Raw genomic sequence first — 72089 nt, 5'->3', positions numbered from 1 at the left:
CAGCGTCATCGTCACTATAGTTGTGCGCGTGCGAGAAGTCTACATATCGAGGGGGCTACCAAGACACAATGTTTGAGAGAGAAACCAATTGACAGATTATGATCAGATCGAGTTGTCACCCTTCTGTTGTCATTGTTGGGGGGAGGGAGAGAAAGACGTATTGAGAGTGTGCGCGGTAGGCACAGAGGCACAACTAGCAAGTGTTTGTGTGTGTGTTTGTGTGTGTGTGTGTGTGTTTGAAAGAGGAGTAGATAGATTATTATCAAGATCGATGTTCCACCCTACTCCTTCGGTGTCGGGTAGTGTGTGTGTGTGTGTGTTTGAGAAAGAAGCCAGTCGATAGATTAGTATCAAAATCGAGGTGTCACCCTACTCCTTCGGTGTTGGGAAGTGTGGGTGTGTGGGGGGGGGGCAATGACACTCACATATCTCTACTCTTATAAAAAAACAGAGTTGGTGATGATGGTGTTCCTGCCATCCTGCAATATAGGCAATCCGATTTATATCTGACGGACAGGAAGGAAACTATGGCAATTTTGCAAAAAGATACCCACACCCCTCTCCGCATTTGCAAATAAGGCATTCCCTCGTTCATCCTTTTCTCCCACAAGATAAACTTCTCATACAAATGCATCTTGATGTTCCGTGCAACGCATGGGCATCTTGCTAGTAGGGAGAAGGAGTTTGTGTGACACATATCTAGCTATATTAAGGGATAGGTAGATAGCATATGTGTGAGAGACATTAGTGGCTGTGGGTGGGCGGAATTCAAGGGGTGGGCGTGTTAGACATAGAGAGCGTGTGTGTTTCTATGTGAGAGACTTGTAGGACAGGGTAGAAAGACGAATTTAACCCTGACGGAGGGAGAGAAATACACGAAGTGCGCGTGTGTGATTCCGATGCCCACAGGGAAATGAGATATGTATGCGTGTGAGAGAGATTGCACAATTCATTCACGTATCACTATCTAGCGATCGTGGACGTGCATCGCTTGAACATAAGTCAATATCTACTTCGTATCGTGGCCAAAGGTACAATATCGATTCAACGCTATAAAGATTGGACACTCACATATCACATTTTTTTCTATTTAAATAAGCCTTTTTAGTTGTGCATGCCAAAGTTACAGTGATGTTTCTTCAAACAACCAATGTAGCTATCATGAACATGCACCATTGTTACTCTTGCATTCAAATTCATTAGTCTTGGATGATTTAAGTTTCTATTTTGAAGTAATATATGTAATATTCATATATGAATTCAACAGGTATGCAATTTATGAAATGGAGGCTATGTAATCATATGAGGTAACACTTTTAAGTAGCTGACTACAATATCCATTTCTTTTTGTGCGCCTCTACACTGACACGTCAATGCATTATATTTAAAGTAAATAACCAATGGCACTAAATTATCTATTTACACGAGAAATACATAGGCTGAGCGTTTGATCCCTTTTTTGTGAACGCGCCACTACACCCGTACGATTGGCCGCGCCCGTGTGAACGTCCAAGTTATCGGCGCATCACCCCGAGTTATTGTCTTTTTTCTGGGGTGGACTTCACACCAGTTATTAACTGCTGACGTGTGCCCCGTGTACACAGTCTAGCATGACCTTCCCGCTAACACGGTCCAAAATTAGTTGAAACTGGATGCGAACGATCCCGCGGGCGGCAAAATCTCCCGCCTCCTTCTAAAATTTACGCCACCTTAGTCTTTAGCATGTGAAATCCCCCTTTTGTCCTTGGTGCACGGAGACCAACAGTTACAATACCGCCCTCATCTACATAATAGGTCCGGTCTGGCTGGCAGGGCAATGAATGCTTGCGTGTTTGTTTTTACTTGAGGGTCAGGTGTGACACGGGCGTCAGCAGTTGCATTTTGAGTGTAATATAGGCAGACAACAGAGTCATTTCACTATTCCCCTTCCCTTCAATTTTTAGTGAGGTTCTACCCAAAACAGCCCCCTCCAAAGCGAAATTAGTTAAGCCCAAGCCCATAACTCAAAAATGACTTCTTTACATCTTTTGTGGCTTATTTTGACAATATGCCCTGAAAAGGCATAATCAAACTGGCCCTTAACCTGCAATTCAATTGTGCGTGCAATGATGAATCACTCATGCCTGCTATCTGTACATTTAGGCATCATCATACATGGCATAACCTAACACATGTGCATTCCATTGTAGAATCTGGAATATGCAATGTTTATGTTAGTTCATACGTTGCACATGATGTTTAAATGCCCCTTAAATCTGGTCAGTCAAGTGATGGTCTTTAAGCCTCCTTATTTGCTTCTTTTCTTGATATGTAAGATTTGCTCACACATCTGTTCAATTGCTTGTTTGCATTAGCCAGCCATACTAGGACTGTTTGCTTTGATTACTTGTTATTCTTGACCTAACACTCTAACAGAGCTTGTCAACGATTTAAACACTAAGGGTTGTTGTAATGGGGCCTTGTCTAACTCATAGGTGACATAAAGGTTTGGCTATACACTATAGTAGGCAAGTATGTTAGGAAAGTATGCATATTTATCTTCCAAGGAGACGAGTAACTAGTTGACATAATTATGTGGTGGTGTTTTGTTATAATCTCATCCTTTTGTGTTCACGGACTGGAAAGTATGCATATTTATCTTCCAAGGAGACGAGTAACTAGTTTGTGTCACCTTGCAGAGGGGGTGCAATGAAGATAAGATTGAGGATTTCCAAGTAAAAGATGTTAGGAAGGATCCTTGCAAGAGAAGTAGGAGCTGCGTTGAGCCTCTTCAACCTGCTAAGGTAAGTCACTGTATGCAACTCAACAGTTCAATTCCTTGTTTGTTTCAGGCATAGTTAATTTTCTCTTTTCAATTGCTTTATTTTTCCTCAGTTAATGAGATGCCCAAATAATCATGCGTGATGTTCGGTACTTGTATCACTATTAGTTGACATAATTAAAGGCCTTACCATTTAATTACTCTGCCGAAGTGTGCCTGAAGCTTTGAAGTCTATTAACCAACTATTATTGCATGAGGCTCACAATCTAGTTTATACTACGCTAATGATTGCATAGTTTTGCCTGCTGTAGTATGTTTGTATGAAACCCTCTGTTGTTCATTATGCTCCCTAAGACTTTAATTGAGGCACAGAATGGCCAACTGCTTGCTTACTTATACGCAACATGCTGTCTAAATTTGTAACTTGTCTATGTTTTCGATTGGGCCCCAACATCATGCTCCTCTGGTGAGCTAAGAGGGATTTCTGTATGCAGGCTGCACAGACTATCTTTTTTATAATTTTTAAAATATCACCTGCTTATGCTTCATGATGTGTAACATTTTTTTTGAAAGTGACGTGCAACATTATTGTTAGTCCTGTTTTGCCATGTAGTACAAAATAGTATCTTGTTCGCTTCACTGTTGTAACTATATTTTTGCCCTAGTCACGTGTACTTACAGAAACATTTCAGGATGAAGTGACATCAACACAAAGATCTGCGAGCAGTGCGACATGGCCGTTACCGAATGATTATGGATTGGAATTGGAATGTGCTGATGTTCTCGAGCATCAACTAGAGGTGGCAAGACAACATGTACATGATTGTCAACGTATAATCAACAAGTTGAGACTGGACATGCAGGTATTAGATGCAGGAGTCAAAAAAATGAAACAAGACACTGAGGTAACCATGAAGGAATTGGAGATTTTGCAGACTGAAATTTGTGCTATCTGAATCCGGCCAATCCTATTTCCTGAAGAGATTATAGTTCAAATGGAGTTAAGTTGATGCGCGTCCATGATGTATGAGCTGTATTTGCCCAATGTATGTAATTTGTTGTTTGTGTATGCTTTATTATCACCTGTGCCGAACCATAATGCCCAGTGGGTATAATCGGCTGTAATTTCTTTATTGTATAGTGTAGGATTATTCTACCTTTCTATGCCTTGATCTCTTTGTTGTAATAGTGTAGGCTTTTTAGAGGTGATAGTATTGAGTAGGATAATTCTTTGAATATGCTATATCGTTCAAACGGGGGCCAATTCGCCCGACCATGGCCCTTCACGGGCCATCAGATCCATGGGCCTTCTACGTCTCGTAGGATCCATGGGCCTTCTACATCTCGTAAGATCCATGGGCCTTCTACATCTCGTAGGATCCATGGGCCTTGTACGTCTCGTAGGATCCATGGGCCGCCGGCTCATTTATGGGTCTTGTACGGGCCTTTAATGGGCCGTAGATGGGCCTTTAATGGAAATCGTACATTTTATGGGCTGACCATAATGGGTCGTTAATAGGCTGTATTTGGTGATGCTATGAAAATGGCCCAACAGACTAACGGTCCACAAACGGGCCGACTGTAACGACGGGCTGAATTTGGCCCACAAACAGAAAATGACAGTAACAAGCCGTAAGTAACCGAATGCTGCAAATGAGCCCAAGAATAAATGGGCCCTCAGAAGGCCGAAAGTTAACTTGGGCTGGAAACGGCCCAACAGAATAACGGGCCGTTAATGGGTATAAAGTGATACACTGTTCATTACGGGCCAGTTTCACCACGGGCCGTTAATGGGTGTAAAGTAATACACTGTTCATTACGGGCCAGTTTCAGCATGGGCCGCTAATGGGCCAAGAGTTACAAAGGGCCTCATATGGGCCGAAAGACGTCATGGGCTATATATGAGCCAGAAGTGAAAACGGGCTGGAATCATATTGGACGGCCCAGATGACGCTACTAGGCCTAATTCGGATAGGGCATAACGGGCCTTGGGTTAGCGGGCTGTAAATGGGCTATATGCGAACAGGCCGTTAATAGGCTTTCCATGGGCCGGCCCGCCAGCTTTTGACCAAGTCAAATGGGCCGGCCTTTTCACAGGAATGGGCCACTGTTGGGCCATGCCACGTGTCGACGTATCATAGGTGCCTTCTGTCCAGTGAGTGGATGACATATGTCCCAACGATGTTGTCTCAAAAAAAAATATGTCCCAACGATGAGCCGACACATGTTTCCTCTAGCCAATGATGATTTTACACGTGGAAAATCCCCATTGGTCGGGGCTGTTAATGGGTTACCGGATCCAAAACCCGACCCGATAGCTTAACGGTGTTCCGTTACGGTGGATGCCACGTGTCGGTCACCCTTGACGAAAGCACTTCTGTGACGCGCGATTTATTGTCATGGAAGTGGACACTTCCGTGATGATAATTTTGGTAATGTCATGGAACACTTCTACGACATCACAGGTATGACTATCTTGATTCTGCCATAAATTTGTCATGGATGTACATGCATGACAAAAAAAGCGACCTACTGTGACAAACATGTATCATCACGGAAGTGTCTTTTTTTGTAGTGTTTGAACTTAGTTCGAAACAAATGAGATTTATAATTCTTCTTTTTATTATGATGACCTAGCATCATTAAGAGGGGTTTACTGTAGCTTAATTATCCGGACGTCACAGGTATGGTGGACTCATATGGAATAACTTTGGGGTTTATGGAATTGGATGCACAAGTAGTATTCCCGCTTAGTACAAGTGAAGGCTAGAAAAAGATTGGGAAGAGACCATCTAGAGAGCGACAATAGTCATGAACATGCATTAAAATTAATCAACACCGAATGCAAGCATGAGTAGGATATAATGCACCATGAACATAAATATCATAGAGGCTATGTTGATTTTGTTTCAACTACATGCGTGAACATGTGCCAAGTCAAGCCACTCGAATCGTTCAAACGAGGATACCACCCTATCATACCACATCACAACCATTTTAATAGCATGTTGGCACGCAAGGTAAACCATTATAAACTCCTAGCTAATTAAGCATAGCATAAGCAACTACAATCTCTAATTGTCATTGCAAACATGTTTCTTTCATAATAGGCTGAATCAGGAACGATGGACTGGTCATATTTACAAAAACAAGAGAGGTCGAGTTCATACCAGCTTTTCTCATCTCAATAAGTTCATCATATAATCATCATTATTGCCTTTCACTTACACGACCGAATAGTGTGGATAATAATAATAATATTGCACGTGCATTGGACTAAGCTGGAATCTGCAAGCATTCAATTCAAGAGAGAAGACAAGGTAATATGGGCTCTGCCGTATCTACTTTTCCAAACACTTTTGCCCTTGTTTTGGACTCGAACTTGCATGATTTGAATGGAACTAACCCGGGCTGACGTTGTTTTCAGCAGAATTGCCATGGTGTTATTTATGTCCAGAAACAAAAGTTCTCGGAATGACCTGAAACTCCACGGAGCGTCTTTTTGGAAATAATAAAAAAATACTGGCAAAAGAGCAAGACCAGGGGCCCACACCCTAGCCACGAGGGTGGGGGCGCGCCTGCCCCCCTGGGCGCGGCCCCCCTACCTCATGGGCCCCCTGGAGCTCCTCCGACCTCAACTCCAACTCTATATATTCACTTTTGGGGAGAAAAAATCAAGGAGAAGGGTTCATCGCGTTTTACGATATGGAGTCGCCGCCAAGCCCTAAAACCTCTCGGGAGGGCTGATCTGGAGTCTGTTCGGGGCTCCGTAGAGGGGAATCCGTCGCCATCGTCATCATCAACCATCCTCCATCACCAATTTCATGATGCTCACCGCCATGCGTGAGTAATTCCATCGTAGGCTTGCTGGATGGTGATGGGTTGGATGAGATTTATCATGTAATCGAGTTAGTTTTGTTAGGGGTTGATCCCTAGTATCCACTATGTTCTGAGATTGATGTTGCTATGACTTTGCTATGCTTAATGCTTGTCACTAGGGCCCGAGTGCCATGATTTCAGATCTGAACCTATTATGTTTTCATCAATATATGAGAGTTCTTGATCCTATCTTGCAAGTCTATAGTCACCTACTATGTGTTATGATCCGGCAACCCCGAAGTGACAATAATCGGGACCACTCCCGGTGATGACCGTAGTTTGAGGAGTTCATGTATTCACTATGTGTTAATGCTTTGGTCTGGTACTCTATTAAAAGGAGGCCTTAATATCCCTTAGTTTCCGCTAGGACCCTGCTGCCACGGGAGGGTAGGACAAAAGATGTCATGCAAGTTCTTTTCCATAAGCACGTATGACTATATTTGGAATACATGCCTACATTACATTGATGAATTGGAGCTAGTTCTGTGTCACCCTAGATTATGACTGTTACATGATGAACCGGATCCGGCATAATTCTCTATCACCGATCCATTGCCTACGAGCTTTCCATATATTATTCTTTGCTTATTTACTTTTCCGTTGCTATTGCTATAATCACTACAAAACACCAAAAACATTACTTTTGTTATCATTACCTTTTGCTATTGTTACCACTACTATCATATTACTTTGCTGCAGATATTAAGTTTCCAGGTGTGGTTGAATTGACAACTCAACTGCTAATACTTGAGAATATTCTTTGGCTCCCCTTGTGTCGAATCAATAAATTTGGGTTGAATACTCTACCCTCGAAAACTATTGCGATCCCCTATACTTGTGGGTTATCAAGACTCTGGCGTTGTTGCCGGGGAGCATAGCTCTATTCTTTGAGTCACTTGGGATTTATATCTGCTTATCATTATGAAGAACTTGAGAGATCCAAAAACCAAGATTTATCCCTCAACTACGAGGGGAGGTAAGGAACTGCCATCTAGCTCTGCACTTGATTCACCTTCTGTTTTGAGTAAGCTTGCGACACCTAAACCTGCTTCTGCTATTGATTCTGATATGTCGCATATTATTGATGATGCCACTTCTGCTATGCATGATACTTATGATGAAACTACTTCTACGCTTGATACTACTATGCCACTTGGTGAATTTCTTGATGAACAACTTGCTAGGGCTAGAGAGAATGAAATTATTGAAACTGGTAATATTGATGAAAGTGATGATGAAGACTCTCCCCCTAATAAATATGAATTGCATGTTGTTCCTGAGGGTTATGTTATGGATGAAGAAGCTACTAGAGCTATTTTAGCTTGCAATGATAGATATGATCTAAAGAGGTTATTAGCTAAATGGAAGCAGCAATCCCTTAATGCTAGAATGAAACCTGACCCTGCTTTTGCTAGTTCACCTATCTGTGTTACTGATAAGGATTATGAATTCTCTGTTGATCCTGATATAATTACTTTGGTTGAATCTGATCCTTTTTATGGCTATGAATCTGAAACTGTTGTGGCACATCTTACTAAATTAAATGATATAGCTACCCTGTTCAGTAACGATGAGAGAACTCACTACTTTTATATCCTTAAATTATTTCCGTTCTCATTAAAGGGTGATGCTAAGATATGGTTTAATTCTCTTGAGCCTGGTTGTGTGCGCAGTCCCCAGGATATGATTTATTACTTCTCTGCTAAATATTTCCCTGCTCATAAGAAAAAAGCTGCCCTAAGGGATATATATAATTTTGTGCAAATTGAAGAAGAGAGCCTCCCACAAGCTTGGGGGAGGCTTCTCCAATTACTTAATGCTTTGCCTGATCATCCTCTTAAGAAAAATGAAATACTTGATATCTTTTATAATGGACTAACCGATGCTTCCAGAGATTACCTGGAAGTTGTGATGGTTCTGTTTTCAGCGAAAGAACACCGGATGAAGCTGAAATTCTATTAAATAATATGTTGACTAATGAAAATAATTGGACACTTTCTGAGCCAACTCCTGAGCCTATTCCTAAACCAACTCCGAAGAAGAGAGGTGTTCTATTTCTCAGTCCTAAAGATATGCAAGAGGCAAAGAAATCCATAAAAGAAAAGGGTATTAAAGCTGAAGATGTTAAGAATTTACCTCCTATTGAAGAAATACATGGTCTTAATTTACCGCCTTCGAAGAAATGCATAGTTTTAATCCATCTCCTATTGAAGAAATACATGGTCTTGATAACCCGACACAGGTAGTAAAGGTAAATTCTCTCAATAGATATGATAAAGCTGAAATCCCATTTACTAAGTTTGCTAGCCCATGCTTAGATGAGTTTGATAAATTTATGGTTAAGCGAGAAGACTTCAATGCTTATTTTGGTAGAGAATTAAAACGCAGTGCTGATATGCTTGAACACTTTGGTGATTATATGGCTAATGTCAAAGGTGAACTTAAACTTATTAGTAAACATGCTTCTATGGTTACCACTCAAGTAGAACAAGTACTTAAAGCTCAAAATGATTTGCTCAATGAATTGAATAGTAAGAATAATGATTTTGCTATTAGAGTGGCTATTAGAACTGGTAAAATGACTCAGGAACCTTTGTATCCTGAAGGCCACCCTAAGAGAATTGAGCAAGATTCTCAGAGAAATAATATAGATGCACCTAGTCCTTCTAAAAGGAAGAAAAAGAAGAATGATAGTACTTTGCATGCTTCTAGTGAACCTATTACTGAAACACCTAAGAATCCAAATTATATTTCTATTTCTGATGCTGAAACATAATATGGTAATGAACCTGAAACTAGTGATAATGTTAATGATAATGTTCATGTTGATGCTCAACCTAGCAATGATAATGATATAGAAATTGAACCTGTTGTTGATCTTGATAACCCACAATCAAAGAATCAACGTTATGATAAGAGAGACTTTGTTGCTAGGAAACATGGTAAAGAAAGAGAACCATGGGTTCAGAAACCCATGCCTTTTCCTCCCAAACCATCCAAGAAAAAGGATGATGAGGATTTTGAGCGCTTTGTTGAAATGATTAGACCTATCTTTTTGCATATGTGATAAACTGATATGCTTAAAATGAATCCTTATGCTAAGTACATGAAAGAAATTGTTACTAATAAAAGAAAGATACCGGAAGCTGAAATTTCCACCATGCTTGCTAATTATACTTTTAAGGGTGGAATACCAAAGAAACTTGGAGATCCAGGAGTACCCACTATACCATGCTCCATTAAAAGAAACTATGTTAAAACTGCTTTATGTGATCTTGGAGCCGGTGTTAGTGTTATGCCTCTCTCTTTATATCGTAGACTTGATTTGAATAAGTTGACACCTACTGAAATATCTTTGCAAATGGCTAATAAATCAACTGCTATACCTGTTGGTATTTGTGAGGATGTGCCTGTTGTGGTTGCAAACGTTACTATTTTAAGGGGCTTTGTTATTCTTGATATTCCCGAGGACGATAGTATGTCCATTGTTCTTGGAAGACCCTTTTTGAATACTGCAGGGGCTGTTATTGATTGCAACAAAGGCAATGTCACTTTTCATGTTAATGGTAATGAGCATACGGCACACTTTCCGAGTAAACAACCTCAAGTCCACAGTATTAATTCTATTGGAAAAATTCCATCAATTATTTTTGGAGGTTTTGAATTTCCTCTTCCTACTGTCAAGAAGAAATATGATATTCTTATTGTTGGGGATGTGCATATCCCCGTTGAGGTAACCTAGTGTTATTCGAAAATTCTCCGGTTCCATGTTATTCGGAATGAGTTTGTTAACAAGACTTGATCAACCTTGTTAATGGATTCCTTTTGATGATCATGAGATGGATGAATTTAGAAAACACAACTCTCTGTACCCTCCTTTTACTTCCTATTATTTATATTAAATAAAATAAAAATAGTATTTTCTGTCTGTTATCTGAATTATCCGTGCAATATAAAAATACCCCGAAAATAAATGTTCTCCAAATGCCCTAAAATTTAAATATGATTTTTTCAGGAATATTTGAGAATATTTGGCACTGAGAACACAACAGGGGGGCATCCACCTGGCCACGAGGGTGGAGGGCGTGCCCTACCCCCTTGGGCGCGCCCCCCTGCCTCGTGGGCCAACGGTGGACCTCCTCCACTTATTCCTGCACCCACACGCTCCTTCTTCCTCCCCCAAACACCATTATCCAGCTCAAACCCGGGTCCAAGCTCATTTTGCTGCCATTTTCGATCTCCTTGCTCAAAGCACCTCTCATAAAACTGCTTGGGGGGATTGTTCCTTGGTATGTGACTCCTACATTGGTCCAATTAGTTTTTGTTCTAGTGCTTTATTCATGGCATATTTTTGCTGCTTAGGTGACCCTGTTCTTGAGCTTGCATGTCAAATTTATATGGTTCCAAGTAGTTCTAATGCATGATATAGGCTCTAGGCACTTGTAGGAGTAGTTGCTATCAATTTTGTTGAGTATGGTTTACTTTTATTTGAAGTTACTAAAAATTTCAGAAATTTTTCATTGGAAGAAATATGCTTAGGAAAATGTACCAAGGTGGTTCTTCAAGGAAGCAAGGACCCAGGCTTGCAATGCGTGATGTTGATGATGAGCCACCAGGGACGCTCCAGTGCGGCCTTGTGAATGGCCTTTAGAGGACTTCATGGATCGAGCAGGAATTAAGGAAGAATTTAACGCATATTTGCGTAACGCTGATCTTGTGAGCTTCGAGGAAGAAAAGTGCTATCGGTACCACTATCTCACTAGCTCCTTTGTGAGGAGGTTTGAATTTTCATCTTCACGTAATTCTCAAACTGTCTTGTTTGATCTTTATGAAAATTCTTACACTATGGACTTAGAGGACTTTACACTGCTTGCAAACTTCCACAATGGGGTAGTACTAGTGAACCTCACAAATCTGAATTTAGAGATTTTCTTAATAGTATAACTGTAGGGGAATCTAGAGATATAGCACAAGCTACCATAGGGAGCATTCACTTTCCTGCTATACATTATTTTTCTCTCTTCATAGGTAGATGCATTAACGGTAAAGATGAAGCACGTCACATGTGTGTCTCTGACCTCAGTATTCTTAGGAGTGCCATGTTAGGAGATAAATCTTATAATTTGGGAGCCATTGTTGCACGTAGGTTGCACCTTAATAGATTTAATGGAGATTTCTTTGGTGGAATTTATGCAACCCGCATAGCTAATTTTCTTGGTATAACCATACGTGAGGATGATATTGAGTTGCCTCCTGCTTATTTGGATTATGAGGCTATGGTTCGTCATCAGTTTGTTGAGAGGAACGATCAGTTCCTCCAGTACCGACTAATCTTTGACAGACGACGCACCTATCACGTCGCTCTCCCTGCTTCTACTTTCCTTGACTTTCAGGCAAAAGGGAGATATTTTATAACCAAAGAGGAGGCGGAAGAGTATAAGAGGAGAGATGAGATAGCTCACCTCCAAGCTGCAACCCATGATGCAATGACTGTTGCATCTCAGTATGACCCCAACTACAACTTTGGATATCCGCCAGGCCATCCGTGGAATTAGACCAACTTTGGCCAAAAGCCTAAGCTTGGGGGAGTACGTATTTCTCACCGACATTACATTCATGTTCACACACTCATTGCTAGATGTTGGTGTTCATACTTTTTCATTGTAATATCCATGCTAGTTTATTTTATCTTTATATGCTTTCTTCTTGTGTGCTTAATAAACCTTAAGAAAAACAAAAAAATTAGTTGTAGCTTTTAGCTAGTTTTAATTCCCATGCTTGTAGTAGTAATTAAAAAGAAAACCCAAAATGATTTCCTGTTCTTCTTTTGCTTGTTGGGAGCTTTCCCGTGTAAATAGTTTTATTTCTTTTGTTTTCTTTGGGGGTTGATAGGAGAAGACCATGATTAAATTGTTGAAGTGGCTCTTATATGCATTATTGTTGATCTGACAAAAGAGCCCATATTGCCTTGTCTTCTCCTGTTTATTGAATGCTTGCAGATTCCAGCTTAGTCCAATGCACGTGCACTATTATTATTATCCACATCGTTCGGTCGTGCAAGTGAAAGGCAATTATGACGATATATGATGGACTGACTGAGATGAGAAAAGCTGGTATGAACTCAACCTCTCTTGTTTTTGTAAATATGATTAGTTCATCATTCTTGATTCAGCCTATTATGAATAAACATGTTTGCAATGACGACTAGAGATCATAGTTTCTTATGCCATGCTTAATTAGGTAGGAGCTTATAATGGTTTACCTTGCGTGCCAACATGCTATTAAAATGGTTGTGATGTGGTATGATAGGGTGGTATCCTCTTTTGAACAATTTGAGTGGCTTGACTTGGCACATGTTCACGCATGTAGTTGAAACAAAATCAACATAGCCTCTACGATATTTATGTTCATGGTGCATTATATCCTACTCATGCTTGCATTCAGTGTTGATTAATTTTAATGCATGTTCATGACTGTTGTCGCTCTCTAGCTGGTCGCTTCCCAGTCTTTTTCTAGCCTTCACCTGTACTAAGCGGGAATACTGCTTGTGCATCCAATCCCATAAACCCCAAAGTTATTCCATATGAGTCCACCATACCTACCTATATACGGTATCTACCTGCCGTTCCAAGTAAATTTGTATGTGCCAAACTCTAAACCTTCAAATAAATATCCTGTTTTGTATGCTCGAATAGCTCATGTATCAACTAGGGTTGCCCATATCTTCCATGTTAGGCGGGTTATTCTCAAGAGGAGTGGACTCCAGTCCTCACCAATGAGACAATGGCTGGTCACCGGGATGCCCAGCCCCATGCTTTATGCAAACTAAATCAAAATAATTGCAAACAAAACTCCCCCTGGGACTCTTGTTAGTTGGAGGCACTTGTTGTTTCGAGCAAGCCATGGATTGATGCTTGTTGGTGGAGGGGAGTATAAACTTTACCATTCTATTTGGGAACCGCCTATAATGTGTGTAGCATGGAAGATATCGCCATCTCTTGGTTGTTATGTTGACAATGAAAGTATACCGCTCAAAATATTATTCACCTCTATTTCAAAACTGAGCTCTGGCACCTCTATAAATCCATGCTTCCCTCTGTGAAGGGCCTATCTATTTACTTTTATGTTGAGTCATCATCCTCTTATTAAAAAGCACCAGTTGGAGAGCACCGCTGTCATTTGCATTCATTACTGTTAGTTTACATTGAGTATGACTTGACTGGATCTCTTTTACCATGAATTACAATGTCCAGTCAGTCCTTGATCTTTAAAGGTGCTCTGCATTTATGTTTTGCGGTCTCAGAAAGGGCTAGCGAGATACCATCCTGTTATATCATATTATGATTGTTTTGAGAAAGTGTTGTCATCCGAGATTTATTATTATTGCTCGCTAGTTGATTATGCCATTGATATGAGTAAACATGAGACCTAGTCGTTATTGTGAATATGGTTAGTTTATAATCTTTGCTGAAAACTTGAATGCTGGCTTTACATATTTACAACAACAAGAGCAAACAGAGTTTGTAAAAGTTTTTATTTATCACTTTCAGTTTGTCAACTGAATTGCTTGAGGACAAGCAAAGGTTTAAGCTTGGGGGAGTTGATACGTCTCTTTCGTATCTACTTTTCCAAACACTTTTGCCCTTGTTTTGAACTCTAACTTGCATGATTTGAATGGAACTAACCCAGACTAACGCTGTTTTCAGCAGAATTGCCATGGTGTTATTTATGTGCAGAAACAAAAGTTCTCGGAATGACCTGAAACTCCACGGAGCGTCTTTTTGGAAATAATAAAAAATACTGGCAAAAGATCAAGACCAGGGGGCCCACACCCTAGCCACGAGGGTGGGAGGTGCTACCTCTTTTAGCACTGCGTTGGTTTTCCCCGAAGAGGAAGGGATGATGCAGCAAAGTAGCGTAAGTATTTCCCTCAGATTTTGAGAACCAAGGTATCAATCCAGTAGGAGGCTACGCGCAAGTCCCTCGTACCTGCATAGAACAAATAAATCCTCGTAACCAACTCAAATAGGGGTTGTCAATCCCTATAGGGCCACTTATGAGAGTGAGATCTGATAGATATGATAAGATAATATTTTTGGTATTTTTATGATAAAGATGCAGAGTAAAATAAAATCAAAGTAAATAGAAAAGTAAATAACTAAGTAGTAGGAGATTGATATGATAAAGATAGACCCGGGGGCCATAGGTTTCACTTGTGGCTTCTCTCAAGAGCATAAGTATTCTACGGTGGGTGAACAAATTACTATTGAGCAATTGACAGAATTGAGCATAGTTATGAGAATATCTAGGTATGATCATGTATATAGGCATCACGTCTGAGACAAGTAGACCGACTCCTGCCTGCATCTACTACTATTACTCCACTCATCGACCGCTATCCAGCATGCATCTAGAGCATTAAGTTAAAAACAGAGTAACGCCTTAAGCAAGATGACATGATGTAGAGGGATAGACTCATGCAGTATGAAGAAAACCCCATCTTGATATCCTCGATGGCAACAATACAATACGTGCCTTGCTGCCCTTACTGTCACTGGGAAAGGACACTACAAGATTGAACCCAAAGCTAAGCACTTCTCCCATTGCAAGAAAGATCAATCTAGTAGGCCAAACCAAACTAATAATTCGAAGAGACTTGCAAAGATAACCAATTATACATAAAAGAATTCAGAGAAGATTCAAATATTATTCATAGATAGACTTGATCATAAACCCACAATTCATCGGTCTCAACAAACACACCGCAAAAAGAAGATTACATCGAATAGATCTCCACAAGAGAGGGAGAGAACATTGTATTGAGATCCAAAAAGAGAGAAGAAGCCATCTGGCTACTAACTATGGACCCGTAGGTCTGAAGTAAACTACTCACACTTCATCGGAGAGGCTATGGTGTTGATGTAGAAGCCCTCCGTGATCGATGCCCTCTCCGGCGGAGCTCCGGAACAGGCCCCAAGAAGGGATCTCGTGGATACAGAAAGTTACGGCGGTGGAATTAGGGTTTTGGCTCCTCTGCTAATCGTTTGGAGGTACGTGGGTATATATAGGAGGAAGAAGTACGTCGGTGGAGCAACAGGGGGCCCACAAGGGTGGAGGGCACGCTTGGGGGGCAGGCGCGCCCCCTACCTCGTGGCCTCCTGTTGATTGGCTTGACGTAGGGTCCAAGTCTCTTGAGTTGTATTCGATAAGAAAATCATGTTCCCGAAGGTTTCATTTCGTTTGGACTCCGTTTGATATTCCTTTTCTTCGAAACCCTAAAACAGGCAAAAAACAGCAATTCTGGGTTGGGCCTCCGGTTAATAGGTTAGTCCCAAAAATAATGTAAAAGTGGATAATAAAGCCCAATAATGTCTAAAACAGTAGATAATATAGCATGGAGCAATTGAAAAATTATAGATACGTTGGAGACATATCAGGAGGCGCGCCTGCCCCCCTGGGCGCGCCCCCTACCTCGTGGGCCCCCTGGAGCTCCTCCGACCTCAACTCCAACTCTATATATTCACTTTCGGGGAGAAAAAAATAGGGAGAATGATTCATCGCATTTTATGATACGGAGCCGCCGCCAAGCCCTAAAACCTCTCGGGAGGGCTGATCTGGAGTCCGTTCTGGGCTCCGGAGAGGGGAATCCGTCGCCATCGTCATCATCAACCATCCTCCATCACCAATTTCATGATGCTCACCGCCATGCGTGAGTAATTCCATCGTAGGCTTGCTGGACGGTGATGGGTTGGATGAGATTTATCATGTAATCGAGTTAGTTTTGTTAGGGTTTGACCCTAGTATCCACTATGTTCTGAGATTGATGTTGCTATGACTTTGCTATACTTAATGCTTGTCACTAGGGCCCGAGTGCCATGATTTTAGATCTGAACCTATTATGTTTTCATCAATATATGAGAGTTCTTGATCCTATCTTGCAAGTCTATAGTCACCTACTATGTGTTATGATCCGGCAACCCCGAAGTGACAATAATCGGGACCACTCCCGGTGATGGCCGTAGTTTGAGGAGTTCATGTATTCACTATGTGTTAATGCTTTGGTCCGGTACTCTATTAAAAGGAGGCCTTAATATCCTTAGTTTCCACTAGGACCCCGCTGCCACGGGAGGGTAGGACAAAAGATGACATGCAAGTTCTTTTCCATAAGCACGTATGACTATATTCGGAATACATGCCTACATTACATTGATGAATTGGAGCTAGTTCTGTGTCACCCTAGGTTATGACTGTTACATGATGAACCGCATCCGGCATAATTCTCTATCACCGATCCATTGCCTACGAGCTTTCCATATATTGTTCTTCACTTATTTACTTTTTCGTTGCTATTGCTATAATCACTACAAAACACCAAAAACATTACTTCTGTTATCATTACCTTTTGCTATCATTACCACTACTATCATATTACTTTCCTACTAAATACTTTGCTGCAGATATTAAGTTTCTAGGTGTGGTTGAATTGACAACTCAGCTTCTAATACTTGAGAATATTCTTTGGCTCCCCTTGTGTCGAATCAATAAATTTGGGTTGAATACTCTACCCTCGAAAACTGTTGCGATCCCCTATACTTGTGGGTTATCACATATAAGAGCCACTCAACATTTTCAATATGGTCTTCTCCTCTCGACCCCCAAAGAACAAGAAAAGAAATAAAATTATTTACACGGGAAAGCTCCCAACAAGCAAAAGAAGAACGAGAAATCTTTTTGGGGTTTCTTTTTAATTATTACTACTACAGGCATGAAAAGTAAACTAGCTAAAAGCTACAACTAATTTTTTTTGTTTTTTTCTTAAGGTTTTTCATACACACAAGGAGAAAGCATAAAAGGGAAATAAACTAGCATGGATATTACAATGAAAAAGTATGAGCACCGACAACTAGCATGAGTGTGTGAATATGAATGTAATGCCGGTGAGAAATACGTACTCCCCAAGCTTAGGCTTTCGGCCTAAGTTGGTCTATGGCCACGGATGGCCTGGAAGATACCCAAAGTTGTAGCTGGGGTCGTACTGAGATGCAGCGGCAATTGCCTGATGCGCTGCAGCTTGGAGGCGAGCTGTCTTCGCCCTCATCTCATACTCGGTCACCTCCTCCCTGGTTATAACATATCTCCCCTTTGCCTGAAAGTCAAAGAAAGTAGGAGCAGGGAGAGCGACGTGATAGGTGCGTTGTCTGTCAAAGATTAGTCGGTACTGGAGGAACTGATCGTTCCTCTCAACAAACTGATGAAGAACCATAGCCTCGTAATCTAGATAAGAAGGAGGCAACTCAATATCATGTCCACGTATGGGTATCTCAAGAAAGTTAGCTATACGGGTTGCATAAATTTCACCAAAGAAATCTCCATGAATACGATTATTATGCAACCTACGTGCAATGATAGCCCCCAAGTTGTATTGTTTATCTCCTAAAATAGCGCTTCTGAGAACGCTAAGATCAGGCACACACATGTAACATGCTTCATCTTTACCATTAATGCATCTACCTATGAAGAGAGCAGAATAATGTATAGCAGGAAAATAAATGATCCCTATGGTAGCTTGCGTCACATCTCTAGATTTCCTCACAGTTATACTAGCAAGAAAATCTCTAAATTCAGATTTGTGAGGTTCACTAACATCACCCCACTGTGGAACTTTACAAGCAGTGGTAAAATCTTCTAGGTCCATTGTATAAGATTTATCATAAAGATCAAACAGGACAGTTTAACAATTGTGTGACGAAGAAAATTTAAACCTTCCCACAAATGAATCAGTTAAATAGAGGTATGGATGACACTTATCTGCCTCGAAGCTCTCAAGATCAACATTACGCACATATGCATCAAATTCCTCCTTGATTCCTGCTTGAATCATGAAGTCCTCCGACGGCCATTCACAGGGCCGCACTTGAGCATCCCTTGGTGGTTCCTCGTCCGCATCGCGTATTACGAGTCTGGGTGCTTGCTTCCTTGAAGAACCACCTTGGTACATTTTCCTAAACATGTTTCTTCCTCTGAAAAATTTCTGAAATTTTTAGTAACTTCAAAATAAAAGTGAACCAAACTCAACAATATTGATAGCAACTACTCTTACAAGTGCCTAGAGGCAATATCATGCATCAAAACTACTTTTGACCACATAAATTTGGCATGCAAGCTCAAGAACAGGGTCACCTAAGCAGCAAAAATATGCAATGAATAAAGCACTAGAACAAAAACTAATTGGACCATTGGAGGAGTCACATACCAAAGAACAATCCCCCAAAGCAGTTTTGTGAATGGAGCTTTGAACAAGGAGATCGAAAATGGAAGCAAGATGAGCTTGGACTCGGGTTTGAGCTGGCTAGTGATGTTTGTGGGAGGAAGAAGGAGTGTATGGTAGCTGGAATAAGTGGAGGGGAGCCACCATGAGCCCACGAGGCAGGGGGCACGCCCTGGGCCCTCGTGGCCAGGTGCTTGCTCCCCCTGGTGTGTTCTCAGTGCCAGATATTCTCAAATATTCTAGAAAAAATCATATTTAATTTTCAGTGCATTTGGAGAACTTTTATTTTCGGGGTATTTTTTATTGCATTGATAATTCAGAAAACAGACAGAAAAATACTATTTTTGCTTTATTTAATATAAATAATAGAAATTAAAAAGAGGGTACAGAGAGTTGTGTTTTCTAAATTAATCCACCTCATACTCATCAAAAGGAATCCACTAACAAGGTTGATCAGGTCTTGTTAACAAACTCATTCCGAATAACATGGAACCGGAGAATTTTCGAATAACACTAGGTTACCTCAATGGGGATATGCATGTCCCCAACAATAAGAATATCATATTTCTTCTTGACAGTAGGAAGAGGAAATTCAAAACCTCCAATATTGATTGTTGAAATTTTTGCAATAGAATTGATACTGTGAATTTGAGGTTGTTTCCTCAGAAAGTGTACCGTATGGTCATTACCATTAACATGAAAAATGACATTGCCTTTGGTGCAATCAATAACAGCCCCTGCAGTATTCAAAAAGGGTCTTCCAAGAATAATAGACATACTATCGTCCTCAGGAATATCAAGAATAACAAAGTTTGTTAAAATAGTAACATTTCCAACCACAACAGGCACATCCTCACAAATACTGACAGGTATAGCAGTTGATTTGTCAGTCATTTGCAAAGATATTTCAGTAGGTGTCAACTTATTCAAATCAAGTCTACGATATAAAGAGAGAGGCATAACACTAACACCGGCTCCAAGATCACATAAAGCAGTTTTAACATAGTTTCTTTTAATGGAGCATGGTATAGTTGGTACTCCTGAATCTCCAAGTTTCTTTGGTATTCCACCCTTAAAAGTATAATTAGCAAGCATGGTGGAAATTTCAGCTTCCGGTATCTTTCTTTTACTAGTAACTATTTCCTTCATGTATTTAGCATAAGCATTCATTTTAAGCATATCAGTCAAACGCATACGCAAAAAGATAGGTCTAAAAATTTCAATAAAGCGCTCAAAATCCTCATCATCCCTTTTCTTGGATGGTTTAGGAGGAAAGGCATGGGTTTCTGAACCCATGGTTCTCTTTCTTTACTGTGCTTCCTAGCAACAAAGTCTCTCTTATCATAACGTTGATTCTTTGATTGTGGGTTATCAAGATCAACAACAGGTTCAATATCTACATCATTGTCATTGCTAGGTTGAGCATCAACATGAACGTCATCATTAACATTATCACTAGGTTCATGTTCATTACCAGATTGTGTTTCAGCATCAGAAATAGAAATATCATTGGGATTCTCAGGTGTGTCAATAACAGGTTCACTAGAAGCATGCAAAGTCCTATCATTTTTCTTTTTCTTCCTCTTAGAAGGACTAGGTGCATCTATATTAGCTCTCTGAGAATCTTTCTCAATTCTCTTAGGGTGGCCTTCAGGATACAAAGGTTCGTGAGTCACTTTACCTCCTCTAGTTGCAACTCTAACAGCATAGTCATTATTTTTCTTACTATTTAATTCATTGAGCAAATCATTTTGAGCTTTAAGTACTTGTTCTACTTGAGTGGTAACCATAGAAGCATGTTTACTAATAAGTTTAAGTTCACCTTTAACATTAGCCATATAATCACTCAAGTATTCAATCATGTAAGCATTATGTTTCAATTGTCTACCAACATAAGCATTAAAATCTTCTTACTTAACCCTAAAGTTATCAAATTCATCCAAACATTGGCTAGCAAACTTAGCAGGAGGGATTTCAGCTTTATCATATCTATAGAGAGAAATTACCTTTACTACATGTGTCGGGTTATGGAGACCATGTGTTTCTTCAACAGGCGGCAAATTAAGACCATGTATTTCTTCAATAGGAGGTAAATTCTTAACATCTTCAGCTTTAATACCTTTTTCTTTCATAAATTTCTTTGCCTCTTGCATATCTTCAGGACCGAGAAATATAATACCCCTTTTCTTCGAAGTTGGCTTAGGAGTTGGTTCAGGAAGTGTCCAATTATTTTCATTAGTCAACATATTATTCAATAGAAATTCAACTTGATCAAATGTTCTTTCCCTGAAAACACAACCAACACAACTATCCAGGTAGTCTCTGAAAGCATCGGTTAGTCCATTATAAAAGATATCAAGTATTTCATTTTTCTTGAGAGGATGATCAGGCAAAGCATTAAGTAATTGGAGAAGCCTCCCCCAAGCTTGTGGGAGACTCTCTTCTTCAATTTTCACAAAATTATATATCTCCCTTAAAGCAACTTGTTTCTTATGAGCGGGGAAATATTTAGCAGAGAAGTAGTAAATCATATCCTGGGGACTACGCACACAACCAGGATCAAGAGAACTAAACCATATCTTAGCATCACCCTTTAATGAGAACGGAAATAATCTAAGGATATAATAGTAGCGACTTTTCTCATCATTAGTGAACAGGGCAGCTATATCATTTAATTTAGTAAGATGTGACACAACAGTTTCAGATTCATAGCCATAGAAATGATCAGATTTAACCAAAGTAATTAACTCAGGATCAACAGAGAAATCATAATCCTTATCGGTAACAAAGATAGGTGAAGTAGCATAAGCAGGATCATATTTCATTCTAGCATTCAAAGTTTTTTGTTTCAGCTTAGCTAAATGTTTCTTAAGATCACTCCTATTATTGCAAGCAAGAAAGTCTCTAGCAGTTTCTTCATCCATAACATAACCCTCAGGAATAACAGGTAATTCATATCTAGGGGGAGAATCTTCATCATCACTTTTATCAATATTATTAGTTTCAATAATTTCATTCTCTCTAGCCCTAGCAAGTTGTTCATAAAGAAATTCACCTAGTGGCATAGTAGTATCAAGCATGGAAGTAGTTTCATCATAAGTATCATGCATAGCAGAAGTGGCATCATCAATAACATGCGACTGATGTCTACTACACAACCTTCTTCTTATAGATGTTGTTGGGCCTCCAAGTGCAGAGGTTTGTAGGACAGTAGTAAATTTCCCTCAAGTGGATGACCTAAGGTTTATCAATCCGTGGGAGGCGTAGGATGAAAATGGTCTCTCTCAAGCAACCCTGCAACCAAATAACAAAGAATCTCTTGTGTCCCCAGCACACCCAATACAATGGTAAATTGTATGGGTGCACTAGTTCGGTGAAGAGATGGTGATACAAGTGCAATATGGATGGTAGATATAGGTTTTTGAAATCTAAAACTATGAAAACAACAAGGTAACTAATGATAAAAGTGAGCACAAACAGTATTGCAATGCTAGGAAACAAGGCCTAGGGTTCATACTTTCACTAGTGTAAGTTCTCTCAACAATAATAACATAATTGGATCATATAACTATCCCTCAACATGCAACAAAGAGTCACTCCAAAGTTACTATAACGGAGAACAAACGAAGAGATTATGGTAGGGTACGAAACCACCTCAAAGTTATCCTTTCTGATCAATCTATTCAAGAGTCTGTAGTAAAATAATGAAGCTATTCTTTCCGTTCAATCTATCATAGAGTTCGTACTAGAATAACACCTTAAGACACAAGTCAACCAAAACCATAATGTCACCTAGATACTCCAATGTCACCTCAAGTATCCGTGGGTATGATTATACGATATACATCACACAATTTCAGATTCATCTATTCAAACCAGCACAAAGTACTTCAAAGAGTGCCCCAAAGTTTCTACCGGAGTCAAGACAAAAATGTGTGCCAACCCCTATGCATAGGTTCATGGGCGGAACCCGCAAGTTGATCACCAAAACATACATCAAGTGGATCACATGATATCCCATTGTCACCACAGATAAGCACGTGCAAGACATACATCAAGTGTTCTCAAATCCTTAAAGACTCAATCTGATAAGACAACTTCAAAGGGAAAACCCAATTCATTACAAGAGAGTAGAGGGGGAGAAACATCATAACATCCAACTATAATAGCAAAGTTCGCGATACATCAAGATCGTACCACCTCAAGAACACGAGAGAGAGAGAGAGAGAGATCAAACACATAGCTACTGGTACATACCCTCAGCCCCGAGGGAGAACTACTCCCTCCTTGTCATGGAGAGCGCCGGGATGATGAAGATGGCCACCGATGAGGGGTTCCCCCTTCGGCAGGGTGCCGGAACGGGTCTAGATTGGTTTTCGATGGCTACGGAGGCTTCTGGCGGCGGAACTCCCGATCTATTCTGTTCCCCGAAGGTTTTAGGGTATATGGGTATATATATAGGAGGAAGAAGTATGTCGGTGGATCTCCGGGCTGTCCACGAGGCAGGGGGGCGCGCCCAGGGGGGTGGGTGCGGACCCCATCCTCATGGGCAGCCCAGGACTCTTCTGGTCCATCTCTGATACTCCGTGGGCTTCTTCTGGTCCAAAAATAAGTTTCGTGAAGTTTCAGGTCAATTGGGCTCCGTTTGATTTTCCTTTTCTGCGATACTCTAAAACAAGGGGAAAAACAGAATCTGGCACTGGGCTCTAGGTTAATAGGTTAGTCCCAAAAATCATATAAAATATCATATAAATGAATATAAAACATCCAAGGTTGATAATATAATAGCATGGAACAATCAAAAATTATAGATACATTGAAGACGTATCAGCGACATATCAGAATTAATAGCAGAAGCAGGTTTAGGTGTCGCAAGCTTACTCAAAACAGAAGGTGAATCGAGTGCAGAGCTAGATGGCAGTTTGTTACCTTCCCTCGTAGTTGAGGGAAAAATCTTAGTTCTTTGATCTTTCAAGTTCTTCATAATGATAAGCAGATATAAATCCCAAGTGACTCAAAGAATAGAGTTATGCTCCCCGGCAACGGCACTAGAAAATGTTCTTGATAACCCACAATTATAGGGGATCGCAACAGTTTTCGAGGGTAGAGTATTCAATCCAAATTTATTGATTTGACACAAGGGGAGCCAAAGAATATTCTTAAGTATTAGCAGCTGAGTTGTCAATTCAACCACAGCCGGAAACTTAATATCTGCAGCAAGGTATTTAGTAGCAAAGCAATATGGTAGTAGTGGTAACGGTGGAAAAAGGTAACGATAGCAGAAGTAATATTTTTGGGTTTTGTAGTGATTGTAACAGTAGCAACGGAAAAGTAAATAAGCGAAGAACAATATATGAAAAGCTCGTAGGCATTGAATCGGTGATGGAGAATTATGCCAGATGTGATCAATCATGTAACAGTCATAACCTAGGTGACACAAAACTAGCTCCAGTTCATCAATGTAATGTAGGCATGTATTCCGAATATAGTCATACGTGCTTATGGAAAAGAACTTGGATGACATTTTTTGTCCTACCCTCCCGTGGCAGCGGGATCCTATTGGAAACTAAGGGATATTAAGGCCCCATTTTAATAGAGTACCAGAACAAAACATTAACACTTAGTGAATACATAAACTCCTTAAACTACGATCATCACCTGTAAGTATCCCGATTATTGTCACTTCGGGGTTAACGGATCATAACACATAATAGGTGACTATAGACTTGCAAGATCGGATCAAGAACTCTCATATATTGGTGAAAACATAATAGATTCAGATCTCAAATCATGACACTCGGGCCCTAGTGACAAGCATTAAGCATAGCAAAGTCATAGCAACATTAATCTCAGAATATAGTAAATACTAGGGATCAAACCCTAACAAAACTAACTCGATTACATGATAAATCTCATCCAACCCATCACCATCCAGCAAGCCTACGATGAAATTACTCACGCACAGCGGTGAGCATCATGAAATTGGTGATGGAGAAAGGTTGATGATGACGATGGCGACGGATTCCCCTCTCCGAAGCCCCGAACGGACTCCAGATCAGCCCTCCCGAGAGAGTTTAGGGCTTGGCGGCGGCTCCGTATCGTAAAACGTGATGAATTCTTCTCTCTGGTTTTTTCTCCCTGAAAGTGAATATATGGAGTTAGGGTTGAGAGCGGTGCAGCGTCATGGGGCCCACGAGGCAAGGGGCGCGCCCCCACCCTCGTGGACAGGTGGAGGCCCCCCTGACATGGATCTTTCTTCCAGTATTTTTATATATTCCAAAATAATTCTCCGTTGATTTTCAGGTCATTCCGAGAACTTTTATTTCTGCACAAAAATAACACCACGGCAATTCTGCTGAAAACAACGTCAGTCCGGGTTAGTTCCATTCAAATCATGCAAGTTAGAGTCCAAAACAAGGGCAAAAGTGTTTGGAAAAGTAGATACGACGGTGACGTGTCACCCACATATGCTTCCACTATCTTACCGATTTGTTTTTCCAAACATGTTTGAATCATGCGTTGGTAAGTGGCACCCGCGTTTTTAAGCCCAAAAGGCATAGTGTTGAAACAAAAAGGCTCGTACGGGGTAATGAACGCTGCAGCGGCCTGGTCGGCCTCCTTCATTTTAATCCGATGGTATCCAGAGTAAGCATCGAGGAAACACAATGAGCCGTGTCCCACAATCGCGTCGATAATCTGGTCATTGCAGGGCAACAGAAAATGGTCTTTGGGGAAACCTTATTGAGGTCTTGAAAATCGACACAAAGGCGCCAAGATTTATCCTTCTTCGGCACCATGACCAAGTTGGCTAGCCAATCCGGGTGTTTGATTTCTCTGATGAACCCGACCTCGAGTAGTTTGGCTAGCTCCTCCCCCATAGCTTGTCGTTTGTGTTCGAAAAATCATCGTAGCGTTTGCTTGACTGGTTTGAACCCTTTGATTATGTTGAGGTTGTGTTCGGCCAGTCTGCGTGGGATCCCGGGCATGTCCGAAGGGTGCCAAGCGAAGATATACCAATTTTCGCGTAGGAACACGCCTAGGGCGGCATCTACCATCGGATCCAGCTGTGCTCCAATGGATGTTGTTTTATTAGGATCCATTTGGTGTACTTTGAATTTAATTATTTCATCTGCTAGCTTGAAAGAAGTGGATTTAGGTATCTTATCGAGAATCACATCATCCTTGTCCACCGTGGATCACAGGGTGGTTAGTTCTTCGGCCGCAAGGGCTTTGGATAGTGTCTTAAGAGCCAAGGTTGCGTTTTTGTTTTCGGCGCCGAGTGCTTTATCCAGATCACTCCTAAATGTGATTATTCCGTTGGGCCCTGGCATTTTAAGCTTCATGTACCCGTAATGGGGTATGGCTTGGAAGCATGAGAAAGCGTCCCGTCCCAAAAGGGCGTGATATCCGCTATTAAAGGGAGCCACGTGGAAGAGCAACTCTTCGGACCTGTAGTTCTCAGGCGTGCTGAATACTACATCCAGTTTGATTGTCCCCGAACATCGTGCTTCTCGACTGGGGATGATGCCTCGAAAGGTGGTATTGCTTTGCTCGATGTGTGTTTTGTCAATGTGCATTTTTTCGAGCGTGTCGTCGTAGATGAGGTTAAGCCCACTGTCGCCGTCCATGAGCACTTTGGTAAGTCGAAAGCCGTCCACAATAGGGTTTAGAACCAAGGAAGCGTGTGCTCGGACTGATCGGGCCCTTGGTTCGTCGTCGACGATGAAGGTTATTGCCGTGTCGTTCCATGGGCTCATTGTGGTTACTTCGTGAATTTCGGCGAGGTCGCGGAGTGCCCTCTTACGCCGATTATTTGAAGAGAAGTCTTGAAGATCATAAATATGTTAAGATCGTCATCCTCCGAAGAATCAGACTTATTCATTCATTATAAGATATAGTTTTTTTTTACTTTTCAAATGAACAAAAACAAGAATCATCACTCATCCATGTCTGGTTCACATACTACCGATCCAGGGAACATAGCATGCTAATCCATAGTGGTTAGGTGATTGCTCTCAATAGGAACACACTTAGCACAAATTCAGCATCTGACACTTGATGATCTAGGTGTATCAAAGTAAATGCAGAAAATGATGAAGTTTTCTAATGTACTAGGGATTTGAGCACTCAAAACTAATAACCTTCACTAATTACAGCAAAGCATGCAGAATGTAGATCACTAGTTTACAAGGCATTCACAAATCAGTTACAAATTCACATCAAGCACCATATGTCAAATAAAATTCAGTGGGACATTATTTAAGAAATGGCTTAAGCAACTCAAATAGCAATTGATTTCAGCATGTATCAATGGATGATATATTCAGACTGGGGTCATGAAACAGCTCACCGGGCTTTATGAAGTAGAACTCGCTCCATCACCTCACCAACTGCAGCTCCTCTCCTTTTACTTCTCTATCCTCATGCTCTCTATCCTCGTGCATGCTCCATCTTTTCTCTTCCTTGTATGTGCCCATTGCTTCTCCTCTTCACCATGCTCTAAATCCACCGGGGTCCCAAGGAATGTCACCTCGAACTTGGTCAGCATGTAGTGAACGGTGCAGTAGCAAAAACCTGAAAGAGCACTCGACAAAAGAGACCATACAAGTGAAAGGGGTAATGCCCTCTAAATCATCAATAGAGTACCCAATTACATAAGCATAGCTATAAAGCACATGTTTAGGATGGTACAAATCAGTAAGCTCAATGCTAGTATTAGAATCACACGTTTCATTAAGCATGGGTATAGCATCAGGAACATAAGTATCATGAACAGAGATATGAGCAACGCCACTAACAGGGTGTGTATGATCATGTCCAAGCAAACAATTTTTCAAATCTACCTTAAGTGATGGCATCATGCAATGCAAGTTAGAAGCAAAGAAATCACAAGGCAGCATGTCATCAAGAGGATTGGGTAAACCTGACACATCAGGTTCATGTATGACAATAGGCCAATGAATCTCAGGTTCTTCATCTTGATTTACAGCAGCTTCCTGAACTTCTTTAGAAATAGTAGATGATGAGTCTTCAACTTGATCACTTGGAAATTGCAGCTCTTGATCATCTTGTTCCTTGTCTTCTTGTAAATCTTCTTCAAGTTGAGGACTCTCTTCCTCTGGATCTTCTATGGTGCTACAACCAGCAACACTTAATTGAGTCTGAAGTGTCCCCATCTGTGAATATTCACTAACATGATCTGGTAGGGGTGCTGAGATCACTACCTTGCTGTCTTTCTGAGCAATGTTCTCCTCATCACCATCACTGCTAAGTTTCAACAGTGACACTGATGACTTCCACCAGTCATGCAGCTCAACAACATGTGGGATCTTCTCAGGATATTGAAGTATCGACTCTTCTAAATTTGACTCAACCTCTTGTATCTCTCTCCTTGGAATGTCTCCGACTTGCTTAGTTGTATGTGCAGGAGTTGGAATCTCATCTTCATTATTCTTCTCTGAGATACTTTCTTTAACTGTGATAGAGGCAACCACCGGTGGAGCTAATGATTTCTTCTTGACAAATAGCCCAGGTACAGTTGAAACACAAGTGTGGGCAATTGGTGACACGACTAAATTCCACCAGTCACATAGTTGACTAACACAAATGAATTTCTCCATATCTTGTTGTCTCAACTTAGCATCAATCAGAGTAGGTTCCTCATAAACATCTTCTTGCAACTTTGACTCATTCTGGACAGTTTCATTGCCATGAGGTATTGGATCTGCTACTGTGGTTTCCATCTGATCTACAGTAGTTTCATCATCTTGAAAAATGTCATAATCATCATCAAGGATAATTGAAGTAAGATCAATCTTTCTATATGGAGGATCTAATTCAATTATGAAATGTTGTTGTCCCCAGAATGAAACATGCTGGTTTTGAATATTAGGCGCCATGGATGATTTCTGTTCACTTATGGAACACACGACTTCTGATTGCACGAGGCTTGCAACCTTCAGATTTGAACTAGGCCTTTCATAACCCCATTGCATTTGGTGGAAGGCAGTGCTCTCAATGAGAATAATTGCACCCTCAACGGTCTTGTTCATGATTGTTCCACCAGCTGACATATCAATACGATCTCTTGAAGCATGTGTCAGCCCTCTATAGAATATCTGAAGCACTAACCAATCCTTTTGCCCATGATTAGGACATTTTCTAAGCAAATACTTATATCTCTCTCAAGCTGCATACAAGCTCTCACTACCATCTTGCGCAAAACTGAGGATCTGGTCACGAATTGCAGCTTGCTTATAAAGTGAAAAATATCTATGCAGGAAAGCTTGTGAAATATCACCCCAAGTGTATGATCTTGATGGCAAAGAATAGTACCAGTCCTTAGCAGCATCTCGGAGAGAGAATGTGAACAACATACACTTGATAGCATCTTGGGAAACGCCATGATACTGGACTGTATTGGCATACTCCAGAACATTACTAATATGCTCATGAGGGTCTTCATTGGGTAATCCTCTAAACTGATTCTACAAGACGAGAGCAATAAGTCCAGGCCTCAACTCAAAATTTTCGGCCTCAATAGATGGCCAAATTGGCCCTGTCATCGTGTCCAAACTACTTGGCAACCAAAGATCGCGTACTAAAGCCATATGTTCAAGTGAAACTGTTAATCAGCCTACAAATAATAAGATATCCTACACACGCTCACAAACATCAAACATTGGTGAGAGGGTTAGTATCCTAATAAGCCGAAGCAACAAAAAGTAAAAAGGTAAAAGAAACACAGAAATAAATTTGACTGGAAATTTAAACAAAAACTATACTAAGCCTAGTCTATAGCTTCGCACAATCGCTCGACGCTAGTCACCGGCAACGGCGCCAAAATGATCTATTGAAAGTATAGTGGGGTTTTTACGCCCCAAACTACGGATGTTGTGTTCTCCTCAGGGACTAGGCGACGACGACTATGCTCGACTAAATCTAGGTGACACAATTGGGTGGTGAAAACAGTGATAAAATGCAAACAGCACAAGAAGGTTCAGATTTTACTCAATGTATTTTTTTGTGTTTTCGTTTTACTTGAGAACTACAATACTAGCAACAATGATAAGGGAGTTCAAAAAAACATAGACATATATAACAAGCAATGACAGAAGGAAAGAAACAAGCTAATATGATAGGGACAGAAATATATCACAACACAAACACTCATACATATCACAGGTACTAGAGCTAACACACACAGAGACTACAAATAGGATAAGTACAGAGAACTAGTACAGGGACTAGTACACAAGGTGATCACACAAATATACTAGAAGGTTACTAAATCACAGAGCAAGATTTCAAGGACAATTATTTCTCACAGCCTACAGAAATTCAAGACAAGCATTATATATTACAAGTACCAAACAGAACAAGCTACATGTTGCCAACACTCTTAAAAATCTGAATATTACAAAATTTTACACATCTTAGCTTATAGAAAATTCAGAGAGAGAGAGAGAGAGCAGCAGCAGCAGTTTTTGTGGATCTAAAGAGAAGCAGCAGCAGGTGGAAGAAGAAAGAAGTAGTAGGGGGCGTTGAGAGGAATCAGCAGCAGGCGTTGAGGGAGAAGAAAAGCAGCAGAGAGGGTTGAGGGCGAGCAGCAGCAGGTTGAAGAAGGAGATAAGGAGCAGAAGGTGCGGCAGCAGGTCACGTTGAGAAGAAGGGAGCAGCAATGGAGGTGAGGAAGCAGAGCAGAGGCGTGGGGAGGTTAGAGAAAGAGCAGCGGCAGGCAGGAGCGTGAGGGAGCAGCAGAGAGATTTGAGTAGCAGAAAAGGAGGGGAAGAGCAGCAACAAGGAGGTGCAAGGAGAAGGAGCATCAGGGGCGTTGAGAGAAGAACAAGAGCTTCAGATCGGTGGCAGGAGGTTCAGTGAGGAGCTCGTGGTGTGATGTGCTGGGGGTGCGAGGTGGTGATGCGGCGCTGGTGGCGGCGTTGATGGATGGTGCGTGGAGATGGATGGAGATGGTGATGGCTTGCGGCGCTGATGGATGGGAGGCGCACCACCACGCCGGCCTGGCCGTGGCAGCGGCCGGAGCTGGAGGAGAGGTGAGGGAGAGAGAGGTGTAGCCAGGCCCGATTTGGGAATGGATGCATCTAGGGATTTTGATCCCCATCTGATCTGCCACTTTTATGATTTGGCCCTCCTCTTCTATTCATTTCTTCCCAAGAAGATCCCCTTCTTCTTTTAGTTTGCTCCCTTGGATACTTCTTTTCTTCTCACTGAAGTCCTTGACGTATTTCTTTCATGCCCTTCTCTCTTCTGGTTAGCCATATATTCGGAATCTTGATGATTATAGTGCCTTTGCGCACTTTTCTGCAAAAGAAACAAGTGACAAGTAAATGAACCCTTTATATGATTCTCATTAAAATATGCGGTAATTCATAGCAAGAATTGATTCTCAGATCACAACAGATGCTATATTTGGGTGTCAAATTATATATATGAAATGTGCTTATCAGCTTCCCAGAGTGACCCCGGACGGTTGTCATCGGCAAATCTCATGGTCAAAGGGCCTGGTTGAGCCGATTATGCTACAATTTAGGTGGCTGCTACCGACGGCTTGTACCGGCGAAGTCGGGTTGCGACGGATTCGTCTGCCACGAGGGCCTTGGACATGGGCTACTATCAACGGTAGATCTGGTCAGTACTCTCTGCTGTGAGCTGGATCATGGATTCAGTGTCGTGGGCGCGCTGGGCTACTACACATGAGGTGTGCGGCGGGCTCGGCGTGAAAGCAATCCTCTTTGATCTGGCCATTGGCGAGTTCCGGACCTCTCCTTTGAAGGAAACAAGGACTGGCGTATATGGCGCTCTTTGGACACCTTGATTGGACAGGGGTCGGTCGTGTGCACCCGAAACATCAACATAACCAGCTTCACCGGGGTATCGCGAAGCTCTGTTTTTGTTGACACATTGGGACATGTCTGCACCAAGATTTCCAAGGTTTCAACACATGCGGAGAATGCCATGGTGTGATTGGACTACCTGCAAAGGACAAAGGCGGGGTCTTTGATGCGATGAAGACCTTGCTTCATAGGCAGTTGTTTAGGCTTGGCTTGTAGGATATGTTCCCGTCTAGACCGGGCACGAGTTCCTGTGAGCATGGTGGTACGTGACTTGTAGTAGTAGCCTCCGCAAGTGGGGGCGATAACATTGGTGGAATTTTTTGTCGGTGGTGCTCTTTTGGGTACCGAGACGTGATTTTCCAGGGTGAAAACCCAAGGTCTGGCCTTTATTGGTCGTGCCTAACAGTGACCTAGTTGAAGTCATTGTTTTGGAAATGCGTTCTTTCTTCAGGGTGAAAACCTACAATCTTTGATCAGGCAACGACAATGCTTGTGCTTTGTTTTCTTCTGGGAGGCGTTGCTTTTCGATGAACCTTTTTTCTAGTCCGGGTGTTGTCTTTGGTGGTGGTTAGAGTGCTGCTACTGCGGGTGATTGATCACCATGGCAGAGTCATTTTCTCTTTTTCCTTTTTAATTTTCTTTCTTGGTTGTGTGCATCCTGGATGTTTTTAGGCATCTTATTGGTGCAGAGGCTGGGTGTAATTGGTATCTATTTGATATTAATTTCCCCTTTTCAAAAAATGTGATAATTCTTCAAGGCCCTTCTATATTGATGCATGTTCATAAATCACAAATGTAAATAGAGTTGTTCACCACCAAAGAACCTGCCCTCATCACACCACACTCTAGTTGGAAGTGGTTGTGCTCTACTCTTCATGTATTCTAGCGCAACTGATATTGCAGGTTCAAAGCCATCATCGTCGCTTGGTATGATATCCATTCCAATGTCCTCATCAAAAAGTTCACATGTTCCATCTCGCAACTTTTCCAGTGAACTAAGAATAACATCCTTCCTCTGTTTCTTCTTCTTCCATGCTTCTGCTATCTTCTTTAATGGATTGCAAGAATCAAGTGTGATAACTGATGCATCATCTAGTAGTGGATAAAAATCCTCAATATCTGTGTCGTCCTTCATGTGCTATGTGGCTATTTGGTTACAACGAACCCCAAATCCCCCAAACAAACCAATTTGTCAAAGCCAAGAGGTGCAGAAGAGTGGGCGCATACTCGATGCCAGAGCTGTTGAAGCTCCACTCCATGTTGCCGCGCCGACGAGTCGCCTTATCCCGCTGGCACGAAGTCGCCACGCAGCCGCCACCTCGGTCAAAGAAAGAAAGAAGAAGAGGCGCACACGAGCTGGGTGGGGGTGGAAGACGACTTAATGGGGACCATATAGGTTTGATTGATTACTATGTTGTGCTGCCTGGTGGGCCAAGTACGTCAGTTCAGCTGTCAACTTGAGGATTTAGATTGGGCGTTGGTAGTTAGCCCAAAAATTGTGGTTTTGTGAAAACTTCCCCAAAATATGATGTAAACTATTATAAGTACCTTTCAAGGTTGTGTTCTGTGCAATTCACTCTTTTCCCTCTTAGTAGCAATGTGCCCGTGCATTGCAACAGATTTAAAGTAGAATAGTACTTGTTCACAAATTTGAAAGAAAACACTGTTGTTTTGATATACATATGTACCACTAAAAATATATTACTTTTCACTCAAAATATATTTCTCGGGCTGTTTTGATGAGATGAGGTAGAAATATGATTGCTTATGAGATAATAAAGAGTTTTCTGCAAATTGGAGTAGAGAAATGGGCTATTGTTGTAAAAATGCTATAAATTTATTTCACAACCGTTAGATACAGATCTAATCATCAGAAATGACAGATGAGAGACGCACTATCGTTACCAAGCGAGTTTTTTATAGGAGTAAGACTAGTACAAATGCCCGTGCGTTGCAACGGGCGATAAAATTAGTAAAACCCAGTCCTTGTGTCGTTCTGCAACAATTTTTATATTCAATTTTGACGAGTGTCAGTAAACATGTATCCTTAAGTATCACTTTTCAGTAAAAGCCTCCCTAACATCGTTTGTCGGGATGTATTTCAGGTCCACACTTTCATCTGATGATAATGTAGTGGTGTATGGAATGGTCTTTCAATTTTTTAAAAGTTTAGAATAACACTACTTTTTCATTTTCAGAAATATTATTTCAAATTTTAATATTTTTAAATCCATTTATTTTACTACGACTGACAATTTGCACCGTTTGGGCTTGGACGAAACATAAGGACTTGGTATACATAACACACACACTCTCAAAAAAAGTTGTGAATATTTCTCAAGAAACAGATGAGAATAATAAGATTTAATAACAACTTATGATGATGAGATATTGTAATAATTCCAACTCAGTTTTCATGAAAGTTTGTAAAACTTCGAAATATTTGAACCTCTGTTAAATCCTAGTCAGAAAAAAATCTATATGCTGAAACTAAAATTGTTTTTGTGTGAGTAACGATAAAATAGGGAAAAAAAACTAAAAAAGAGAAACACACTGAAGAGGCAGCCTCGGCCCATCTTTATCTAAGCCCACTATACGTAGTCGGCACACTCTCAACGCCAGCCTCTTCCATTGCTCTTTCCCTAGCAATGGCACTCTTCTGCCTCCCCGATCTGCCTGAGAGCCTCCTGCACGCGGCGGACTTATTCTCATCTGCCTCAGCTCGCCGTCCTCCTGCTGTCGCACAGCGGCGCGACTACCACGACACCGCTCGCTTCCCTCCTGCCGACCTCCTCTCCTCCCAGTTCTCTGTAGTGCGCGTCCTCCACGCCGACCTCGCGTGTGCGCCGCCTGCCCCTTCACACCAACGCCGCCACCTTGCCGCCGTCCTGGCGAGCCTCCAGACAGCTGCCGCTGGCCTCTCCATTCTCCGTCGCGCCTGTCTACCCTCCGCCTCCCCTTGCTTCCGTGACGTGGCCTCCAATATTGCAAAGGTAATTCCTGCAATTTACCCTCTTCTCTCTTCTCTTCCCCATTCTGATTGCAATGAAGATTAATTAATTACATCATGGATCTAATTTAGTGTTTTATAACCGATTTGGTCTCAGTTGGTAGATTTAGTGGGAACCTCACCTCAATCGATGATAGTTCAACCGTCTCTGCTCCAAATCTGCAGGTCTCTGCTCCAAATGTCTGCTGATCATCTTCTTCAATGAGCCAAAATCAATCGCTTGGTGCAGTTCCAGTTTGTGCTTACTATACAATACTAATTTCTAAGAGGCTACATCTCAAGGAGGTACACATTTCTCTGCCACCAGTTTCTGCAGGCCCGTCTGCCTGTTTCAAGCACACTAACTTCTTTGTATGCTCTAGGTCTGAATAACACTGTGTAGTATTTGAACAAATTTTAAACCAATGTTAGTAGCAAACCAAAAGCATCAGCCTCGTCTTCACATAGTAGGTTCAAATCAGTCTGGTTGATACAGCAATCCAGAGCCACAATATAGTATGAAAAAAGGACTGCAAGTTGCAAATGCAAGTATACATGCTCAGAGGTGCTAAATTTGCACACATAATTTGCACAATCATAATGGAGATCATCAATGTGATCAAAATTTAATCCATGTAGTAATTGGACACATCATAAAGAAATAACTATGAATGAGTGAGTGGTTCCAGACATGAAGATATGCTCCTTGAAGATGCTGAAGTAGTTTCAAATTCTAACTCCGAAGTTGACTTTTGGATTCTTATGTAGAATCAATGGTTCTGTAGAATTGAAATAATGAATGTAAGGTTAGAAAATTAGCAATGTAATGTGAAACTTAAATGCGTAAGTTGTTAGTAAATGAACTTACAAATTTTGAAAAAAAGATTTCAAAGGTTGCATTACCTATTTGGTGAGGACTTCTGTGTAGACAATATTTTTTGTGTATGCCCTGTTTGTACTAATTGTTTGATTATTCCTCTTTTTGTCCTTCTTTGTATTTGTGCCTTTTGTATCGATCTTCTTATTATTTCCCGTCTTCTTCTCCTTCGTTTTGTTCTCCTTTGTGTCTGTGTCTCCTGCACTGATCTTCTTATCCGTCCCCTTGTTCTCATCATGTGTTGCTGTTAATACTTTTATGTTTGATGTCGAGGTCGCTCTAGAAAGAGCGACATATAGTTGACCATGTGAGAAAACCGGTTCAGGCAGGTAGACACCGACATTTGGTATTGTCTGACCTTGCGATTTGTTTATTGTCATTGCAAAACTTAGTCTCACTGGAAATTGTTTCCTCTTGAAATTGAACGGGAACATATCGTCGTCAGATGGGCATAATGGTATCCGTGGCAAGAAAACTCGCATTCCAGAGTGCTGCCCTACTACAATCTCTGCATCAATTGCATTTTTCTGGAATCCACGCACGACCAATCTTGTGCCATTGCAGAGTCCATTAGCGGGGTCAATATTCCTCAGTAGTATGATTGGACAATTTATTTTCAGCTTTAGCATATGTGGAGGCAGTCCATTTGGGGTGAGGGTGTTTAGGAATTCTGGTGGATAGTAGTTATGTGGGTCGTCTTCTACAGAGTCGAAGTTGTGGTACACCATCTCCTCTCCTTTGAAGCGATCAATCATTTTTAGGTTTATTCTGTCTACAGAGTCGTTCCTTGTGGATAAAATTGCTCTTGACGTGATGTATTTTGGATCTTTTAGGGAAGCATTGTCCGTTTCGTAGACACTGTCGATGAGTCTATCCAGGCCATTATCATCCGTCTTATTTGGCACGCATATACTTGCAGGTAGAAGTATTTCACTATCATCATTTGTCTCCTCGGTTCCGTTTCCAATGCGTAGTAGGTATTCTGCGAACCACTTGTCATTTTGAGCCCTCATGTTGTGCACAAGCTTCAATTGACGCATGGAATTCCAGAGCTCGGACCTGCATAGTGATGCATCTACTATCTGGGCTCTTGTTCCCTTTCGAACAACGGGGAGCACTTGCCTAAAGTCTCCTCCAAATACGACTGTTTTTCCACCGAATGGAAGATCTGGTCTGTCCATTATGTCCCGCATGCTTTTGTCTAGCGCCTCCACTATCTGCCTCTTAGTCATAGATGCTTCATCCCAGATTATTAGTGATGCTGCTTGGAGTAGCTTGGCTGTCCCACTTTGTTTTGTGAATCCACAAATAGCTCCATCATCTATTTTTAGTGGAATCTTGAACCTCGAGTGTGCGGTCCTCCCTCCGGGCATTATGGAAGCAGCAACACCGGAAGTGGCCGTCGCCACAGCAATCTTACCTTGTCCGCGTATTGTGGCCAAGAGTGCCCTGTAAAGAAAAGTTTTTCCTGTGCCTCCCGGTCCATCGACAAAGAATAAGCCTCCTCTTTGGCGGTCAATTGCGTGTAAGATTTCATCATAGGCCTTTCTCTGCTCGTTGTTTAGGTTTCTATGTAAAGTTGCGTCCTCCGGGTCCACCTCGATTGAGATCTCCTCGATGATCTCCCTAGGTACGTCGTCTGCCGTCTCATGTTGTTTCTCGATCTCTGGAAGAGGAAATGATTTTATGTCTTTTCCCATTGAGTGCAACATGTCTCTGATATTTCTAAGCACCATCTGTTCGACCGTGTGCTTGCATTTGCAGTTTCTGTTGTAGTCTTCTGACATTGACTCAAGGTGTTTGTTCCAGAGGCTACGGACGTTGCTAGGCTCGCAAAACACCAGGATTGTCGCGAATAGCCTTCGTAGCGATGATGGCATTCGAAACAACTCCGCTTCTGTCATGCAATCATCCAATGTGTTGTCTGCCTCAATGAGCCCCCGTTTTTCTGCAGCTTCACGGAAGGTTGGCATTAGTTGTGCTTCAACTGTTCTTAGGTCTTCGTAGCTGGTGGCGCCTGTCACATGGTTTAGGAGAACTCGAAGATAGTATCGTTCTCCTTCAGCCGGGTGTGCTGAGACGATTCTGCCAACCTGGAACAGAGCGGCCCGTTTTCTCTCTTGCCAAAACTTCCCGCGTGTTTGCCAAGTATAATATTCCGGGAAGTCTCTGTATAGTATGCCTCGTGCTTTCTCATGTAAGCTGTTTGCATGAAAGTACGCTGTCAACATTGATATATCTATGCCTTCACGGTCGATAACATTCTTTATTTTTTTCTTTGCCATGATATGAAACCATGTGCATATTTGGGAGATGCAGCTGTAGTTGCAAGACTGGCGGGTGCATTTTGCTTAGTTCAAAGCCATATATTCTCCACAGTGCTTCTGGTGGCGTCACCCAGCGTGCGTCTCGGTATTGTTGAATCTCGTCGATTTCGGCTTCATTTGCTTTGTCAGTTACAGATACAGATGCTCGATCATGACCCTTGTAGATGTACTTGAATAGGTACTTAACGGCTTTAATGCTTGAGCATATCTCAACATTTATGTGGCAGTTGAACATCCTTAATAGATAAGGGTTGTAAGGAACCACCCACCTGTTATCCAGTTTGCAATTTCGGACCGTTTCAGTCCGACCGTCATTGCGTCTCCTATATATTGGGTCGGAGTCCTTGCCTTGAATCGTAGTTTCGGTAAATGGCCTTGGATAATTGTTCTTGCATGACGAACGATTCTTTGTGCATGGACATAATTTATTCAATGCACCACAAGGACCATGCATCATATGTTTGATTACCATTTTGTAGAGTTCTGGGTACTTGTGCTTGTTAGGGAGCTCAGCGGAGATGATTCTGTCATACTGTTCTGGACATGTGTACTTATATTTTCCGGTCATGATCAGCAAAAAGTGAGCATGTGGCAATCCCCTCTTTTGGAATTCTACAACATATGTATATGCCTTAACCTTTCCGAGAATGGCCTTCTGAAATAGTTGCTTCTTCATTTCTTCTAGCTTCGCCCTGAAAACACGAACTACAATATCTGGGCGATCTTGTGGTGTTTGCCCGGATTGTAGTTCACGTGTGATCTCATCCCAATTGGGGTTGCAGGTCATTGTGAGGAATATGTCTGGCTTTCCATATTTTCTAACTGAAGCCATAGCATCTAGATACCGGCGAAGTTTATCGCGTGGTCCTCCAATAAATGATGATGCAAGTACCCTCTGTTTTCCGACTGCGTTTCCCTTTTCTTCTCCAGCTTGAATGCTGTCTAGAAGGCCTTGATATAGATCTGCCCTTATTTCCTTTTGATGATGCCAGATGTAATCTAGTCTAGAGCTTTCAATCTTGATGTATGTATCTACAGCAAACTGCTGGAAAAGTCGTCCGCCATGCAATATTGGGTTGAATATGTTTGGTCGTGTATGCAATTTATAGCAATAGTATTCTTTCATCGTTACCCACAGGCCATTGACTGAATCTGTGCAAATAATGAAAAGTTAGTTGCATATATATGTAGGAATGTTTGGTATATGTAAATTTAATTTTGGATAGAACAATGTCTGAAAATTTACCTGGTTCATCATCATCATTGATATCATCAGCATCAATACCTTCCTCTTGTGTATCCTTCTTTGGGATTTTCCTATGCCAACCCAGCTCAGCTCTTGGAAAGAACAAAGGGTACGACAATGGATCATAACACCCATAATATGATCGAATGTGCTCTATTTCGTTGTTGTTCCCATGTAGTATTACACTCTTGTCATAAGTATCTCTTCTTTCATTTCCTTCAATCCACACTGCAGCTACCTCTAAATTGATTGGTGCATTGTAAGTTCTCTGGTCCAATCTTTGGTCAAGGTTCAATATGAGTCTGTAGTCCTCAAGGTTCTGGGCTTGTCCCAAACTCCTAAACTGTTGAGAGTATGGGTTATCGCGTAGAATGTCGGTTATTATTCGAATCACCTGCTTGTCTTGCTCGTACATTTCCTCGCGGCAACGGCGGTACCGATGCTCCAAGCTTGGATCATCATCGTAGAAGTATAGCTCCAGATGCTTTGGATCTGAGTGACTGTTACCGAATGAGTGTATATTATGGTAGATTTGACCATGTGCTCGAAACGTGTATATACCAGATGTTCGTATGTCGGTTGTTTCTTTATCAAGGTTGCAGTATAAAGTAGTAAACGAGAAGTGTCCATTGAAAAATCTTATATTGTTCCGAAAATGTCTTGCATCAGAGTCGTTGCTTGTCCAAAGTCTCTTGAGCTCAGGTGGTGTATCTGGATTGGCTAGTCTTATCTTTCCTTTTCTGCAGCATAGCCCCTTAGTTTCATTCTTGAATTTTGTTGCATGGCAGAAGCTGCAATTTGGTACCGTTTTGAGCACATGTGTGTTCTTCGGTATGTTGCTATGGACGAAATCATACAGGTCGGAGTTGTGAAATTCATCATCTTCTGTGATTTCGATTTCCACTTCTCTTTCCCATTCTAGTTTGTTTTGTAGCATCAAAAAATTAGTATAGGGTCAATATAAGATGCAAATATATTTAAATTGTACTGAGCATACCTTGACCCGAAAACATGTATTCGTACTCGTTTGTGTCTTCTTCAAATATGACTTTATCATAACCGTGATCCTCATTGTAAATTGATTGTGTTGGTGCATCTACCACTTTGATGATTGCATTTCTCTCACATATTACTTCATCATTACCTGTGTAGTAATTTTTTATTGTCATACACACACATACATATAATCTTTGTATTGGATAATAGTATATATGATATTGGTAATCTTACCGTGATCATCATTATATAATGATTGTATTCGTGCATTTACTTCTTTGATTGTTGGCAACATTGAAGAGGGAATGTCGTCCCACGAAGCTACATTAGATGTTTGTGTTGGGGCATCCACTTCTTTGATGCTTGGAAACATTGATGAGGGGATGTCTGTCCAGAAAAGATGATTAGTTGTCCAGACATGTGTATATCTATTTTGAATGACAGTCTATTGTATAAAATTTAGAGTATTACCGTAAATCATGACTTCTGGTTGCTGTAGAGGTTCTGTGTCATCGTTGCCGGTTTCCGTCATGGAAGCGTCTTCAGAAGCAGTTTTCGGCCGTCTTGTCATGAATTCTTCGTTACGACGGTGTAGCAATGCTTGTCTTTCTCCTGGCGTCACATGTTTTTTGTGTTTTACAGGAAAGTTAGAAGTACTAACTTCCTGTTCGGTTGCAATATATGCAGGGTTCTCCATTGCAATTGAGTCTTTGCTTGCTGTGTTGCGCTTCAACTCATTTATATTTTCTATTCTAGCTTTCTTTTGTGTTGGCTCCATATTTGCATATATCTGCCTTTGTTGGGCGCATATTTTTTCTTTCTTTTGTTGATAGGCTTCACGACGCTTTTTGAGTTTTTCCTGTTTTTTTTCATCGGTCATCTGTGCATTGTGCTCTGCTATTTTTTCTTTCTATTTTTGATAGGCTTCACGGCGTTTTTTGAGTTGCTCCTGCCTCTTTTCATCGGTCATCTGTGCATAACGCTCTCTGTCTCTTTTCTTCTTTGTTCCTTAGCATCCATTACTGGAGATTGTCAGAAATGCCTGCCTGCATGAGATTTTTCAATTATAAGTAATTATTATTTATTTATTCTTCAAACAACACTGACATTAGCAAGTGCAATGCAAACAAAGGAATTATATATTTCTTCTGGGGAAATCTTTGAGGCTGTTCAGACTATTGATATTGTTTGCACTCCCTTTTTCATAGCAGAAATAGAATGTCCTACAAGTCTGAATTGTTACTCTCAGTATCATTGACCAATGATCTGTTGCACATGTTTTGATCAGGGTGTAGGGGCATACAGGTGAGTTGAGAAGCGCGCACAGACAGAGCAAACAACCCAGACTGAAAAAGGGGAGAATTTGGTATGGCTATAGGCAAATCTAGCTGCTAGAAGTTCAAACTATATTTGTGTTAGTTTACTTTTCCTTTCTCATAGAAGAAACAGACTGCCTAAAAGTAAAGTTTCTGCTATCTTCATCGTAAGAGTCATTGACCTATGTGATATGTTCTGTCAAATTAACATACTGCTGCCAAGTATGTGCCTTTGGCTCTATTTAATGAAAACGGGATGCAAATTTGTCATGCATGGAAACAGATAAGAAAAGTACCTGATGTAAACTTGACTTGTCAAACAGCTTACTTGAATTGAAGCTCACAAGGCACGTGTGAAACTGATTCTGGTTAATTGAACCAAAGAACGGGATTGTGTGAGAATCAGCGTGGACATATGGGTGTATTTGTAGCACCAACTGTACCTTATCTCAAGTAGGTTTCGGACTGTTGTACCTCTCTTTTATAAGCGTGTTCACTTTTCAGTTCCCGTGTATACCTTTTTGGTGTTATTTTGATGCAGAGTCGGACAAGGTTAAGACGTGCCTCTTTTTTTTGAGAAACCTGCCTTTTTTTTCAATCGTATAGGAAGGGAGTACTGAGCCGAAATACCCAGCATCGTGCAGCGGCCCAAACGAACTCCTGGCCCGGGAAGGCGCTTTGTCCGTGGCTTGTTGACCTGCTCTTTGTGCAGGAGGCCCAGCACCCATCAACGGACTTAAAGCAACGGACTTAAAATTGAGATCAGCCCTTTAGTACCACCTCGTCACCTCGTACGTGACTTTAGTACCACCTCGCCATCTCGCACGTGACCAAAACTAATGGTAGAAAAAAAATCAATTGCGGGACGAAACTAAGAATATCACCTTGCTTTAATAGTAGGTATAGATATAGATAGATATCTTTACCTACTAATAAACCACGTAGTGCTTCTGGTCGTACGTCGTCGCCATTTTTATAAAAAAGTCCCTTTGCTTTTCGAAAATAGAACCCGCAGTCCTTTCTTTAGTGAATCTGGAAAAACGCTTCGGTTTTACAAAAAAGACCCTACGTTTGTTTGATATTCAGTCCGCGGTCCCTGATTCATCTTATCCAAAACTCCTCCCTTTCCAGCGACGGCAGCGATGGCGGAGCACGAGCAGGTGAGGGCGGCGCCTTCGTCGGACGGCTAGCCGCGGCGGAGGAGAAGGCGGACGCCATGGGTGCGGCTACAGACGAGGCAGAGGAGAAGGCGGACGCCGTGGGCTTGCTGCACGGCTACAGCCGAGGCGGAGGAGAAGGCGGACGCCGTGGGCGTTCATGGAGGATGGTACGCCGGCCGCGTCAAGTCCCCTGCCCCCGGCCGCCGGCGCCTGTTCTCGGCCTCCATCGCCCGGAGGCGTGCCCCTGCTGTCGGCCTTCGCGTCTGCTTCGTCTGCATCACGCCAGCGCCGCCCTCGTCGTCGCGGCGTTCTTCTGCTTCCGGCGTCGCCCCGTCGCCCATGCGCCGAGTTCTGCTGCGGCCTCTGTTCTTCCGCAACGAGTAGCAGCAGGTCGTCTGCGGTTGCGGCAGCGGTGTAGGCGAGCGAGGCAGAGGAGCGGTCAACACCGGCGTCGAGGGCAAGGTAGGCCGGGCGCAGTGTCCTCCGGCGTGTGGTGGCGCATTTGTACGGCGCAGGAGGCTGGGCGCGTCGATTCGGGTGAGGGGAGTGGGGTCCAGATCTGGTCGAGGACGGGGCAACCGGCGGCGGCGGCGTGGCTGACGCTGGACGGAGAGAGAGGCAGAGCAAGGCACGCCGAATCGCTGGATGGCGCACCTCCCCTAGCCTCCTTCCTCTCCCGGTCGTTGGGGAAGCAGGACGGCCACCTCTGCTGGATGCCCTTCCCTGGTCGACGACGAGCGATGCGGGCTGACACGGTGGCGCCCTTCCGTTGTGGAGTACCGTACTAGGACGACGGCGTTAAGGTCAACGCCCTGCTCGACGCCCCCATCTGCTGCTCGATGCGCCCATCCCCTCGCTGGTTGAGCTCAACGCCACCTTGCTCTGCCTCCGGCAGTCATTTCATCCAATCTGGCTGGTCCGCTCCCCACCTCGGCGGCTCCTTCAGTCCGGCAGCACACCACGCTCAAGCCTCCACCACCCCAACTCCTCAAGGTATAAGATTTGCTTTTTGTTTATACAGAGGATGCAAGATTCTACTGCTGCCGTGTAATAAGTAGCACTTGCAGTTACAGTAGACAAGGAGCTCCGCTCTACCTCTCATCTCTCTCCCTGTCCTGGTGGTCACGGGCTGATGTTGCTGCTCCTCTCCTTCAGGATCTATCTCTTTCTCTTTGTCTCTCACCCTCTCATGGATTGACAACTGCATTCTTCCCAAATTAATGTGTGCCTCTGTTCTTGATATTACGCCCACACCATGTTTGATGTTATGCTTATGAGGAGTTGTACTTCATTTTTTTTCAGGCTTTTCTTTGGTGTACCAGGCATTCAGGCTGGTGTAATTTGTTTTCAGAAGTGAACATGTTGTACAGTCCAATGTATCTACAAAAATTAAGTTATGGTGAGTTGTTCATCATGTTGCTTGCATATTTTTTGTCTAACAAGCTGGATACTTCAGTTTTGAATATAAACATTGAGTAGGTGCTCAAATATTTTGCTAATGATAGTTTCCAACTTGCTTTTTAGCAGAACTACAGAACTATTAGCAGCTTTTAATTATGTGTACTTAAAATGGATTTGGTGTCCAGGACATCTGGAGTTGAGATCAGGTTGAATTATGTGCTGATGTTCTTCGATAGTATAATTGTTCTTCTCCTTTAACATGATGCACCATTGACTTATTTTTTTAGATGCTCAAATACGCAGAGTAATGACATCCTGTATGCGCTTGGACACCCAGCAGATTGAAAATATAGAAGCAAAGATATCCAATACGAGGCCACGATGCCCGACAGAGATGCAGCCAATACGCGCCCAATCTTTATTTCTTGATGTTGGAACAACAAATAAGAGCATGTTCATGTTTACTTATTATGGTTTTTTTTCGAGAAATTTTGGGGATTTACAAGCTGAAATTATTGACTGTCTGAAAAAATGTTTTAACCAAAACTGTTTGAACAATGTGCCCTGGTTCTGCATTCATGGAACTGTAAAAAAATTGAACAAGTTCAGTCGGAGTTTTGTTCCTGTTAATATTCCATTCTTAGTGTCAGTTTCTTTCCACTTGCTCATCTTTTAATGTTGAACTATACATGTACTTATTATTAAAGTTTTGTTGTCTTCCTAAACTAATTAGATTTTTTAAGCACTACTGAACTAATTGGATGCCATCTTAAATTACCTTCCCTTTGACATTATTGTACAGATTCCTGAAACACTGTCCAGAATTCCACTGCTACAGAATTGAAATTCGATTAGCACATGGTAAACCAGCTTTGATTCAGCAGGGTTATCAGCTTAGATTCGACTATTTTTAGTTCCTACAAGAGCAAATGATACGCTTATGTCAGTAGTTTTTAGATATATTCACTGGCTTCAGATTCTGCTGATGGATTTTTATGCTCTGTTCTGCTTCTAGAGCTTGTGAATGATGTTCATTGTTGTTTGAAAGATGCACTTTTTTATGCCTATATGTAAACGATGCAATTACTGGCTGAGAGATACACTTATTGGTGCTGTTCTGAAATGATGTTCATTACTGTTCTACAGATGCAGTAGACTGATGTTTATTGTTGTTTTGTTATTGTACAGAACGAGGACGGATCCAAGGTTGAGTACTGGGTGTGGAACCCCTTCAGATCCAAGTTGGCTGCTGTTGTACTCTGTGGTGTGGACAACATCTGGATTGTAAGTCTTTTTTGATGATTCCTTCCGGCGCCCTGTCATACTCATTGCTCTTCAGTTAACGAAATGAATGCACATCGGCAACACAGGCAGTAGCAGAATGGGGTATAATGAATGTTTTGTTTGAGTCTGACTGTCAAACGCTGGTTCGTGTTTCTAGATTTTCTAGCTAAGGGCTGGTTTTGTTTAGCTGGAACACAAATCACGATCAGATGTACCTATTATGACGATTTCGGATCCGTGCTAACTATTTCTAATTTTGAAATTATTCCTCAGAACACATGATTACATTACATTACACACTGAAAAATGGTGCAAAGTGGAAGTTGGTACTAAAGCGGATAGCTCTTTTTGATCTGCACAGAAATTTCAGTAATAATATGTGCCACTCATTTTGTTACCAAAAGCTGGGATGATTTTTACACTTTGTTTCCTGGTCCCCTTTCCATTTTGACAAATTTATTATCCCGAAGTTTATGCATAATGATGAAATATTCTGTGGTAGTATGTCGAATGCAGTTTAGTATATTCCCGTTGGTTCTGTAGTGATTTTTAGCTCCGACCATTTTCTCTCTAATTTTATTTTAAGGTCTACTCTTTTAAAAGTTTTTATTATGTTTTTCTTGAAAATAAAAGATTGATACAAAAATGGCACCTACTATCATTACAGGTCCGAGGAATTACAGCTTGGGGACTTGGGAGGCGATCGTAAAAGCTGTGTGCTACAGTGTAATGCACTAGCAATATGTGAAGATTTTTTTAAGGAGGGGGTTAATAAACAATCAGAAAATTCTTTTGCCCCCTCAGAAAACTATGTTCCGTGTTTGGCCCCTCTGGGCATTGATGTGAAGCTATACAGTCGTGTAATATGACCAAACTCATCACCTCGGGGTTGATCACATTCGTCGTGAATAGGTGGATAACATGACCATCATCGACAATGGTGGCAAGCAAGAGAAGTGGAATCATAGACTAGGACGAGCGAGGATTTGTTTAACCCGTTGCAACGCACGGGCCCTTTTGCTAGTAGATATAGATATAGATATAGATTATCGACCGACGTGACGGTGTACCGGTTTTTCTTCCCGTGTTTATTTTTCCCACCAAACAAAAGGACTAGCCAAGCGCTCGGCAGCCTCCGCCCACCCCACGCCTGCGCCCGCGCCCGCGGCGATCTTGCCTCCACGTCACCGCCCCCCGCCCCCCGCCTCCCTCCTCCCGCCTCCGCCAGCAGCATCTGATGGCGGCGGTGTTAGCGGCGCACGGCTCCCGCGTTTCGGCTTCGGTAATCACTCCCCTGCTCCATTTTTGTCCTTCCATTTTACTCTCTGTTCCCACCCCAGCATAGAATCACCGTTCCCTCCATTCGTGTTTGGTCCAGCGCGTGTGGATGTCGGCTTGCCTATTCGTGCATGCTGAGACTCGGTGCTGGCCGCGATTGTAGCTTTGTGAACACTGATATGTGCAGTGTAGAGTTTGACGAGTTAGGTTTCAGCTTACGACTTGGAAATTTGTATGGGCGACAGTATCCTTCTGTGTTGTTGGACATATTTCCAGGTTAAATTAGGTGAACCATCCCGGATCGACCAAGCTGGTATGAGATAAAAGCATCAAAGGACCCAAGCAGGGGACAAACGGAAGTAGCATTAACAACCTTTTGGGGGTCGAAAATTTAGTAACACGTGCTATTCTAATGCAAATGCGAAAGAAGTTGCAGAGTTTGACAGCTTATGCTGGTTTCGGGGAGGTGACGATTCATACCTCAGGTTCCCTTACACACTCCACTCCCGCGAAAAAAAAAGGTTCCCTTACACACACAAGATAAAGGGTATGGTCTGAAATCGTCAAGGTGCTGCTAAAGACTTGCAAACCAAAGAAAATTCTGTGTCTTGCAATTGTATGAAAGCAAAACATTTTTCGGACACAATGCTGTGAGATCTAGTATTATTATTATGATGTAGTATTGCACCACGAGACTTTGAACATTATTTTTTTTTCTCATGGTGGTGCCAAAATTTTAATCTGTTGGAACCATTTTCATGTTATCTTCTTGGTCACATACCTATGCGATAAGTTGGATGTATTCAAATGTACACTCTTTCTAGTGTTCAGTACTGAATCTAATTATACAATTTGCATGTGTAATGGAATTCAGATCATTGCAGGTTTTGGAAGTGCTCTGAGAGGAATACCAAAAGGCAAGTTCGCCAACAGAATTGCTTTTTCTGGGGCGATTAGGCAAATCTATTTTTTCGAACTAACTAATTGCAATCAATTATATTTCAGGATTTTGTCCTCGTTTTTACAATATCCAAGCATCAATATGTAATGGACTTGTTCATAGGAGGAAAATTCCTCTTCCGTTGAGATGGTCTTTTCGCTCTATTCAAGCAAGAAATAATCACTCACCATCAGCTGTTGCACCTAAAGATTATTGTGAAACTTACATCCAATTTTTGAGAGACAAACGGATAGTTCCTGATTCAGATCCTCCAAGCTCTAAGGATGTGGACCTACTGTACCGGTTTATAGATAAGAGGTGAAAATCTGTATTGAACTTCCTTATCAAGTTCTTGAGCTACATTTGAAGAGAAATCTTAATTATCTGTTACTTGTCTCAGTAACAAGCTCATGGTATTAACTGGAGCTGGAATGAGCACCGAGTCAGGAATTCCTGATTATCGGAGGTACGGACATGACATATATGTAAATATCTCATGGAATGTATTAGCAGTCATAGCAGCCTCCTTGAATCTTAACCAGAATTTTGATTTTATGGCAGTCCTAATGGAGCATACAGTTCTGGTTTCAAACCACTCACTCATCAGGTGTGTGTGTACCCCTACTCCCTACTATTCGACTGTCAATGACAACTCTTGTTCGTGCCTTATAGGTTTAATATGCTTAGGTGAATGCATATTTTTGTTTATCACAGGAAGTTATTTTGAGAGGGACATATCCCAAGACAAATTATTTGAATTGTCTAGCATAGTCTTTTGAGTTTTGATCATGACTTTCGAGTCCTAAAGTTAACAAGGTTGTGTCTTCTGCATTTGTTGACAGCTTAGACATATATTATCCATGTGAGATCAAGAATGCCAGTGGCATTGGTTGCTTCTTCCTTTACCATCAAGGAGTTTACAAAATGGTCTCATGTACTTCCTTTTCTTTTTCTCAAGTTATCTGGATCTTGACTGAAAACACGTAGGTCTGAAATTCTAATACTACTAGATCTATCTAGCTCTCATCTTTTACTTTTCCCGAGAAACCAACAGGAGCGGTGCATCCAGTTAAGGACAAAATAGAGTAGTAATTACAAATTACAGACGGACTTGTTCTCGTGAGGAGGAAGTCAGAAAAGCCCCAGGTTCTGCACGTGAACTACTCCCAAGAGGTCACACTAGTCATACTTAAAAGTATGATGTCTTCAGAGGGGATTGATGCAACCCCGCAGCAGTTTAGTTAGCCTTTCTGCATTCAAGATGATGTGGTGGTTCGTCTCCTTGCAGGCGTTCCACTCGGCATATCTTGTCATGCATGAACTGGCACAGGAGAACCTTCTCGCACCATTCCTCCATGGATGGGAAACCGGAAGCTAAGGATGTGGCCTACTCGTCTAGCCAATAGTTCACCAATGGTTCCTTGAACAAGTGACGACGAGCTCTGCATTGCGGAGGAATAGCTGGCATGTTGGGTTATGCAGCCAACCCCCTCACCTGCTTGAACCTGCGCCATTAATATATGACCATGGAGCCCCAGCGAGGAGAAAACCTTTTATTTCCTCAGATACGCTGTCTGAATCTTTTCCATCTGGAACCTAGGTTGGTTACCAAGAAATTGGACCCTGTAATCACCGTAAGTGTTTCACTCTAGTGGATGGAGTCCGATTGATTACAGTGTGGCCTTGACCGCTCGAATCCTGAAGCAGATTCCAGAGATCAATGAACTCTTGGAGCTGCAATGGGGAGTTCAAATCAGGCACGACAGTAATCCATCTTTAGTCTCACAGTTTTAACTGCACGGTCCTGTTTTATGCTTTGTTATTTCAATTTTTCTCAACTTACCCTGGATTTTGCCTTTCTGCTGGTCATCACTTCTTAATGCCCTTTCCATTTGTCCACATCTTGCCAATAATTATGTCATCTTCCCCATTTTCCATTTGAATAAAAATAGGAGTTTGTTCGCTCTATTCGAGCCCGACGGCGCTACTGGGCTAGGAGTTATGCTGGATGGAGAAGGTTCAGGCGAGCACAACCAAATACAGCTCACTATGCTCTTGCTTCACTAGAAAGAATCGGCCGTGTTCACACGATGGTTACCCAGAATGTGGATAGGTAATGACCTGCTTCTGTGTTATTATTAATTGGGAATGACTATGCAGCTTATTTTTCACCATCGCTTTGTGTATGAGTATTGTAGATTGCATCATCGTGCTGGTAGTAAGCCAATTGAGTTGCATGGAAGTGTATATGAGGTAATTTGCTTAGATTGTGGAACATCCATCAGCCGGGAGTCATTCCAAGAACAAGTGAAGGACCTCAACCCAAAGGTTTGTCCATTTGATACTGGTTATATTTTTCCTTAAGACTGGTTCATCATATAAGTGCTTGTTATGGCGCTGCTAGAAGGAGGGCGCAAGAGGGCCGGCCGGGGGCCTTTTGCCCACGGCCGGGCAAGATGGAAGGGATTTCCTTCTTAATTCTTGCTTCATTAGATTGATACATCTCCTTTCTTTATATAGAGAGGTTTACTTGACTCCCAAGCAAGGCTTACTTGACCCCTAAGCAAGCGACCCTTATCTCTAATTAACCCTAAGACTAACGGGCTATACCGCCAGCCCAGGAATGGCCTATTACGTACTCTAACACTACACCCCACCTGGACATGCAGCTTGTCCTCGAGCTGCAGCCTAACCAACTTATAACCATGACTCGACGCAACACAAGCCTAACACCTAAAAACAAGCCTTTTACATCTCGGCTTGTTTTATTACTCTCAACCTGAAATGGACTGGGACGATTTATTTTGGACCCCTTAACAAAAAGTGGACACCATCCGCACGTCGGACGTGCACGTGTACAGCCACCTGGATCCCATGGACATCATCTGGACAAAAGGAGTGCATGTGTATGGCCACCTGGAACTGGTCGCAAGAGCGACCAGCTGAGGCGCCCTCGCGGCGGCCGGCGGAATGCAGTGGTGCTACGCGGTGCGCTTCTGTCGGTGACACCCTGCCTTCTCCCCGCCGGACGGCTGTTGGTCTGCACCGCACAGAGAAGAGTGGAGGGCTTGTGATGGAGAATGACCCCCCCCAACCGCCGATGTCGCAGACTTTGAGGTCGCTGCCCGCGGGGAAAACAGCATGCCCAAGATCCCCGACGCATCGGACGAGATCGAGGTCCTTTGCGCAGCGAAGCGCAGCTGGGAGGAGCGGCAGCTGCAGACCACGCATCTCCCGCACACGCCGACGCGCTAGGAGGCAGCGCGCAGCAGCCTGCAGCCTCACCGCCGCCGACACATGGCGGGTAGTGATCCAAGCTGGAAGCGGTGACGGCGACGGCGGGAACTTGATCTGCTGGATGGGGACGCCCTGGGGAAGCGGTAATGGCGACGACGGGAACTTGATCTGGTGGATCGGGACTCCCGCCGGCGCGGTCGATGCGGGGCTGGAGCTGACCGGCGGTGGCTGCTGCAGCGGAGCGCCGGGCGCGGCGGAGGCCGCCAGGAGCGGCGGCTGCCACTGTAGCCAGGGTGGGGCGGTGGTGGCGGTGGATGGCAGCTGCAGCGGCCCGGCGAGCGCGGCGGGGAAGCCCTGGGCAGCGGCAGTGGCTGCTGCAGCGGAGCGCCGGGCGCGGCGAAGGCCGCCAGGAGTGGCGGCTGCCACTGTAGCCAGGGCGAGGCGGTGGTGGCGGTGGATGGCAGCTGCAGCGGCCCGGCGAGCGCGGCGGGGACGCCCTGGGGCAGCGGCAGTGGCTGTTGCGGCGGAGCGCCAGGCGCGGCGGAGGCTGCCACTGCAGCCAGGGCGGGGCGGTGGATGGCAGCTGCAGCGGCCCGGCGAGCGCGGCAGAGGCCGCCTGGTGCAGCGGCTGCCACGGCGGCGCGGTGGCGGCGATGGGCGGCGTAGCCGGGTGCGGCCCGTAGGACCCGACCAAGAACAGGTGGATCTCCTGGACCGCCTGGGTTAGGTCCCGCAGCGCTCTGGACACCTCCTCCGGGGTGAGGACGGCGGGGGCGGGCGCGATGGAGGATCCTGGCAGCGGAAGAGACGGGTTGGGCGGCGGTGAAGACATGATCGAACCGAAGCTAGTTGATACCAAATTGTTATGACGCTGCTAGGAGGGCATGAGAGGGCCGGCCGGGGGCCTTTTGCCCAGTGCCGGGCAAGATGGAAGGGATTTCCTTCTTAATTCTTGCTTCATTAGATTGATACATCTCCTCTCTTTATATAGAGAGGTTTACTTGACTCCCAAGCAAGGCTTACTTGACCCCTAAGCAAGCGACCCTTATCTCTAATTAACCCTAAGACTAACGGGCTATACTGCCAGCCCAGGCCATTAGGCCCATTACGTACTCTAACAGAAGTGCTTAAGGTATAATGAGGAAAAATAACGAGTGATTGTCTTTGCTTGTGAAGTTTTTTGACCTATTGTAATCATTTGATATTTTATAACTTAAGATTTCAATTGAATGGTTTTGTCATAGTTCTTACTGATCATTTAGATGTTAATATATTAAAAATATCAAGTTTGAGACCATCAATCCATTCATGTTATCATGTATGTACCGGAGTGGTGCCTCTTGAACCGCACTGTGCGTATATCCCAGTCTTGACTATATATTCAAATTTTTTTGTTCAATTTGGCCTTTGTCGCTCAGTTATTAAGTCTTGTAAATACTTCACTGTCCATAACGTTATAGCAGAGCTCCTGCTTTTCCAGACATATTTTTGTGTGCTTCCCAAGGACCTAAATTGGATTATGATTTCGGTAATGTCTGAGGGCGGAGCGTTGTATTGTTGTGTTGCAGTGGGCTCTAGCTATTGACAGTTTGGAAGAGGGACAACCTGGCTCGAGCAGAAGTTTTGGTATGCAGCAGCGACCTGATGGTGATATTGAGATTGATGAGAAGTTCTGGGAGCAAGATTTTGACATTCCTGGTTGCAGTCAGTGTGGTGGAGTGCTAAAACCTGATGTGAGATTTTTCTTTTTCTTCATCTTTCTATGAGTACTGTTAGTTAATTTAAAAACGTGGATGTGAAACTATGGATTTGTTGTCATTTCAGTTATTGAAAAGATGATAACAGGCAAATCAAGCCATTAAGATTTGTAGCTAGGAACACTTGGTATTAGTAGACACTGACTTCTGTAGCATCTGATGAGCCCATTACTAACATGTGATCTCCTTAACAATTTGTATAACTAAAATGTAGGGTGTAAATTCTTATATCAGCGAGTCATTTCAGTGACGGGCTTTCTTTCCCTAGTCCATGTAAGTTATAATAAGGGCATTAAATCTAAAAGCAGTTTTAAATGTCTTATCCTGTTCTTTGAAGGTTGTGATGTTTGGTGATAATGTTCCAATAGAGAGAGCTGATAGCGCTAAGGAGGCTGCAAGAAACTGTGATGCTCTTCTGGTGGTTGGTTCAGCGGTAATGACGATGTCTGCTTTTAGGCTGGCAAGGTATCACTGGAAAATATTGTTTAATCATTTCCATATTATTGTCGATAGCTAGTTATCTTGCTTGCCTATATTTCTTGCTCTGGATTAAATCTTTCAAACTGGAACAAGTTGTCTTATTGGTTATCGCGACATCAAACTGATTATAAATCCCAATCCCAGGCTTGCACATGAAGCAAATGCTCCAATCGCCGCGATTAACATTGGGGGCACGAGAGCTGATAGCATTATATCTTTGAAAATCAATGCGAGATGTGGGGAGGTTTGTTACCTTGGTACTTTTTCCTTTTCTATACTGCAGCAGGTGACATACGTGTGTTGCATCATAATTGTCACCTTTTTTCAGATACTTCCCAGAGTACTTCGGATGGGAAGTCTAGCTGTACCAAGCATAAGCTGAACATTTACAGTGTTTGGAGAAATCAGTTACGAGGGAAGATGGGTGAGACATATATAAGTACCTGTAGATCATTCTGTAAACAGGTCAGAACTTTATATGACCTTCCGGTTTGTGTTAGAGCATTATCATGGTTGTTCTAAGTGTAAAATCATTTTTTGTGATGACTCATTAGTTATGTATCCAGGAAAAGTAGACCCAAGTTGATCATCTATATAGTTCCTGGTTTTTTGGACGATTTTTGGAACCAATGTTACTATTTAAGGGGCTGCCAGGTTTGTCCAGAGAAGCTACCCCCTGTGTTCTAGATAAAATTCTGATAACGAGTGTAGCGGTATGTTTGGCGAAGCTAGACTGTCGAAATGGAAGTGTGTGTGGTAATACTCTATTCCATGGTGGTTTTGCTCGTTTTACAGAAACTAGTAATGGTGCACGTGCAAATGCACGTATCATCAGATACACCAAATTTATTTATGAAATAAAAAAGTTCTTATTCCATTTTCAAGCTAGTAATAATGTGTAGCGATTATACACGCACATCAACTGATGTAAATTCGATAAAAGAACCTTACAAGTTTATTAATAATAGACTCAATGAATTCATCAGCTTCAGCTTATACCCTTGAATGGCAGTCCAACTGCTAATCCCAAAATGAGAACATATATCTTATAAGGACCGTGATATTTGGCACATGTGTGCCATATAAGTAAAATTGCCACACCTCTACTTCTTTCACTTTAAAGTATCACACGGTCCCCCTTCCTTCGACCCCATCTTCTCCCAAACGACCTTGCAGACTCACCTGAGAAATCTGCTTCTCTTGCATATCTCGCGCGTCCACCCCTGAGAAAACTGCCACTTCTTCATGTCTAACATATGATAAAAAAATATTGCGCATGTGGGATTTGAACCCACACCTCCTTGGCACCAAAGCGCGCCACCACAACAAACCTCACCCTTAGGTATTTGTTGCTCAAACTAAAGAAACTAATCGTTTTGATCTTTTTTTTACAATTGTGTTACTACAAAAAAGTACAGAAAATTACCACTATTTTCCCTCGGGACAAAGTTACCATGGTATTCGCATGCAAGTTATCAGACCTGTGTTGCGTAAATTACCGTGCTATTTACATAGAACTTACCAGGTACTATGTTTCAACAACTACACCCCTTTCAAAGTTACCACTGTGTTATAAGGTCTTCGATGTGTAAAATATCGTGGTACTTACATATAAGTTATCAGGGTATGTGTACATCAACCTCGTCCTTGGTCAAAGTTACCATGAGGGATTGTACATGAGTTACCAGGTCTACAGTTCGTATATTATCATGGTACTTACACCTAAAAACCTGAGTGTGTTTCGGTAACTTTTTTCATAACTTTTTCGATGTTTTTGCGTAACTTATCACGCCTATAGCGGGTCAAGATGGGCCGTTTTTCTGGGCCAACCCATGAGCACATGTGCCTCCTCATGACACTAAACATTATGTGGCTTTTCTGTGGCACATCATGTGTTGTGTTCATCTAAGAGGCCTCGCGAGGCGAGTGTATGTTTTTAACAACTTGTTTTCCTTTGGTAAAACATTACCATCATGTTTATATTGTAACTTATCGGTTATGCGGTGCTTATATTATCATGTTATTCACACAAAAATTATCGGGGATGTTTTGAACAACTTTTCCGCGGGACAAAAGGTTATCATGTTGATTCTAGGTAACCTATCAAGCCCGCGGTGCTTAAAATATCATGCTATTTACACAAAATTTATCAAGGGTATGTTTCAGCAAAATTCCCCCCCACGGGTCAAAAACTTATCATGGTGTTTAGTTATCGCGGTGCATATGTTTTCATGCTATTTACACATAAAAATACCAGGGGAGGGAGGTACCGTGCTATTTACACAGAAGATACCGGAGTATCTTTTCAAAAAAAAATCCCTATGGTCAAAGTTACCATGGTGTTTCTACCTCAGTTATCAGATGTGCGCTGCGTATATTATCATCTATTTACACATAAATTATCTGGTATATTTTCATATTTTTCTTCCCTAATGGTTAAAGTTACCACGATGTTTGTATCTAAATTATCAAATCTATGGCGTGAATGTTATCGTGCTATTTATAGAAATTACCCGGGGCCGGGGTTCAACAAATATCTTCCCAATGATCAAAGTTACCATGATGCTTTCACCAAAGTTATCACGCCTTCAATGCTTATAACCATGCTACTTACACATAATGTACCGTGTGGTATACAAAAGTTATCATGTTGGTGGTGCGTCATTTATCGTGGTGGTGATGGAGAATTTACCACGGGAAAATTTTATGTGTCAGGTTTGATAGGTGAAACAAAAGTTTTTCAGTGATAAAATATTAAAGGCAAAACATGTCAAAAACAGTATTTTCCTTAGCTTGTTCAACAATGAGTGCCATAGGTGAGATGGTTGGCTCCCTTTGTTGATTACTTGCAGACCAGAGATCAAATCCCAATTAAAGCATTGTTTTTGCCCAAAAATCTGAAAGGCGCGTGGGGCCGTAACTGGTGATTGAAAGGAAGGAAATCAGGAGGGCGGGAAAGGAAGGAGATCAAGAGGAAAGGAAGGAGATTGGGAGGACGTGCGGGAATGGAATGGATTGGAATGGAAGGAGAAGGAGATCGGGAGGGTGTGGCAGTTTTGCAATCTGCCACACGGTTGCCACTTACATATTTCGATCCCAATTAAAGCATTGTTTTTGCCCAAAAATCTGAAAGGCACGTGGGGCCGTAACTGGTGATTGAAAGGAAGGAAATCAGGAGGGCGGGAAAGGAAGGAGATCAAGAGGAAAGGAAGGAGATTGGGAGGACGTGCGGGAATGGAATGGATTGGAATGGAAGGAGAAGGAGATCGGGAGGGTGTGGCAGTTTTGCAATCTGCCACACGGTTGCCACTTACATATTTCAATCTTATAGTCCAGAAAAGTTTCACGAATTATATTTTATGAAAATATACAAGTAAGTTAATTCTTCAGCATGCTTCACCCATTCTCGTATAGAAATCGTTTGTTGTGTATCGACAGTTTAACCTAGGACTCGTGCATGTTCAACACTTCAAGTAATATAAATATAGATCAACGCATGTGTGTTGCTATGTTCACAATACTCACCAAAGATAACAATGACACATAGCTAAACTATAAATAACATATGCAACTGCCTTCAGATATATATGTTTTACACTCAGACAATTGTGATTATTGTGCCGGAGTAACTATGGAACAAACTCTGTATCAGAATAATAGTCGTGTATTGGTTTAACTGTGTTATGTGCAGCCACAAGCAGTAATCTCCATCGCCTGAAAAATTCATGTACTCGACATTGGAAATGTCGAAATTTGTTGCATTTTTTGCCCTCCAGCAACAAGAGCCAGCTCCTTTGTACTTCACCAGTACCTGCAATTTAGAATCAACGACTCACTGAGTTCCAAGCACAATCACAAGTCTCCAAGGTGACAAAATTTATCGAAAAAGACTTTCGCCTGGCTTTATATATAAAGCAACAACCAACCACAATCTGATATAAACACATGCCACCTCAACTCACGCACACACCCAAAGCTGTATACATAGGCTCTAGGCGCAGCAACACCACACCCAGCCACCACAAGAGCTACTGGGATCCTCAACCGTGAACATGCCACCGCGAAGAGATGAAGCTGCAGACAATGGACCGTGAGCTTCAAGACGGCGCCTTCAGGAAGGTTACGACATCAGAGTGCCGCCACCGCCCGAACCGAGGGTCGGGGTTTCCCGTGGAGCAAAATGACGGGCAATGAGGACCGTGATGGCGCCTTCAAGAAGGGGACAAACTCGCCGCCGCTGGACTACCCAAAGACAGAGCAGGTTTTCACCCCGGTCCACGCTCACTGCCCCTGGCATAGGTACGGAAGCCGCACCACCACCACCGATCGTCATCCCCTGGCCACCACGCCGCCCACACGACCATGGTCACCGGGCAGCACCTAAGCCACGGCCTCCGCCCACGAGCACCGGGCTTCCACCACCAGAGCCGCCGCCCTGGCATCCAAGACCACCCCACCTCCTTCCACGCGGACCACCGGACGCTGCTGTCAGAAAGGTGAGCCCTTTGGGAGAGAATGGGACCCAGCCGGCCAAAACAAGACAGGGGAAAGCCACCGGCGGCTGTCGGGCACGCTGTCATGGGAACGGATCTGACAGTAGAGATGGACGGTACGTAGGAGGAGGTAGTGCCTAGCTACGGCGAGGTTGTACACTCGGATTTACGAGTTCAGACCCCTCTCGGTGGAGGTAACAACCCTATGTCTCAGTGCCGCGGAGGCTCTATTGATTGGAGTGTTGTGTTACAGGGGGTACGAACCCTTGTGCAAGAGGGGAGGGGCAGCTTATATAGAGTACGTTGACCCCTCGCAGCCCTCAGTTACACAGGGGTTCAATGAGAAAATAAAGTAGCGTACGTTACTGGTAACGCTCGTGTTTAATGATCTTTAAGGTGACAAAGTGAATGCTCGACCGTTGCCATCTAGGTGTGGCTCTTAGCGTTCTATCCTTTGAGTGGATTCTTGTCTTCCGAGTGAATGACATTGGTCGAGTGGAATTGGGGTATCCGAGTGAATTTTCTGTCGAGTGGGTTGCACTCTATGATGATTCCAGTTAGTATCTTCTTTCTATCCTTGTAGGCCTTGACCTCTTGTGTGGTGTCCTTGGGTAGGGCAATTAGGTCAGGCCTAAGACCCTACCCTAGGTACATGTCATCGTCACTAGCCCCCAAATGGACCGAGGGCCGAGTGAAGAAGGATTGAAGTTGATTTCGACCCGATTCAATGTCCTAGAGACACTTTCTCAAGGGCCTGAAAGTATGCTAGTATTTTAACCCTCCGTCAATTGCCTTGATCAATTCTGGCTTCTTGAGCTTCCGAGTGGAATAAGTAACATAACATCGAGCAGATTTGATTTGGATATCTTTGACGAGATCGACTGATTTGCTGGACCCGAATTTCGCAGGATTCGAAATTTGGAGAAACGCGCCGGTCGGGGCGTAGCGCGGTAAGCGGGGCAAGTAGAGAGGGACTCCTCGATCCTCGCGCCACCTTTTTCGCCACGTATCGAGCTGGCGCTGGTTGCGTGATCTGCTGAGATTGCACGGGCCCACGAGTCAGTCATTCAGATGCGAGGGTATATAAGGCGGCTCGGCCGATGCGTGCAACAGTGCCCACCATTTCCCCTTTCTCCTTCGCCTCTCTGCCTCGCCTCCTCCAACGCAGCGCCGCTCTCCTTGATCCCATCGACCACTGCAGCAATAGCGAAGGACAAGACGAGGGCTTTGGAGCGCGCCGAGAAGACAACCAAGGGGTCGACCTCGCGGTCCGCTTTGCCGCCGGGCTGGATCCCGGGGGATTGGATCCCCTTGCCGGTCTTAGTGGAGGACTTGGAGGGGCTCGTCACCGGCGGGCTGATAGGGGATGGATCTCGGAGGCTACCGGAAAGGGAGTCCGAGCCCGTGCCATGCGGCGGCGAGCGGGTTCTCCTCACGACTCATGTGGAAAGAGGTTTCTCACTGCCTCCACATCCATTCTTCCTCGGGTTCTTGAATTTCTTTGGTGCTCAGATTCATCTTTTTCCTCCCAACACCATCTCGTATCTTGCTGCATTTGTTTCGATGTGTGAAAACTTCCTGGGATGCCACCCACGTTGGGGGTTATTCAAACATATCTTTACTTGCCGATCTCAGTCGGTGAAGAAAGCCAATCCGACTAACGAGATGACCCATGTCATCCAAATGTGTGGAGGTCTAGGAGTCCAAATGAGAGGTAGGAGCTCTTTCCCTCCCATGACTTTTCCTGAATCTGTTAGGGGGTGGCAGTTGAAGGAGTCCTAGATTAGGGGGTCCCCGGGCGTCCGGGCTATGTGATATGGGCCGGACTGATGGGCCAAGAAGCTACAAGATAGAAGGCCTCCCCCCGTGTCCGGATGGGACTCTCCTTTGCGTGGATGGCAAGCTTGGCATTCGGATGTGAAGATTCCTTTCTCTGTAAACCGACTCTGTACTGCCCTAGGCCCCTCCGGTGTCTATATAAATCGGAGGGTTTAGTCTGTAGAGGCAATCATAATCATACAGGCTAGACATCTAGGGTTTAGCCATTACGATATCGAGGTAGATCAACTCTTGTAACCCCTATAATCATCAAAGTCAATCAAGCAGGAAGTAGGGCATTACCTCCATCAAGAGGGCCCGAACCTGGGTAAACATCGTGTCCCCTGCCTCTTGTTACCTTCGATCCTCAGACGCACAGTTCGGGACCCCCTACCCGAGATCAGCCGGTTTTGACACTGACATTGGTGCTTTCATTGAGAGTTCCTCCGTGCTATCAACAGAAGGTTCGATGGCTCGTTCGATCATCCACAACGATGTCATCTCTGGAAAGACTTTCCTCCCCAGCCAAATTTTTGTATTCGGCGGCTTCGCACTGCGTGCCAACTCGACTGGCCACCTTAAGCAGATCGTCAGCTACACCCCTGGTCATCAGATTAGTTTTGGAAATCTGAACCATGTCGCTGATATCCAAGGAGACTTGATCTTCGAAGGGTTTGCAGCCCCGCCCGCCGCTCTGGCCTTAGATCCAGAGCAGACTACCAGGTTCGAAGGCGGGAGTTTAGAGCCTGCCGGACTCCTTGCAATTATGGAACTTGCTACCGAAGATCTGGAGGGGACTGCGTCATCGACAAACCTGAAGACAAACCGGGCTCCCCTTGTCGCTAAAGTGTTGGACTCCCCCTCGGACTCCATATCCAACTGTTCAAAACAGAATTCAATAAAATTTCCCACATTTTGATGGGATCCGAAATATTTTTATCTCGAAATTTCTAGTCAGATTAAATACAATTTCAATATAAATTTGTATTACGTAAAAATTCCAATGAAACATTGCGCGCAACAATTAATGAAATTAAAATTTTCAAAATCCAAAAAAATTATAAACTAATTACGTGTTTGGTGCATTTTTTTATAGTTACTTCCAGTTTTTATAATGACATCCCATTTATTATTTCTTAAAGCCCATTTCCTTGTTAAGCCTAATGCATCCCTCCTTGGAATGATTTGCAGCCCAGCGGGGCGGAGAATAACAAGTTGACCTTGCCTGGGTATTCCTCAAAAAAAAAAGAGCTGGGCTAGCTATTTTCAGCTTGAAGAAAATTAATATCTGGGCTGGATATTTGGCCTGGGCTAGACGGGCCATAGCCCGCCCAGTTAATACCCTGCTCTCCTCTGAACAACAACGAAAACATCGCTCAAGAAAAACTCTGCAGTGCTCACACCTCAAAAACAAAAATACCGCTCGAGCTGCTTGGTCCCAGCTGTTAGCCGCTCCTTGTGCAATTATCTCGTTTATTGACTATATAGGTTGACAATGGTGTGGGACCGTGATGTCAGGAAACTAGGAGGAAGCAAAAAATATTATAGTTGTATATAATTAGGAGGCACTTGCGTACGTGCGGCTATGGCTCTGGTGGGTCCCCACTGTCATCCTCTCCAAGTAAAGTCATCTCCTCATTCCTCATGTCCGTTGACCATGTTGACAACGCGAGACGGCTGCACCACGACGAGCGCAACAACTCGAGGGACGACGGAGAGGGCCTCGCGGGCCCTACGGATGGTCTGATACAGCGCCCACTGCTCATTCGGGAAGCCAGGATCATAGGGCCACATGTCCGTGATGGCATTGTCGTTCGCTTGTTCACCGATGCTCGTTGAGGAGACGGAGGTTGCAGCACAGGTCCTCCTGCACTGGTAGCTCTTCCGCCATTAGGGCGTCGAAGTGCGGCCGCACCTGCTCTATGATGAACACGGCATGAACCGGCTTGGACAGTGGCACTGGCTCCTGGTCGGAAGTTACGTCCATCGTCTGATTGTCGACGCTCAGCTCGGCGAGCTCGCTAGCGAGCCAGCATGTCCGACTGCTGGACCGACCCGCTGCCAAGCACGAGTCTGACTGTCGTGGCCCACCCAGACTGCCTCCCTCGCCCGCGCGCGCTTTCTGCCCAAAACGGTCAGTGCCGCCCGCCCCGCTTCCCGGTGCAGGCGATTGCTCTGCCTTCAAACGACACAAGTGCCGTCCGTCCATCCGTCTGCCGCCCATATTGATGATACACGGTTGCCGAGGCCGCTACTCCAGCGCCACACATCCGTCCCTCCGCCGCCCACCATTGCTATATAAACTGTTGCACCGGCCATAGCCGCAGTCATCCGCCTCCGTTCCCTTTCTCCTGTCCACGTCACTACTGCCCACCATGGCTTCCTCGCACTCCAGCGCTCTTCGGGACGGGCGGACGACGAACCACAAGAAGATGGCAGCCATTGTTGCCGAATGGCTAGACGGCAGGCAGCCGGAGGACGACGATGTCCCAATAGATAACACGGTAGTCGACAATCCGGCACCAACCCCCTCCTCCACGCCATCCTCGCCGGTGCATTGCACCATGACTATCAGCGAGGCCCGTGCCCAATACATGGACACGGTGAGGCAGAAGCGCGAGGAGCAGTTCCGGGAGACGCAGGCCGACGACGCCTACAACCACCACCTCCTCCAGGAGCACCTGCAGGCGGAGGAGCAGATCGCTGCGGAGCGGGCAAAGCAGGAGGTGCTGCTCGACTCGTACCGCTCCACCTGCGAGGGCCGCCTCGAGCGCTGGCGGTATCGCATGGAGGCTGCAACTGCCTACAAAGAGGACGATGAAGCGGGCAAGGCGCTGTTTGGCGAGATCCAGGACGAGGCAGAGGACAATGCCGGCTTCGACGAGTCCCCGCCCCGCGGCACCAATAACGAGGCAGAGGACACCGCAGGCTCCGCCGAAGCCCCGACCCACAGGCACCGAGGCGGAGGACCTCGCTGGCTTCGGCGAGGCCCTACTCCGTCGAGGCCCCGCCCCGCCAACAATGAGGCAGAGGACACCGCCGGCTTAGCCGAGGCCCCACCCTGCTGGCAACGAGGGGGAGGATTTCCCCCATTCTGCCAAGGTGCCGCCCCGCCGGCAACGAGACAGAGGACATCGCTGGCTCCATGGAGGCCCCACCCCGCTGCCAACGAGGCCGTGCCACACAAAAAACGAGGAAGAGTAGAACACGGCAGGTCACCGCCGCTCGGTCTAAGTAAGGCCTCCGCTAATACCCTCCGGTTGAAGCCAAGATAGGCGGGTTGACCATTGACGGCCGATTAGCTTCTTGGTGGCGACGTGAAGTCAGAGAGCTATGTTGCAGAAGGACGATACTTCAGTTACTTAACTGCTGGTGTAGTTGGGTCACTGACACGTGGGCCCAATAGCCATCTGGGCCACATGTCAGTTACGCACCTGCACCTGTAGTTAAGTCAGTGAAGCTCAGTCCACTGGAGAATAAGCTTTTTTTCGGCTCAGCCGAACGTAGGTGGGTAGATTCAGTTAATTAATTATACCTCCAGCGCACCCCTTTTTAGTTGAAGAATGTATGAAATGTAATGAAATCCGGCATGTTTATATGAAATCCGACCGTGTATGAATGAATTTAGTTCGATTAGTTCAAATTCTTGTATCACTGGCATTGGATAAACATGCAAAACAATACGTACTAGGATTATTCCCAAGGTGATCACCTCGTTTGCAGCAATTTCACATGTACTCCATCCGGTCCTTTTTAGTCTGTATACAAGTTTTGTCTGTAGTCAAAGTATCTCTACTTTGACCACTCTTTTAAAAAAAGTATGAACATTCACAATGTAAATCAACTGACTTGAAATAAATCTAATATGCGAAGTAAAAAGGAGCAGAGGGAGTACAAAGAGTTTGAGCTGCTTTTTAGCGTTCCTGTACATTGCAATCAAACACACATGTCTGGCAATTCATAGAGAACATTCAAAATAATCGATGATTATGCATCTCAGCGATTCACATGTCAGAGCCAATAATTACTTCACAACTAAACAATAAAGAAAAATCGATCGATGCTACTGACAGCAAAGGGCATCCCATTCGAAAATATCAAACGCATGTCTTCTTGCTAACATCAATGAGCAAAATTTGACAAGGTTGTCCCATTCCAGAATGTCAAATGCGTGTTGTTTTGCGTACATAAATGAGCAAACTTTGACAAGGTTTTCCCATTCCAAAATATCAAATGCCTATGATTGTGGAATGGGCAGGGTTTGCCATCAGTTCGGACATTGACATGGCACCTCGTGCTAAATAAACCAACTGTTCTTTTTGTGTAGTTCCACCAAAATCAACCAAATTCACGCGTAGCTTGTATGATTTCGCCTTTATATGTTGCAACGCCTTGAACATATCGGCACCTCCTTTCTTGTGGTGGAAATGAATGATTCAATGTATTCATGAACATTTTGTGCAGTTCCCATTGAAATCAAGCTGAGCACCCCTGTTTGCACAAATACAAAATAAGCGATTAGTATAAAGCAAACTGTACTATGAATTGACAGTTTAAACAGGCACCAACATGGTCCATGTAGAGCACACTTTTAAAAAATGGAACTCATCGGAAAGAATCCTAGAACAACATTGTACTTGCGCATCACAGCAAAAAAGATGGAGATCCGTCTGTCCTTTCAAGCTGAAGTTAGTTTGGTCTTCTGGGGAGTAATGTAACCATCCTTCAACTGCTCCTTCTGATGAGAAGATAGACAGGGCTTCTTCATCCTGGCATAATCGAAACTAGTCACTTCACGTACTCCATATTCTTCTTCAGAGGAGGATGATCCTATTGTGCAAAGACAAGAGGACAACTAAATGCTAGCATCCCTGTTTTCTCAAAAAAAAGGAAAGGAAATATTTAAAACAACTCATATGAAGCACTTCTCAAGGACAATTATTACGTGGGTTGAAGGTGTTATTTCGGTGGCGGAGCCTCCGATTGTGTTAGAGTGTTCGGTATCGAGTATTTTGGCCGGGTCCGGACTATTGTTACCGGTGTCCCCTTCCCATACTACGGATGGCTTGGACAGCCTCTCCAAAAATATGTTGGGGGGGGGGACCGCATCACGTTTTGCGCCGATGCGGGCGAGGATATACGCCGCCTGACTGTTTTCCCGAGCCACATGGTGAAATTCGAGCCCCTCGAACCGAGCTGGCATTTTTAGGACGACGTTTCGGTAGGCCGCCATTTTCGAATCCTTGGCGTCAAAGTCTCCATTTATTTGCGATATTGCGGGGTTTGAATCCCCACGCACCTCCAGGCGTTGAATGCCCATGGAGACTGCCATCCGAAGACCATGCAACAGAGCTTCGTATTCGGCTGCGTTGTTGGAGTCTGTATATAATATTTGCAGTACGTACTGAACGGTATCTCCGGTTGGGGACGTCAGGACGACGCCAGCCCCTAGACCCTCCAGCATTTTAGAACCGTCGAAGTGCATGATCCAATTGGAGTATGCGCCGTACTCTTTAGGGAGTTCGGCCTCCGTCCATTCGGCGACGAGGTCGGCCAATACTTGCGACTTAATGGCCCGTCGAGGTTTGTATGTTATGTCGAACGAGAGGAGCTCAATGGCCCATTTGGCAATCCGGCCCATAGCGTCACGGTTGTTTATAATATCATTAAGTGGCACTTCCGAGGCTACTGTAATCGAACACTCTTGAAAGTAGTGTCGCAGCTTCTGGGATGCCATGAATACCGCATAGGATATCTTTTGATAATGTGGGTACCGTGATTTGCATGGAGTGAGGACAGTGGATACATAGTATACCGGCTTTTGAAGAGGGAATTTATGTCCATCCGCTTCCCGTTCGACGACGAGCACTACGCTGACAACTTGATGAGTTGCCGCAATGTACAACAACATTGGTTCACCGATGTTTGGCGCGGCCAGGATTGGGTTGGTTGCCAAAATAGCCTTTATTTCTTCCAATCCGGTTGTGGCCGCGTCCGTCTACTTGAAGTGTTCGATGCGCCGAAGGAGGCGATAAAGGGGTAAAGCCTTTTCTCCTAAGCGGGAGATAAAGCGGCTTAGAGCCACCACGCATCCAGTTAACTTCTGGATTTGTTTGAGGTCTGTTGGGGTAGCCAACTGTGACAAAGCTCGGATTTCGCCGGATTAGCTTCAATACCTCTACTGGAGACAATGAAACCCAGGAGCTTTCCGGCTGGTACGCCGAAAACACATTTTTCCGGATTGAGCTTGATGTCGTATGTTCGGAGGTTGTCGAATGTGTGCCTCAAGTCGTCTATCAAAGAGGCGACATGTTTGGTTTTGACGACCACATCGTCTACGTATGCCTCTACTGTTTTGCCGATTTGTTTCTCCAGACATGTCTGAATCATGCGCTGGTATGTTGCGCCGGTGTTTTTGAGCCCAAAAGGCATTGTGTTGAAACAGAAGGGACCGTATGGTGTGATGAATGCTGTTGCGGCTTGGTCGGACTCCGCCATCTTGATTTGGTGGTAACCGGAGTATGCGTCGAGGAAACACAATGACTCATGTCCTACGGTAGCAACAATAATTTGATCGATGCGGGGGAGGGGGAAGGGATCCTTTGGGAAAGCTTTATTGAGGTCCTTGAAATCGACACAAAGGCGCGAGGATTTATCCTTCTTTGGTACCGTCACCAGGTTTGCTAGCCAGTCCGGATGTTTTATTTCTCTGATGAATCCGGCCTCCAATAGCTTGGCTAGTTCCTCTCCCATGGCCTGTCTCTTAGGTTTGGAGAAACGCCGAAGAGCTTGCTTGACCGGCTTGAATCCCTTTAGGATATTGAGGCTATGCTCGGCCAGCCTGCGTGGGATCCCTGGCATGTCTGAGGGATGCCAGGCGAATATGTCCCAATTCTCGTGCAGGAACTCTCGTAGTGCGGCGTCCACGGCGGGGTTTAACTGTGCCCCGATGGAGGCTATTTTTGTAGGGTCCGTTGGGTGGACTTGGAATTTGACTATTTCATCTGCTGGTTTAAAAGAGGTGGACTTGGATCTCTTATCGAGGATCACGTCGTCCCTGTCCACTGTGGAGCATAGCGTGGTTAATTCCTCGGCCGAGAGGGCTTCGGATAATGCCTCGAGGGCCAGTGCGGCTGTTTTGTTTTCGGCGCGGAGTGCTGTGTCCGGATCACTGGTGAGGGTGATGATTCCATTGGGCCCGGGCATTTTGAGCTTCATGTACCCATAATGGGGTACGGCTTGGAAGATCGTGAACGCCTCACGTCCTAAAAGGGTGTGGTATCCACTGCTGAACGGGGCCACCTGAAATGTAATTTCTTCAGACCTATAGTTCTCTGGCGTACCGAATACCACATCTAGTGTGATTTTCCCAGTGCATCGTGCCTCCCGACTGGGTATGATTCCCCTGAAGGTTGTGCTACTTTGCTCAATGCGGTTCCAGTCTATTTCCATTTTTTGAAGAGTTTCCTCATAGATGAGGTTTAATCCGCTGCCGCCGTCCATGAGTACTTTGGTGAGTCGATAGCCGTCCACAATTGGACTGAGGACCAGTGCGGCTGGTGCTCGGGCTGTTCGGAATTTAGGTTCGTCACTGGCATTGAAGGTAATAGCCGTGTCACTCCATGGATTTATTGCTGCTACGTGGCAAATTTCGGCCATGCTGCGGAGTGTTTGCTTGCGCCTATTATTTGACGCGAAGGTCTCAAAGACTGTTAACATCGTATTGTTATCCACGGGATGGTGCTCTGTGGCATTTGGGATAAGAAGATCCTCACCACTTTTGGCCACCTGCCGGAGTATCCAACATGCTCTAAGGCTGTGCATTGGTATTGTATCCGCTGTACCATGAATTTTGCAGGGTCCGTTAAACCATCCCTCCAGTACGGTTCCATGCCCTGTAGAGGGTTTTTGTTTCTTTGCAACTAGCTCGGGTGCCTTATGATAGTGCACCCTTTTACTTCGGACTAGGTGTATATTCGGAGCCGGATGATCCCAAAATTTCGTTTCAGTTTTCCAGGCGCTTTCCATCGCACAGTACTTCCGTACTATGGACGCCAAGTCAGCGAAGCGTGATATGTCACGGCGACTTAAGGCGTTAAGGATTCCCTTGTCCGTGCAATTACTGCAGAAAAGTGAGACTGCATCTTCCTCGCGACAGTTCTTAACCTTGTTCATCACAAGGAGGAATCTGGCCCAATAATGATGTACTGTTTCATGGGGCTCTTGCCTGATGTGGGAAGATCGTTTATGTCTGGGTGGGTGGGGGTATTTGAGTCCGAACCCCTACCTGATCTGAGACCCAGGGGTCGAGGAGTTTCCAATCTTGGAAGTTTGGGTTCTGGAGTGTTGTCCGATAAGTCTGGCCCGCTGCCTGATTCTAGGTTCAGGGCTTGGGTGATGTCCTCCCGTAAGCGGGTATCCGGCTCGGAGAGCTTGGGAATCCGGACATAGTTAGTCCTCAAAATAGAGGAAGAGTTGCCGCATTGTTCCTCCACCACCGCAACGTGATGGGTGACCGATGGAGAGTTAATCTCCCCTTGATCGGGTTTAAGCCCAATCCGATCATAGTCCGTAGCGACTCCCAAGGCGGCGATGTGATCCAAGAGTTCGTTTAGGGAAGAGAGCTCCATTGGATCCATCTTCTCGGCGAATTCCAAGCCGACATGGAGTCTATTTTTGATGACCCGAGAAGTCATCGTCGGTGCAGCGGCCAAACAGGCAGTCATGACGAAATTCTTAGCCGGAGAGTTTGGCCGACAGCCAGAGCTCCCCCGGCGGTAATGTTGTTTTTAACAACGAGATGAGGCATCCTTCCTTACGGCGACGTCACAGAGGAACTCTCAATGAAAGCACCAATGTCGGTGTCAAAACCGGCGGATCTTGGGTAGGGGGTCCCGAACTGTGCGTCTAAGGCGGATGGTAACAGGAGGCAGGGGACATGATGTTTTACCCAGGTTCGGGCCCTCTTGATGGAGGTAAAACCCTACGTCTTGCTTGATTTATTCTTGATGATATGAGTATTACAAGAGTTGATCTACCATGAGATCGGAGAGGCTAAACCCTAGAAGCTAGCCTATCGTATGATTGTCTGTTGTCCTACGGACTAAAACCCTCCGGTTTATATAGACACCGGAGGGGGCTAGGGTTACACAAGGTCGGTTACAAAGGAGGAGATATCCATATTTGTACTGCCTAGCTTGCCTTCCACGCCAAGTAGAGTTCCATCCGGACACGAGATGAAGTCTTTAATCTTGTATCTTCATAGTCCAACAGTCCGGCCAAAGGATATAATCCGGCTGTCCGGATACCCCCTAATCAAGGACTCCCTCACCCCCAAAACAAAAAGATCAGTTCGTTACATATGTGCGTACTGCGTTTGTCATTGTTTTGCCTTTTCGACCAACGTAGGTGCTGGATAGCCAGTCTGTACTAGTACTTTCCCCCTTCCTTTCCTCTTTGAACCACGTCCTAGATTCATGCTATACAACTTTCCCCCTTCCTTTCCTCTTTGAACCACGTCCGAGATTCATGCTATATAACTTTCCCCACTACTTTCCCCCTTCCTTTCCTTTTTGAACCATGCCCTAGATTCATGCGATACAACTTTCCCCACTACTTCCCCCCCATTCCTTTCCTCTTTGAACCACGTCCTAGATTCATGCTATACAACTTTCCCCACTACTTTCCTGTTTGATCCAACACCAAGATTCGAGTGCAGAAGCGGAAAAAGCCCACATGTAGCTAGAGCAATGCATGTGGAATTAAGTAAATTATACCTTAAGGTTCTTGTGGTGTGGTTCGGTGGGAGACCGGAGGCCATTCTGCCCACACTATGTACGGTGGCGAGGAAGAAGGGGCCAGAGGCCCTCCCGCGCCGCTGCTGGGTGAAAGAGAACAACTGTGCTGGTAGTGGATTCCCTCCCTCGTCGACGGTGACAATGTTAAGCCTCCTTCCCTTCCTTGTAGACGGATCCTGCTGGCTCTTTGACCAGTAGTGAGGGGGGAGAGAGAGGCCAATGAAGTCTTGTTTAGATCTGGGAGGGTGAGAGAGTGTGAAGAGAGCGACTACAAGCGCTGAGGCTCCAGTGCGTATATATATAATGGAGAGAGAGTGTGAAGAGTGCAAACCCTAAAAAACAAGAAAGAAGTCGAACAAAAACAAAATTATGCTCAAGTGTGGTTATCAAACCCGAGACCTCTAGTTTGATGAGCGAACAGGCTAACCAGCTACACCACCCTCACGTTATGTTTAACGAGAGGAAAGTAACCTTTTATACATTCCTGCATTCGTGTGACAAGCATGCCGTGTTTTTTTTGCGTGGGAGTCATTGGGATTTAAATCATAGTCGTGTCATGTGGCTTTGGTGGTAAGGTATTTTGGGATTTAAAGCAGTGTTGGTAGTACAGAAATAATGTAGCCTTAGTCACCTTACCTCTCTCCACGTAGTACGTTGGGTCCCACCAGTCAGAGGGTGAAACAAACAAATTAATAAGAAAAATATTAGTACGCGAAATACAAATTAATATAATTTTTTGTGACATGCATGAACATTTTGTTAGTTCAATCTATGGTCAAAATTTGACAGAAAAACAATGGGGACCAATAAACCAGGACGGAGGTAGTACGCGAAGTTTGTCGTCGGAAGCGAGCCGATCTGGCTCTCCTGAGCTAGCAAGGTTTTTCTAGCCCACCCAAGCTAGCTGGCCCACAAAAGCTAACATATTTTAACAGTTCCAAATGCCTAACTTTGCCCGGCTAGGCTATAAACTGTTCTTTCGAAGGATCCAAATGCTCCCTAAGTAACTCGCACGATATTCCTATTCTATGAAACTGTGTGTGCGTGTGTGTGTTTAATAACATGTGTGTGTTTGAGAGAGCGACACATTGACCTATTCCTACAGAGAGATGGTGTGTAGTGTACGATTTAGCTGCAAGAGTCGGTGCATCCTCTCGTTTCTGGGCGTCCGGTCGGGACAGGCGGACCGCTGCCACGCCCGCTCCTGACCAGCCTGGCCCACCCAAAGCCCCGAAACGGTCAGCGCCGCTCCAAAGAATTGGTGCCACATTCATGCCCGGGCAGAGCGGGTGCGACCTCTCACTGGTGCCTGCGTTGAAGAGAGAAGCGGATTCAAGAGTGATGGTTGCTTCGTCCGTCCAACTTACTGCTGGGTCTACGTGATTTGACGGCTCATTGGTCATTATTACTGAGGTGGTAGGACTGCTGGATGTCCCACGCTTTCGGAGAAAGGAGGTACTACTAGATTACAATTTTCTCCATTCTTACAACGGAGGAGTGCGAGAGCAATGAAAACACGCAGGCTCAGTGATTACATGGCCCACCTCACATTATTACCATATTTTCTGGACACCGTGCGACACCTAACTCTTTACATAGTACTCCCCCTGTTCCTAAATACTATAAGTCTTTTTAGACGTTTCAAATGGAATACAACATACGGATGTATGTAGACATATTTTAGAGTGTAGATTCACTCATTTTACTCCGTATGTAGTCACTTGGTGGAATCTCTAGAAAGACTTATATTTGGGAACGGAGGGAGTACTAGTATAGTACGTACTATAAAATATCAGCAAGATAAATTTGTACAATGTTATGAAGCTTCCAGCTTCCAGCTTCCACCTTTCTCTATGTTTGACCGAGGAAGCAGCCATCATTTCACTCCTTGTTGAATATCCATCCGCAGCTACCTCTGTGAATAAATAAAAATCCTCTTCTACCTCCGTAGCATGGTTAATAATATAGCCATGTCAATAAACGACGTAGAAATATGATTCACTGATACAATAGGGCTGGATCTAAGGCTGGTGATTTTTTTTACTTTGTCTCTTTCTCTTTTTGTCTCATTTACTCATTTTACATAGGAGCACGTGTAGAGGATGGCTATTCCTTTCGATGGGACTTCTTCATGGGGTTTAAGACTAAGGCTAGTCATAGTGGGGAGTAACTTAGACTAGTAACATGCTTTTGTTACTACGTAGTAACATATAGATGGTAACATACAAACCTTCATAAATTGAGACATAGACTCATTTTACCTCGGGGTGTGTTATGTTACAGTAACATATTATGTTACCACAAGCATCTCTTCCCTCATTAACTCCATGCCACATAAGCAAATTTGTCTCGGGATGTGTCATGTTACTACATAAGTTACTCCCACTATGACTAGCCTAAGCAGCTCCGAATTATGCCTGCTGCCCATCACTCTGAATCATGCCATCTATGATAGGGAGTAGTCCCATTGCAACAATGAGGTCCACTAGGTCTAGCACGTCCTGTAAGAAGAGACTGTCACGCAAAACATACATCTTGTTGCCTTCTTCCTCGTACAGTACGTACCACTGGTACGTACTACTAGTACTACTACTACTACTCGTTCTCCTATAAACCTTGCGCTTGACATCTCCAAAATATTAACCTTGCTATTGGCTCTTCGCCTCTTCGGGAAGTCGAGCAATAATGGTACTGCAGTATATATCATTCTGGCTATATGGGACCGAATGAATTGCTGTACGTCCACCACGTGGGCGAGGGAGAGTGCGTACTATTATGTCTGTTTCAATATTGACCACATACGGAGCAAAATGAGTGAATCTACACTCTAAAATACGTCTATATACATCAGTGTTTGGAGTATGTACTAGTAGTTCATATTGAAATCTACTAAAGGACATATATTCCAAACAATATGATAATCTCTCTAAC

General features: G+C 43.8%; 2 protein-coding genes across 28 annotated transcripts; one reads left to right on the top strand and one right to left on the bottom strand.

The window, feature by feature from the left end:
- Positions 1 to 24933: 24933 nt before the first annotated feature.
- LOC123102855 (uncharacterized) lies at positions 24934 to 31022 on the bottom strand. The gene is made up of 2 exons (XM_044524315.1): positions 28133 to 31022; positions 24934 to 28043 (listed from the first exon to the last, which is right to left on the bottom strand). The coding sequence occupies exons 1-2, from the start codon at positions 28979 to 28981 to the stop codon at positions 28005 to 28007; spliced, it is 888 nt and encodes a 295-aa protein (XP_044380250.1). The 5' UTR covers positions 28982 to 31022; the 3' UTR covers positions 24934 to 28004.
- A 3350-nt stretch (positions 31023 to 34372) lies between these two features.
- Positions 34373 to 53667, top strand: LOC123102853 (NAD-dependent protein deacylase SRT2). Of its 27 annotated transcripts, none has more exons than XR_006449437.1 (19): positions 34373 to 34755; positions 34938 to 35057; positions 41486 to 41563; positions 42645 to 43666; positions 43741 to 43829; positions 43976 to 44072; positions 44362 to 44504; positions 45263 to 45358; positions 47511 to 47553; positions 47642 to 47894; positions 47977 to 48042; positions 48138 to 48183; positions 49529 to 49689; positions 49775 to 49904; positions 52382 to 52546; positions 52785 to 52843; positions 52939 to 53035; positions 53195 to 53294; positions 53379 to 53667. XR_006449437.1 is itself a non-coding variant. In XM_044524294.1 (19 exons), exons 7-19 carry the CDS (start codon positions 44243 to 44245, stop codon positions 53430 to 53432), a joined length of 1407 nt encoding a protein of 468 aa, XP_044380229.1. In that variant the 5' UTR covers positions 34375 to 34755; positions 34938 to 35057; positions 41486 to 41563; positions 42645 to 43666; positions 43741 to 43895; positions 43976 to 44072; positions 44201 to 44242; the 3' UTR covers positions 53433 to 53667. The 27 variants fall into 27 exon arrangements, 26 of the variants coding, with proteins under 26 accessions (XP_044380222.1, XP_044380223.1, XP_044380229.1 ...); XM_044524294.1 differs by lacking the exon at positions 52785 to 52843 and adding an exon at positions 44201 to 44280 and having other exon boundaries at positions 34375 to 34755; positions 43741 to 43895; positions 44378 to 44504; positions 52908 to 53035; XM_044524296.1 differs by lacking the exon at positions 52785 to 52843 and adding an exon at positions 44198 to 44280 and having other exon boundaries at positions 34375 to 34755; positions 43741 to 43895; positions 44378 to 44504; positions 52908 to 53035.
- Positions 53668 to 72089: the final 18422 nt, after the last annotated feature.

Source organism: Triticum aestivum, chromosome 5A (assembly GCF_018294505.1).
Source record: "Triticum aestivum cultivar Chinese Spring chromosome 5A, IWGSC CS RefSeq v2.1, whole genome shotgun sequence".
NCBI lineage: Eukaryota > Viridiplantae > Streptophyta > Magnoliopsida > Poales > Poaceae > Triticum > Triticum aestivum.
This window is presented reverse-complemented; position numbering and strand designations above follow the sequence as displayed.

Excerpts from the sequence above, each read along its gene's own strand:
- LOC123102853 (XM_044524287.1), top strand. The coding sequence starts at position 43,513 with ATGCGCCCATCCCCTCGCTGGTTGAGCTCAACGCCACCTTGCTCTGCC. Across the intron at positions 45,359-47,510 it reads GTGTGGACAACATCTGGATT|ATCATTGCAGGTTTTGGAAG; the intron begins GTAAGTCTTTTT and ends AATGGAATTCAG. Across the intron at positions 53,295-53,378 it reads TCAATGCGAGATGTGGGGAG|ATACTTCCCAGAGTACTTCG; the intron begins GTTTGTTACCTT and ends ACCTTTTTTCAG.
- LOC123102855 (XM_044524315.1), bottom strand. The coding sequence starts at position 28,981 with ATGTCAGCTGGTGGAACAATCATGAACAAGACCGTTGAGGGTGCAATT. Across the intron at positions 28,044-28,132 it reads TTGCTCAGAAAGACAGCAAG|CACCATAGAAGATCCAGAGG; the intron begins GTAGTGATCTCA and ends TGCTGGTTGTAG.